The sequence below is a fragment of the Staurois parvus genome, unplaced genomic scaffold (assembly GCF_062004578.1).
Source record: "Staurois parvus isolate SC_StPar_1 unplaced genomic scaffold, SC_StPar_1.0 ptg000714l, whole genome shotgun sequence".
NCBI lineage: Eukaryota > Metazoa > Chordata > Amphibia > Anura > Ranidae > Staurois > Staurois parvus.
In genome coordinates, this window is record NW_028318510.1 from 7,042,090 (window position 1) to 7,114,178 (window position 72,089).

The following is a 72,089-nucleotide window of genomic DNA, read 5'->3' on the forward strand; positions in this document are numbered from 1 at the left end:
AGCTACACAGATAAGCACAGGATCTGGCAGAGCCATTCTGTCCTCCTCCTCACTGCTGCTGACTGATGAGACAAGGTGGGTGCAGAGACGAGGAGGGTGCTGTAGCTGCAAGAGAGGTGCAAGGGTAACATGAAATGGCCAGGTGGGCCAGATTTGGCCTGCAAGCCTTGTGTTTGCCACATGTGCTAAAGTGTATCCATGGTCCAAATGTAAAATTATACATTGTATTTCCATAATTTTGAGTTTACTCCTAATAATCTGAACAATCCTGCAGTCTGTCAACTTACTTTGTGAAGATCCCCACACATTTACTTCCTTAAAGTGGAACATCACTCTCTCAATCAACACTGACTATTTTTAATCCTTATGCTGCTAGCATTAGTAAATAGATAGAAAAAATATATCATATTCACTTGCTTTAAACTTTTTTTTTTTTACATTTCTTCAGTTACTTCCTGGTTCACATGCCTAGGCAAATGATGTCATACATACCAGGAGTCTTAAGGAGAGGAGGAGGGGTTCTCAGATCAGTCAATGCCTGAGCTAAGAGCGGATTGATTCCAGGAAGTAAATCCTACATGAATCATCTGCCCTTACTTATGATGGCCACTGTAAAAAATGCTAGGGGCTGTTTTTCAAAGTTATTTCTCAGCAAAATAAAGCATGGAGACATAGATGGATGGATGGGGGAGTTTGCTTTGAATATTAACAATTAACTAATGTTTGGTTGGTGGTGCTCAGATGCAGTGTAGTTACACTTTAAATTCTATAACAAGTATTCACTATATCCTGTGAGTAGCACTGCTGTGTCACATATTTCACAGAGCCGGCCTTCTGAGCTACAGAGGGACTGCGGCGGAGTCAGTACAGGAATCACTGCTTACAGACAGCAAGGTACCATGGGATATGTAGTCCTTAGAAATTGATATTAAACAGCAGAGAAAAAAACTGCACAATATGCAGAGAATCCAGGAATTTGTGGGAAGAGATGTCCAGCAGATGGGCAGCACTCATAAAATGAAAGGAGGTTTTTCAAGTAATCAAATATAACTTTTGTTTGTATTTTTATTACAATGCTGAGGTTTTGAAATGAAAGAGTTTACTATGACCATAGATCTCTTTTAAAAGATGTGCCGATGGCACCTGATAGCCATTACTACCCTCTCCTGAAAATACTAGTTGCCTGGCTGTCTTCTGATCCAGTCACTGGCTACTGGGTCACTGAACTGGTACAGATTAACAACTGTGATTTTGCTCTGATTTTCCTGATCTATTTACTTGTTTTAGGTCAGTGAGTCGGAAAGTACTGAACCCAGACACGGCCAGGTAAGTAGCATTTTTAGAATATGCACACTAATGGCATCCGCTATATTTCTCTCTTTGGACTGCAGGGTGCAAGTGCCAAGTTGAAGTGGAAGGCTCTAGTGTTTGTGTTTCAATGGAAACCCAATCATTGATTTGCCAGGTGACGTGCAGTGGCTTCTGCATCAAAATTCAATTTTTTACATCTAGATAACAGAGCGGGCCATAAGGTAGCTTATTTATTTTATTATAGTTCTCCGTACACTTACCTTTTTGTTTCTAATATGGTTTAGTTTACAAAGTGCAGTTTGATTTCCAGCATGCAATGTCATTTCCAAATCCCATTTGTCACAAGTGCATTTATTGTGCATTTCGGATGCATTTGTAAAACCCCTTACTGCAAGGCTCCGTAAGATGGGATTAGATGAGCGCTGACCACAGATGGACCATACATGCAAAAGAATGCATTAAAAAAAAAAAAGAGACGTGTTTGTGCATTCATAAAGAAAATGAGCCATTGATGTCCAGAATGTCAATACTGGAACAAGCCATTTGTATCAGTACACACCCTGCTATGTAATAAAAGGATATTACATCTCCCTGCAGGAATTTTATACCATATTCAATCATATGGACACTACCTAGGAGGCCTGATGTGATTACCAATATTTTCTTTATATTTCCCACTAGGAAATCCATTTTTTACATGTGTAGTTTCTGACACAATATAAAGATTTACTTATTCATTATGGGTCTCATGTACACCAGGGATCATTTATATAACAGTACAGGCTGGAAATGGGGGGCTGTCTGCTATTTATGGATTGTTTTCATAGACCGTGTTATTTATAACATGTCATTGTATACATTTTACTAAAAGAGGTTCTCATTTTACACATCTTGTTTTACAGGAATTTAAAGTGCAATCCATTTTGAATAACAAATTATGTACTCAATGCACACTGCAGATAGAATCAATTCTGGTAGTCATAAAGAACAGTAAAGTATAGATCTGTTCAGCATCCCCTGCACCCCCGTCTCCCCCATTACACAGTGTACATCATGAATATTGAATTGAAATTCATAGAGGTCTGGTCAATGAAACTTTCATCCAGCAGAGGTCCAAGTCTCATGTCTGTGCTATGACTCAGGTTCTTTATATCACAGCCCCTCCCCCTTACATTACAGTTTCCCCTTTACATCACAGCCCTCTTCGCATCACAGACCCCTCCCCCCTCTTTATATCACAGTACTACCTTTAAAATTGCTGAATCCCCTGTTTACATCACAGCACACCCCTTTACAGTACAGCCCCTTCTTTACATCATATTATACAATATTGGTGTAGCGCTAAATATGCTGATATAAACATATATAATAGCAAAAACATATACAATCACAGACTGAACTTGTGACCCCCCACAAGTATAATCCCCAATATGGGGGGACCAAATGATAGTGAAGTAAGTGATTCCTCGCAGGGGAACACAATAAATAGCACATCTGAAAAAAGTGTCCCAATTCCATGCATCATGCTGTATAGCAGTCCATATATTCAATTCCAAAAGTGCAAGGATTCACACATACACACACATGTGAATGTAACCGCAGACAATAGGTGCCACACACTGTGGTGTGATATCCGTAAGTGGCCAAAGTGCCTCCTCACCTCCTTAATATGAGCACTCGCTTAATGGAATATCCACATATACCAAGAGATGACCACGTCTCCAGATGAACCCTCCTGGATGCCTGGTAGCCTCCAATGCTCTGGATCAATCTCCTGTACCTGGCACTCACATGTATCCGTTTTCCACCATAGGGTCATAGCAAACAAAAAGATCCTCCATAGCGTGATACTGTATATGACCTCACTCTCTGTGTGACGTGCTCCGTAGTCCGGCAACTGTCCCCCGATCACTTCAAAGACAGCAACACGCAGGTCCTGGCGGCGGTCACTGATCAGCTGCTAGTATAGTACCCCTTCTTTACATCACAGCCCTCCTTTGCATTCAAATCCCCCCATATTATATCACAGTGCCTCCTTTACTTAATTGTCCTTTATCTCCCCTTCACATCACAACCCCCCACATTTACATCAGTGTCCTCAGCCCCCACCTCACATCACAGCCCCCCTCCCTTTCACATCAGTGTCCTCTGTCACCCCTTTACATCACTGCTCTCTTACCTAAATCCCAGTCCCCGTCACAACCCCCCTTCCTTGCACCACAGTCCCCTTTACAACCTCCCTTGCTTGCATCTCAGTCCCCTTCACAGCCCCCCTTCCTTGCACCACAGTCCCCTTTACAGCCCCCCTTTACTTGCATCTCAGTCCCATTCACAGCCCCCCTTCCTTGTATCCCAGTCCCCTTCACATTCACCCTTTTTTGCACCCTAGTCCCCTTTACAGCCCCCCCTCCCTTACTTACATCTCAGTCTCCTTCACAGCCCCCCCCTTCCTTGCACCCCAGTCCTCTTTGCAACCTTACTTGGATCTCAGTCCCCTTTACAGCCCCCCCCCTTACTTGCAGCCCAGTCCTTGCAACCCCCCTTCCTTGCTCCCCAGTCCACTTCATAGCTCCATTTCCTTGCACCCCAGTCCCCTTCCTAGCACCGAAGTCCTTTTCACAGTCCCCCTGCTTTGCTCTTTGCTGCTGCTCTTTACAGCCCTTCCTTACTTACATCTCAGCCCCTTTCACAGCCCCCCTTCCTTTCACCCAGTCCTCACAACCCCCCTTCCTTGCACCCCAGTCCCATACACAGCCCCCTTTCCTTGCACCGAAGTCCTCTTCACAGCCCCCCTTTTTTGCACCCCAGTCCCCTTTACAGCCCCTCTTTACTTACATCTCAATCTCCATCACAGTTCCTCCTTTCCTTGCACCCCAGTCCCCTTGACAGCCCCACTTCCTTCCACCCAGTACCCTTTAAAGACCCCCCTTACTTGCATTTCAGTCCCCTCTTGCACCCCAGTCCCTTTTACAACCCCCCATTTTTGTATACTGGTCCCCTATACAGCCCCCCTTCTTCCTTTCTTGCAGTCCAGTCTCCTTTATATGAATGCCCCCTCCCTTATTTTTCCCCCCTGCCATTCACAACCCTCTTTTTTGTTCCTACCTTACACAGCAGGTAGAAGGCAGGGCATGCCTGGACAGAGGGTGGGACATGTTTTTCATGTTAACAGGCAGGTGATTGCTTGCTAGGAACACCTAGCAACCAAACACTGGCTTTCTAACTTGAAAAGTTGGATAGCTCCCACCCGTTGGCTGGACATGCTGCGCCTTCTGCCTTCTATAAACATGAATGCTGTGGCAGCAGCTGCAACTCAGTGGTGGGGGGAGGGGGTTAGGAGGATATCAGCTGCAGAGGACATCCAGGCTGCTAAGTGTCGGAGCTGCGGTCCGTATAGGATTGTCATTCGGCCTGTATGCGGACCACGGTCCACCATTTAGTGATGCCTGGTGTACAGTATAGCTTCTCTTCTATCCTGGCAGGTGCACAGTACAGTATAAGCATCCCCTGCACCCCACTGTCTCCCTTCTTTACAGTACAGTATAGGCATCCCCTGCACCCCACTGTCTCCCTCACTGTACAGTACAGTAAAGGCATCCCCTGCTCCCCACTGTCTCCCTTCTTTACAGTACAGCATACACATCCCCATGCACCCCACTGTCTCCCTCACTGTACAGTACAGTAAAGGCATCCCCTGCTCCCCACTGTCTCCCTTCTTTACAGTACAGCATACACATCCCCATGCACCCCACTGTCTCCCTCACTGTACAGTACAGTAAAGGCATCCCCTGCTCCCCACTGTCTCCCTTCTTTACAGTACAGCATACACATCCCCATGCACCCCACTGTCTCCCTCACTGTACAGTACAGTAAAGGCATCCCCTGCTCCCCACTGTCTCCCTCACTGTACAGTACAGTAAAGGCATCCCCTGCTCCCCACTGTCTCCCTCACTGTACAGTACAGTATAGGCACCCCCTGCCTCCCACTGTCTCCCTTCTTTAGAGTACAGTATACACATCCCCATGCACCCCACTGTCTCCCTCACTGTACAGTACAGTAAAGGCATCCCCTGCTCCCCACTGTCTATCTTCTTTACAGTACAGTATACACATCCCCTGCTCCCCACTGTCTCCCTTCTTTACAGTGCAGTATAGGCACCCCCTGCTCCCCACTGTCTCCCTTCTTTAGAGTACAGTATACGCATCCCCATGCACCCCACTGTCTCCCTCACTGTACAGTACAGTATAGGCATCTCTTGCATCCCACTGTCTCCCTTCTTTACAGTAGAGTATACGCATCCCCTGCATCCGACTGTCTCCCTCACTGAACAGTACACTATAGGCACCCCCTGCATCCGACTGTCTCCCTCACTGTACAGTACAGTATAGGCACCCGCTGCACCCCACTGTCTCCCTCACTGTACAGTACACTATAGGCACCCCCTGCATCCAACTGTCTCCCTCACTGTACAGTACAGTAAAGGCACCCCCTGCATCCGACTGTCTCCCTTACTTTACAGTACTGTATAGGCATCCCCTGCACCCCACTGTCTCCCTCATTGTACAGTACAGTATAGGCACCCCCTGCACCCCACTGTCTCCCTCATTGTACAGTACAGTATAGGCACCCCCTGCACCCCACTGTCTCCCTCACTGTACAGTACACTATAGGCACCCCCTGCATCCAACTGTCTCCCTCACTGTACAGTACAGTATAACATTCAGGATAGCCTTATCCTTTTGCTTTCTTAGTCTCAATCAAAGTATTGGGCCAGCCCCCCTAATCATTGGATTCAGGTGTTCCAATCACCTCCATGTCCACAGATGTATAAAATCAAGCACCTAGGCATGCAGACTGCTTCTACAAACATTTTTGAAAAATGGGTCGCTCTCAGGAGCTCAGTGAATTCAAGCATGGTACTGGGATAGGTTGCTACCTGTGCAATAAGTCCATCTGTGACATTTCCTTGCTACTAAATATTCCACGGTCACCTGTTAGTGGTATTATAACAGAGTGGAAGCAACTGGGAACAACAGCAACTCAGCCACCAAGTGGTAGGTCACGTAAAATGACAGAGCAGGGTCAGCACAGGCTGAAGCGCAAAGTGTGCAGAAGTCGACAACTGTCTGCAGAGTCAATAGCTAAAGACCTCCAAACTTTGTGTTGCCTTCAGATTAGCACAGCAACAGTGTGTAGTGAGTTTCATGGAATGAGTTTCCATGGCCAAGCAGCTGCATCCAAGCCTTACATCACCAAGTGCAATGCAAAATGTTGGATGCAGTGGTGTAAAGCACGCCGCCACTGGACTCTAGAACAGTGGAGACATGTTCTCTGGAGTGATGAATCACACTTCTCTGTCTGGCAATTCAATGGAGGTGTCTGGGTTTGGCAGTTGCCAGGAGACCGGTACTTGTCTGACTGCATTGTGCCAAGTGTAAAGTTTGGTGGAGGGGGGATTATGGTGTGGGGTTGTTTTTCAGGGGTTGGGTTTGGCCCCTTAGTTCCAATGAAGGGAACTCTTAAGGCGTCAGCATACCAAGACATTTTGGACAATTTCAAGCTTCCAAATTTGTGACAACAGTTTGGGGATGGCCCCTTCCTGTTCCAACATGACTGCGCACCGGTGCACAAAGCAAGGCCCATAAAGACATGGATGAGTGAGTTTTGGGTAGAGGAACAAGCCAGGCCACATCAGGGCCTGATCTCACAAATGCGCTTCTGGAAGAATGGTCAAACATTCCCATAGACACACTAAACCTTGTGGACAGCCTTCCCAGAACAGTTGAAGCTGCTATAGCCAAATCAATATTGAACCCTATGGACTAAGACTGGAATTCCATTAAAATTCATGTGCGTGTAAAGGCAGGCGTCCCAATATTTTTGGCAATATAGTGTGTATTGATTTCTGAGCTACATATAAATTCACATAAACCAAATTTCTACCCTGATTATATAAATCACTGCTTAGCCAGGCAGTGCTGGGTCCTCTGTGCTTCTGGGCCCCACAGAAGTTGCATTGTCTGCTATGACTATAGTAATCCCCCCATACCAGAAGGCGTGGGACCACACTGGAATTCCCCTGTAGTAGGAGAAGTAGGACTCCAAAGTGAGTAGAAGATGGAGCTGGAATTATGGGGTTCAGGAGATAAAGGCAGCAAGTCGGTGACTCCACCAACCAAACTCTAAGTGAAATATCATTGTGTGGTCCTTTAAATCAGCTAGTACAAACAAAGAAGCATTTCAGTGAAGTTTGATGCACTTTGCCCATTACTGTAAATAAATTACCAATGCACATAAAGGCATTTTTCTTCTCACCCGTTAGCTGTGATAGTTACAGGCTGAAAGGTGTGCAGCTCTGCTTTTAGGCCATCTGCTATATTATAGTACTCAAAAGTACATTTAGGCTGAGTAATAATCCCAACTCTGACCTATTTGTCATCCACATTCCATTACTGCTGACACCACATAATCTGTGATTTAGGTGCTTCTGCTGGGAGTAAGTACATTTTTATATGTGTTGTCAATGTCCACGGCATCCTACCAATCTCAATCAGTCTCAGATGATATCTCTACCGAGCGCCTGGTTGTGTGGCTGGAGAAAAGGAAATGAAATGGAAGGTGCATTTTTTTTTAAAGGCTCTATTGCCCTGTGATATCTCAGTGTTATATAGTGCAACTGCGACTGGACCGCTGTCCATGCAATTTAGGTCATTTCAAGTAGAAAGTTAAACAAGAATACTTTTTATTATAAGGCACTGTAAATAAAACAGGACTGCATTTTTTAAAAATCTTAGGCTGGATTCACATCTATATTTTGTGATAACGTCATAAAATGTGCTTTACCACAATGCATGGAAACACATAATTGGCATTGCGATTTGTTGTGCGCCATATGTCACGTCTTAACATGATTTATTGGACTAGGATGCCATTGAGCAAAAAATCGGACAATCACCATTTTTTCTCATGCAGATCACCACAGCGCATAAGCGTACATTACTGTGCATTGTGGTTTATTGCATTAATTGGGTGTGAATTGGTCATGTTGCACTGGAGCAATGATGAGGTGTGACACATAGTAATTTTAAAAGAGATGGTATCAAAATGTTTTGAGTATAGTTTTGTAACAAGCCAACAGATGGCAGTACAAGGTTGCACGCACAGTCACAGGGAGCACCGATCTTCATTAGTCAGTGTGTCAAAATACATCATCCTGTGAACATCGGGAACTGTGCAACTGGTGCTATTCTGACCATGTGCGTTACCCATTCTGCTATTTCATCATGTACAGCAAATTTGAATAAAGAATAAATGTGAAATTCTGCATGAAACTGGGTAATCCACAATGTTGTCAAAACAATGTTGTCAAAATAGCTTGTTAAAGGTCTTCCAGATCTTTTGTCATCTTCCAGTTAAGTTCTTACACTCTTGAAGCATGCATGTCACTCAAAACACCTTGAACCACTCATTGCAGCATTGCCGTAAACTTGACGAATCATGTCAAACATCTCTGTGGCAGATTTGCACAGTTTCAAGCAGAAGCTCATGTTTGCTTTTTGTTCTAACTTGCTGTTCATAATGAAATAGCAGATGTGGTAACGCACGTGGGCAGAATAGCACCAGTTGCACAGCTCCCAATGTACACATGATGATGTCTTTGGCACACTGACTTATGAAGGTCGGTGCTCCCTGTAATTGTGCTGCCATCTGTTGGCGTGTTACAAAACTAGTCTCTTTATTTATTTACTTTTATAACTTTTATTGAAAATTTTCAGTTGCAAAAAAAGAACAACCGTATACACAAAAACATCCTATATACATGAATTCCATTTTACATCACCTTCTCCCCTACCCCCCCTTCCTCCCACTCACCCCCCCTCCAGTTAGTCCTGTCCACATTCCGCTGCCCAATATCTATCTCCTTTCCTACTTCTCTATCCATATCTACAGTATCTCACAGAAGTGAGAACACCCGTCACATTTTTGTAAATATGTTATTATATCTTTTCATGTGACATCACTGAAGAAATTACACTTTGCTACAATGTAAAGTAGTGAGTGTACAGCTTGTATAACAGTGTAAATTTGCTGTACTCAACACAGCCATTAATGTCTAAACTGCTGGCAACAAAAGTGAGTACACCCCTAAGTGAAAATGTCCAAATTGGGCCCAAAGTGTCAATATTTTGTGTGGCCACCATTATTTTCCAGCACTGCCTTAACCCTCTTGGGCATGGAGTTCACCAGAGCTTCACAGGTTGCCACTGTAGTCCTTTTCCACTCCTCCATGACGACATCACAGAGCTGTTGAATGTTAGAGACCTTGCACTCCTCCACCTTCCTTTTTGAGGATGCCCCACAGATGCTCAATAGAGTTGAGGTCTGGAAACATGCTTGGCCAATCCATCACTTTTACCCTCAGCTCCTTTAGCAAGGCAGTGGTCATCTTGGAGGTGTGTTTGGGGTCGTTATCATGTTGGAATACTGCCCTGTGGCCCAGTCTCTGAAGGGAGGGGATTATGCTCTGCTTCAGTATGTCATAGTACATGTTGGCATTCATGGTTCCCTTAATGAACTGTAGTTCCCCAGTGGCGGCAGCACTCATGCAGCCCCAGACAATGACATTCCCACCACCATGCTTGACTGTAGGCAAGACACACTTGTCTTGGTACTCCTCACCTGGTTGCTGCCACACACGCTTGACACCATCTGAACAAAATAAGTTTATCTTGGTCTCATCATACCACAGGACATGGTTCCAGTAATCCATGTACTTAGTCTGTTTGTCTACAGCAAACTGTGTGCGGGCTTTAATGTGCATCATCTTTAAAAGAGGCTTCGTTCTGGGACAGCACCCATGCAGACCAATTTGATGCAGTGTGCGGCGTATGGTTTGAGCACTGACAGGCTGACCCCCCACCCCTTCAACCTCTGCAGCAATGCTGGCAGCACTCATACGTTTATTTCCAAAAGACAACATCTGGATATGATGCTGAGCATGTGCACTCAACTTCTTTGGTCCACCATGGCGTGGCCTGTTCTGAGTGGAACCTGTCCTGTTAAACCGTTGTATGGTCTTTGCCACCGTGCTGCAACTCAGTTTCAGGGTCTTTCGTATTTTCGTATAGCCTAGGCCATCTTTATGTAGAGCAACAATTCTTTTTTTCAGATCCTCAAAGAATTCTTTGCCATGAGGTGCCATGTTGAACTTCCAGTGACCAGTATGAGAGAGTGAGAGCGATAACACCAAATTTAACATACCCGCTCCCCATTCACACCTGATACCTTGTGACACTAACGAGTCACATGACACTGGGGAGGGAAAATGGCTAATTGGGCCCAATTTGGACATTTTCACTTAGGGGTGTACTCACTTTTGTTGCCAGTGGTTTAGACATCAATGGCTGTGTGTTGAGTTATTTTGAGGGGACAGCAAATTTACACTGTTATACAAGCTGTACACTCACTGTACATTGTAGCAAAGTGTAATTTCTTCAGTGTTGTCACATGAAAAGATATAATAAAATATTTACAAAAATGTGAGGGTGTACTCACTTCTGGAGATACTGTATGTCTCTTCCTACCCATCTCCACTATCCGTTCAAATACGCCGTCAAACTCTCTCCAGACTTTTCCCCCTAAACTCCAACCTGTTTCAGATATCTTTTAGATGTTTTAAAGTCTAACCAACTGCTCCACGTTTTCCTGAAATTTTTTATTTTATCCTCCTCTATATGATATAACTCCTCCATCCTATAAATATTTTCAACTCTATTTATCAAATCATTTATTCTTGGCGGCTCCTGGGCTTGCCAAAACTTGAGAATCAAGCCCTTAGCCACACTGACTAAATTATATAATACACTGTTTTTATGCAGTTTCACTGAAGGAAGTTGTAAAATAAACACATCCATGGCTCTTTCTATATTGTGATCCCACATATTTCTTGAATATATTGGATTATTTCCTTCCTGTAGTCCTGTATTTTTGGGCAATCCCACCATATATGAGCCATTGTTCCCTTATTCCCACATCCTCTCCAACATAAAGGTGAAACATCTACTTGTTGCTTATGTGCCACACTTGGTGTAATATACCATCTCGCCAGACATTTGTAATTATTTTCAACTGTGCTCATATGCATTACCTCATGTGATAGTTTAAGTGTTTTACTCTTTTGTTGCTCATTCAGTTTTGTTCCAAGTTCCTTTTCCCATTTTTCCCAGAAGAAGGGAGGATCAGCTCTTTCCATATCTATAAGAATCTTATAGATCTTAGAGGTGACTTGTTTTGGAACTATATTTATGTTCAGCAATTTTTCAAATGGTTACAGGTTCTCCAGCATCCTAAGTGGTTGTTGGAGCCTTGAAACAAAATTACCTAATTGATAGTACCGCCACTCATCTAATGTGAAAAATAAATCTTTTTTCTTCTTTAAATCATGAAAAGTGTGCAATTTCCCTTTATTTAATATATCTTTCAAATGTGCATTTGTATCTTTAATCCATTTTCCAGAAATATTGTCCTTCCCTGGGGGGAAATACTCTGTTTCCACCAAGGGGGTCAATATTGAATTATATTTCCATCCCTTTTGCTTATAAATTGTATCCCGAACACTTAAAACTTTCTTAGTCAATGTACCAATATTCATATCCAATATGTGGAATTTATTTAATATCCAAACAATCTTTCCTAACCGTGCCTTATTCAAAAACCCTTCCATATTTACCCAACCTTTCCATTGTGCATTATATATCTAATCCACTATTCGTGATAATATTACCGCTAAATAATATTTCCTACTATTAGGCAAACCCAAATCCCCATTCCCTTTTGTCCTACACAATACCTCATAACTAATTCTCAGTTTCTTATTTGCCCATATGAACCTGAAGATCATCTTCTTTATGATCCCAAAGAAAGACCCTGGTAGATGCACTGGGAGCATATGAAACGTTTACAGGATTTTTGGTACTATCACCTTCTTTACCAGGTATATATGACCTATCCAGGAGGCTCCTCCTTTTGCAAGTCTTCCCAGCTTGTCCTTTATTTCAGTTTATTTATTTTCTGCTGCAGAGAAGAGACGAGCGGCCGGCCCGGTATTCTGACACGGCTGCAGCGGTGGGAATACCCACAACCCCCTGATGAAGCCGTGTGACCTGCGGAGTAACGCGTAGGCGAGGGGCTACGACGTCACTACACACCCGTGGATGGCGAGTATACTACGTGTGCGGCGCACACAGTTGTCTGCAGTTGATTTTAAACAAAGCAGTTTCTTATCTTATCTAATGTGAGTGCATTTGGGCACGCAATAAAGCATTTTAGTCCTTAAAAGGATAAGGCACTATGTCTGTACTTTTTTCTTGCTGAGGAACATCTAAGGAGGAGATAAAGAGCAGGAGAAGGAGTGAAAGATCCCTGCGGGGATAGTGGCAAGGGGGATAAGAGCATTGGGAAGCAATTAAGGGATACCCACCACTCTTCACATGGTGCAACAGAATTTCTAAAAGTTCCATATGTGAACAAAAAGCGAAGTAAGCCTGTTACAGGCTGAAAAGGAGGTGAGCGCATAACCTAATCACCATAAGAAATCACTGGGAATTGCAATTACTTATTTTTGATCACTTTTTGGGATTTATCACTTTTATACCAATAGAGACTTTTTTTATTTTTTATTCACTTTCACAATAGTTTTTTTTGGATCACATTATATTTTGGGACTATCACTATTAAGTTGGTACCAGAGACTTTATGTTTTTTATTATTATTGCTTTTTAATTTTATTGATTTGTTTGTCCTTTGCTCTAAATTATATATTCTGATAGTTGCATAATTTCTATATGGGTAATAATTGATAATAATTAGGAACGCGACATTTATTGAAAAATATATTTTTTGGTATGCACACATGATATGAGGATGTGTTTTATGTCAGCGAACCATATTTGATTATATTAAGTGGCTCACAAGTTATATTCAAATTTAATGATCCATTGACATTAACCACCGCTGACGGACCGCTATAGAGCCCTTTTATCCACTTTAACATTTTAGGCCCTAGACCCAGGAAAATTATCAGCTGTTTCTCTCTCTTTACTCTTTGTAAGAGGAGCAATGATCTCTTCCTTCTCTCCCAGGGATGAATCCTACCTGATCTAGGTGTATCCACTCTGACATCAGCTCTTTCAATCTAGTTGCTAATACCTTAGCATACAACTTTGTATCAATGTTTAATAAGATATGGGCCTATAACTAGCACACTGTGAGCTATCCTTCCCTTCTTTAAGTATGATAGTTATATGTACCTGCAATGATTCCAACCCCTCAGCTATTGCATTCATATAATCACACATTTTAGGGACCAAGAGATCTCTACATTTTTTAAAATAGCCCACAGTATATCCATCTGGACCAGGGCTCTTTCCTGTGGCCATATTCTTTAGGGCCAAGGTAATTTCCTCCAGGGTAATAGCTCTCTCTAGGGCTTCTAATTTTTCTGCTGCTATTCTTGGCATATCCACCTCATTTAAGTATTTCTGCCTATTTCTTTTCTTTTCGTCTTCTACTTCTTTTTGATTTCTGAGGCTCACATCGTACAGCCTACTATAATATTTTTGGAACCTACTAGCAGTATCAGTGGTAGTGTACACCATTTGTCCTTTACCATCTTTAATTTTTTCTATGAAGTTTTTAGATTTTTCCTTTAGCCTCTTCATTAAGTGTTTTATGGGTCAATTCCCCCACTGACATCTTTCTTTTGAGACCCTATTAAGTATCCTTCTTGACTCCTGTACCATAAGATCTTTTAGTTCTTCTCTTTTAAAAATTATCTTCTGATATAAGTCTGTGCCTATCTTCTTTTTATGTAACTGTTCTAACTTATAGAGCTCCTGCATCACCATCTTTATTTTTTACCCCGCATTCTTTCTTTTTTTCTACCCCTATCGAAATCAATATTCCCTTGATATATCTTTATGTGCCTCCCATATTGTGGCCACTGAAACCTCCTCTGACTCATTGAGCTAAAAAAATTGCTCTAATTCCTGCCTTAGCCTTCTCTCTATTTCAGAATCTTGTAAAAGCATCTCATTTAATCTCCACATAGCTATTTTATCCTTGTCCCCTCCTGTCCGTAGTCTCATTGTGACAGGAACATGATCAGAGATGGATGTAACCTCTATGTTAGAACTAACCAACAACTCCAGTTGTCTATACTCGATCATTATATAATCCAGTCTTGAATACGATCCATGTACTGGAGAGAAGAAGGTGTAGTCTCTTTCTCTTGAATGGTTCACTCTACAAGTGTCCACCAATTGACATTGATATATCTTCAATAGTTTTAAATTCCTACTACCTTCTCTCTGCGTACCTGATAACGCATCCAACTGAGGATCCAGACACAATTTAAAGTCTCCTGCCACAACCAGAGTACCCTTCTTAAATTCAAAAATTCTTCTTGTTACTGAGTTTTTATTCGGACGGTAAATATTAGCTAATGTATATTCAAGTCCTTGTAATTTTCCTCTCAGGAATAGAAACCGGCCCTCTGGGTCCTCCACTCTCCCTTCCAGGGTAAAACGAAAATTTTTTGAAAACACAATTGCTACTCCTTTAGCCCTTTTAACTGGAGAGTCGGCATAGTACCACATTGGGTAGTACTTCGTATACAGCTTAACATTTTTATTGTGAGTTATATGTGTCTCTTGTAGAAACACTACATCTATGGAGTGTTGGTGAATTTAACTCATTATTTTATGTCTTTTTGATGGAGAGTTTAATCCTTTCACATTGTAAATCATAAACTTAATCACACTAATTTCTGGTGCTATTCCACTACCCTACCAAATTTCCCATCAGAGAGGCACAGATATAGATATCTTAAGATATGGACATTCTTTCTCCCCCCCCCAGCATCCCCCCATTCCCCCCCCCCTTTGGCTTACCTGTAGCCCTGGAATCTGTTGTGGGTTATTCCCAGTAGCAATTCCTAATTTGGGCTGAGACTCAACCCACACATGCCCACTCCAATCCCTAACTTGAATTATTAGTCTGATTGGAGTTTAACAGCATGTTCGGCCTCCAGGAAACCTGCCAAATCAAAAATTCTCTCTACCTCTTACTCCCTTCCACTCGTTATCTCAAATGAAGGGAGCAGGGATGAAGGAACCATGGTGCAGCTGGGAGAGGACGGGGGGGGGGGGGGGGATGGGGGGGTGGCAGCTGGAGAGAGGAGAGAGAAGAGAAAAAAAACCACAGAGAACATATTCTGCTCTGGGTGACACCTAGAGATTCTCTTCCTCTCCCCCCGGGCCCCTCCCCCCTGTCCTCCCCCATCAACTCCATGCCTCCCTACACTTTCTTCCTAGATGCCCGTTGCTCCTTTCTTGACCCTTGCCCTCCACTTTCTACAATCTTCTTCTAGCCAGTGTCTCTGGAGCAATGTCAGTGAAAATATGCACTATATGCAATATTCTCCTTATATTTTACTTCAATAGTATCACGCAAACTTTTCCATATTCTTTCTCTGTCTTCATAGTGATGGAATCAAACTATCACATCTCTGAGGCTTTCCACCGACACTCCTTGTGGTCGTCTGGTCCTATGTACTCTCTCAATTTTCACATTTTTTATCACTGATCTTACCATTATTGGATTACGCACCCTCTTTATTTTCTCCGTTAGATCCTCTCTCTGTTCTTCTTCTGGTAGACCCCAGATCCTTAGATTATTTCTTCTCTTGGTCTTCCAATTTAAATAAGAGCTTTCTCTGTTCTCTACACATCTCCTCCACCTGTGTTTTTAATTTATTGATTAATTGTGAGTGTATCTCCATTCTCCCCTCTACTTCTTCCACACGTGTTAATATCTGACCCAAATCATTGCGTAGTGTCCCCATCTCATTTTTCATAAACATCTCCAGTTTCGCGAACATTTCCGCCATCTCAGTCTTTGTAAATATTTGTGACATAGCTCCTTGTTGTTCCGTGACATTTTTTTCCATTACATTGTCCAGACCTATCGATTCATTGGTCTGGTTCCCTTCCCGGGACCTAGGTGACAATCTGGATTGATCTCCGTCTAATTTTCTAACCCTTTCTTGTTGTTTTTCCCGGGTTTGCTTCTCTGGCCTTTTCTCCTGGGGGGACAGATAATTTTTAATTGTACTGGAATTTGCATTCAATTGGGGGGGTTTTCGAGCCCCCTCCTTTAGCTGATTTACTCTTCATTCCTCTTCGGTGCTCCTGTTACTTTTCTATGATCACAGGCTTCTGATAGTTGTCACATAAATGGTCACCTAAGCATCCCAGAGCTAGTTTCTCTATTAAAATACAAATTTATCATCCCTGAGAAAAATCCCTATTTTTCGTTCTGTGATTTTTATGTCCCCTAATCAATTTCTTTTGGGGCCAGCTTAACTTAAACAGTTCCAGCAATCTAAGAGAACACCCCACAATATAGTCCTCATTCACCCCCACTGCTCAGGTATGTTTATCAAACATACATCAGGTCAACAGAAACTTAAATGTCCTGCCGTCATAATCACCCTCTGAACCGTCCCTTCGGTCCCTGTTTGCTCTTTGGTTCCCGCCGTAGCTCCCAAGCCACACTTCCTGACACACCTGAGGGGGTACTTCTATGGCTTGACAAAGATCTGGGGTGTTTCTGGGTCTCCTACAGTTAGTGGCTCAGCACAGGGTGGGATCCCATCAGAGCCCTGTCTCCTTTTCATCCGCAGAGCTTCCTGCTCTCCCAGACCTTTATGACTTTCCTGTCACATGGGAAGTCATCTGTCACCTGGGCACTCCCAGCCTCCTCCTTCTCCCAACTCACGGAGATCTCGGAACTCCTGTGGACGTCACAACTGCCTCCGACCGCCGGCCGTCCTGCCTCACCAGGGACCCAACTCCTGCAGGGTCTCCCAGCTCCACAAGGGCACAGCTGGGACCATCCGACCATTAAACACCGCAGCCAGCGGGTCCTCCCTCTGGTCAGGAATTAGGCTCTAGTGAGTGGCGAGTGCCTGGACTCATGCTGCACCATGTTTCGGCCACAAAGAGTCCACAAAACTAGTCTGTTTTTGATACTTCCTCGTACATACATAATTCACTGGCAATATAGGTTACTTGCTGGTGACAGTGAAATCAGCTCTAGTACATGGCCATACAGTCCTACGACTGCAAGGCACACAGCATAGAGAACATGACAGATCAAAGGCAGCAGCTCATTATGTTACCTTTCAATGACAGTTCTTGAACTGCCTGACAAATAACACTTGCTGCTGACAGATGTGCTCTGTTTGCTCCTAAGGTGTGGAGGAGAGGTCTAGCCCCACGTGGAGGCATCTTGATATCTACAGCTCAGTGCCACCATAATACTGCAGCAAGACAAACGTCAGACAAACTTTACACTGACAGCCCACCTTGAAGGGTTCTCCTCCACCATCCCAACCAAACATTTTGTGTGCTCAGATACAAGGCCCTCCACGGTCAGAACCAGTGTGAACAAGTGTGTCAAGAAAATATAGTTGTATTTTTTTTTGTATATGTGCATATATGTGGGTTTCGGAACCAGAATTATATAAAGCCTGAAGAAGGGATCTACGGCATCCTGAAAGCTTGTTATCTTCAATAGCCTAAGTTAGCTAATAAAGGGTATCACTTATAGAGTTAGTTCACCTTTTAGGGACATTTTACACGTACCCCTCTATGCAGCATCCCAAGGCCATTGCCATTCATTCTTCAGCTTTTAACCCCGTGCTGACGACCCACATATCAAGTGGATCTTTGTCCATGGGGCTGCATACCTGTGTTTGTGCTGGGTGCAAGCTGCATAGTGTGCTCTCAGCATGGAGGCCGACTGCCATCATCAGCTCTGGGTTTTGTAGTAACATTTGGGAGCCAGGAGTACCACTCTCAATCACATGATTGCTGTGCCAGCCTATGATTGGCTATCACAGGGATCAGGAACTGTACAACCTGCCCCTGTACTCTTACCTCTCTTGAATGGAAACAAAAGATACATTGTATCTTTGTATCATTGGAAGTGGAGAAAATGTATGTAAACAAAAAGTCTGTATAAAAAAAAATGGGTTAGAGTCAAAGTCAAGGCAAGGTCAAAGGTCATGGTCAGTGCATTTTAGGTAGGATTAAAAAAAAAGCTTTTTTTTATGTAGTGTTAGTGTCTGTGTGTTTTAGGTAGGATAAAATATAAAATCATAAAAATGCACACTATTGCTACTGGGCCCTTCAATACACATCTATGGTAGCACAGCGATCATCAGGAGTAATACAATATATTTTGTAGTTCTTTGGTAAATATACAGTTAAAGTTCAAGTGAAGGCCCAATTTGGCCTGAAAGAACAAGGTAAAATTCACCTGGATACACTAAGTAGTTGCCAAGATGTTTTGAGGTTTTATTAACACATGCCAAATTTGCAATGGAGGCACATAGCCCAGTAATGAGTATACATGGGAGCCTCCTTAGCTTGCTAAGGAAACATCTATAGCAGGGAAAAGGTGACAGCATTGGTGGAGGACTAGCAGAACAGCATAAGATGGTGTTTTCTGTGCAATATTGTTGCACAGAGCAGGTAAGTAAAACCTCTTTTTTATTAAAAAGAAAAATTAGACTTTAGTATCACTTTAAGGGGTGCTTTGTCTTTGCACACCTATAGGCCGTACAGTGGATTTCTGAAAAAACTTTAGCAGGATGTTTTAAGCACACCACCGACACCGAAAGATCAAATGCCCTGGCTCATTCAAAGACCTTGCATGAGCGGTGTACAATCCGTCCCTCTGTAGCTGCAGTGGCAGAGGGGTGTTGGCTGGTTAGATTGCCTGTATGGCCTACAGATATAGGGTGACAAAGCAGTGCTTTTGAAGAATAGATGGTAATGTACTTGGGTTGCTCCAGTACATTGTAGTTTTGTGGAAAAAGGCTCTAAATATAAACTGACCCTTTAAACACCAAACTTCCTGCAATTGTTTATGGCAAACATGGGACAATACTCTACTACTGCTAATTTTTACAAGATAAAATTTGCATCTTAAAGGTATGGACTTATGAAGTGACAGTTGTACATTTATAGTTCAGGTTTTTTTTTTCTGGCGTGTCCTGAACAGTGTTCTGGGAATGATATTACTACAGACCGCCAGTGATGACAGGTCTGGTACGGCATGATCTGATCTCTAGAGTTTGAACTGCCAGTCCTTAGATATTTCCAGAGCGCCAAGAGTTTGACTATATTCACATCTGAAGAAATAAAAATTGGCAACCTGATTTATGTGACCTTGTTCATATATCTATTTAGAAAATATATATAGTATATTGATTTAGTTGTGGTATAGATGATCAACATTTGCTAGTTTTTTGCAGCTCAGGTTGCCTGATCACATCTCATTGGGTCGTATAATACCTGAAGCAAATTCCACCTTTTCGCTATAATAAATAAATAATCATAATAATGAGCGCATATGTGCCAAAGCTGCTGAAGTGTCGATTTCTTGGTGTTCCTTTTGCAGTGAGTAGTGCAAAATGATCAGTAACTACAGATCACTTATACATTGACCACTAATGTTGGTGGATATCACAATTTGAAATGTCTTTATTTTTTTCTTATTCTTCATTTTAAGATTTTTACAGAAAATATTGTTCTCATATAGGAGAGGAGGGGTGTTAAAATGTATCTGCCCTGAGTGTCAAATGCCCAGGTATGCAACACTTCTTTACTGTTTTATTTAAAACTTTGAGCTGCAAGTACACTATATTGCCAAATGTATTAGGGCCAGCCCTCCAAATCATTGGATTCAGGTGTTCCAATCACCTCCGTGGCCACAGGTGTATAAAATCAAGCACCTAGGCATGCAGACTGTAAAAGAATGGGTCACTCTCAGGAGTTCAGTGAATTCAAGCATGGTACTGTGATAGGTTGCCACCTATAAAATAAGTCCTGTAAAATTTCCTTGCTACTAAATATTCCAGAGTCAACTATTAGTGGTATTATAACAAAGTGGAAGCAACTGGGAACAACAGCGACTCAGCCACGAAGTGGTAGGCCAAAAAAAAAAATGACAGAGCGGGGTCAGCGCATGCAGACAGTCACCAACTGTCAATAGCTAAAGACCTCTAAACTGTGTGTGGCCTTCATATTATTACAACAGTGCATAGAGAATGGAATAGGTTTCCATGTCCAATCAGCTGCATCCAAGCCTTACATCACCAAGTGCAAGGCAAAGCATTGGTTGCAGTGGTGTAAAGCACGCTGCCACTGGACTATAGAGCAATGGAGACGTGTTCTCTGGAGTGACAAATGACGCTTCTCTGTCTGGCAATCAGTTGGATGTGTCTGGGTTTGGAGGATGCCAGGAGAACGGTACTTGCCTGACTGCATTGTGGCAAGTGTAAAGTTTGGTGGAGGGAGGATTATGGTGTGGGGTTGTTTTTCAGGGGTTGGGCTTGGTCCCTTAGTTCCAGTGAAGGGAACTCTTAAGGCGTCAGCATACCAAGACGTTTTGAACAATTTCATGCTCCCAACTTTGTGAGAACAATTTGGGGATGGCCCCTTCCTTTTCCAACATGACTGCGCACCAGTGCACAAAGCAAAGTTCATAAAGACATGGATGAGCAAGTTTGGGGTAGAGGAACTTGACTGGCCTGCACAGAGTCCTGACCGCAACCCAATAGAACACCTTTCGGATGAATTACAGCAGAGATTGCGAGCCAGGCTTTCTCGTCCAACATCAGTGCCTGACCTCGCAAATGCGCTTCTGGAAGAACGGTCAAACATTCCCATAGACACACTCCTAAACCTTGTGGACAAGATTATGACTTCAGGTATAGGTTTATGGGAGGATTGGGATTATGTATATCAAATACTTATAGCAGTATCATACATATACTGTAGCAGTAAATTACACACAATTTTTAAGCATATGCCAAAAACCAGGATTAAAATTGCAATCAAAGGATGTGCATGGGGCAATATTTATAATATACATTTATACAGAACATGTATGGGACATGCAATATTTAGAATTTAGCATTCAATTGTAATACCTAAGTGAAGCATTGTAAAAATGGGACCTTTGTTGAATAAACTGTATAGTGGATACCTTAGAACTGTTCCTGAGGGGTAATTAATTTGCAGATGAATTACCTTTCAGGATCCCTCCAATTTTTTCAGTCCAGTACACACTTTGTTCATCAGTACCAAGACATTCTGTACATGTATCCAATATACAGGTTACTCCACAAAAGTTCCCTTTTTACAATGCTTCATGTATGTATTATATTTAGGAAATACTTTACATTATACTTTTTGGTGCTAAGTTCTAAATATTGGAAATATTGCCCCATGATTGGAATGATGAGCCTATGCTTACAGTTGCATTTAACCCCCTTTTTATAAAACTTGCTGACAGGCAGAGTATTTCTGACAGAAGAGACCCTATTGATCCACCCCTATCAGTGTCAGCCCATTTAAGCCACAAAAAAGATGGAACCTGGAAGGAAGACCAGGCAAAGATGGAATCACCCAAGACCAGACGGATCGGTGACACTGCATCCCTGGAGGGCATCTTTGGCAGGTAAGTCTGCCATAATGTGATAATATGCGGTAATATGCATACTAGCACATTATGGCATAACTCAGTTGAGACCACTAGAAAAAAAAATATAGCAGAGTTTGCTATCACTTTAACAATTGTGTGTATGCTACTCCAAGAATGTATTACTTTTATTATATCTGAGATCTGAAGGTGCATGCATTGGGGGGCTGATCTGAGGTGCAAAGGTGCAGAAATTAGGGGTGATCTGAAATGTTTATCTGATACTGTAGGGCTGTGAAAGACAGAGACAGGGATCACACAGCTTGCTTTTAAGTAAATATGAATATGATTTGTATGTGCACCAGTTAATCAATTTTTTCAACCTATTGTATAGCTGGGCTGGTAATGGCAAGTTAAACTCATTAATTATTAGGTAACAGTTATGAGTTTACCTTGCCAGCAAAACTGTGAGTACAAAAATTGAAAACTAACTAAGACTACAGCGCACTGTTGTTCACTGACACTCCAGTTGTTTAATACTTACAAAATATGTCTCTCAGTGTGCGAAAGGTCACTGATCAATATTTATCATAGTCTTTTATGTGTTATATGTAGCCTTGATGAAGAGGGGCCCTTTAAACCCCCAAAACATTTGACTTTTTATAACAAAAGAGACTGAATAAAATTGAATATGGACTTTATACATTCTGCTTTTGCTGCCGTCCTTCTTGTACACCCAGTCCCTACTCAAGCAAACAGTTGACCTTTGGCCACCACTCCTGGCAGAGCTGCCTAATGAGAATCACTCCCTCTTCACTGCTTAAGACATCTACTACTTAGATACTACTTACACATCTACTGGGCCAGCAGGGACCAGCTGAGATTCGATCCATCTATGGGCAGGGTGATTGTACCTAAGTCGATCCATCAATTGACTTGGGTACAACCAGCATGTCGGATTTTTAGCATGCGATTATTGCCAGAGGTTATAGCTGATAGCAGTAATCAATGTGTTCTCCCAGCAGGGACGGCTTCCCATGCCCCCCAGCCCCGCAGCGAGGAGAACACAATAGCTCAATGGGAGGGATTCCTCGATCAACAGTGACTGTGTTGATGAGGGAATTAAGCGATTTACATAAATCTACGGCCTGCCTAAGAGATCCAAATTCTACTGTTTTTTACTGTTTGTGTCCCCATTGGGGAGATTTCCCCCATCTCTCTTTGTGCTGGTGACCATTGTAACTGAGACAGAAACTGATGGGAAATTCAAAATTTGTCTCAGAACAAGAGGTGAGGAAAAATCGTCCAGTGTCACTAGGGTCATTTCTTCTGGTGACAACTATCAGAGAAGCAAATTCCCTTCAATTTGCAGAGATTTTCTCTTATTTCCTGTTGTATCTCTGAGACAGGAATTAAGAGGAACTCTCCCCAATAGGACATAGATAGCAAGAAATAAACCAATAGGGGGTTTAAGTCTTTCAATTCTCTATTCGGAACAAAAATAAAAGCATTAATTACACTGTTCAACAGGTAAAAAGTTTTGGGCATAAAATTAGCTAATCTTACATAATTTTGGGGTGCTGAAAACGAAAATGACCCTAAAAATGTTGATCGGCTCTAGTTTCCATGATATATTCACCCATCTAATGACGTAAGCCATTCAAAATTATGATGCAACTTCAGCTGCATATTGCGCAATTGATACTGGTGACCAATAGAAAATTGCATGTATACTGAGATGATGCAATATTAGCCTTTAATTGCATCACTTCACTGCATAAAAGCTGCAGTATCTGTAGCTGATTGTAGTTGGACAGCGTCTTTACATTTCGTTTTATGCTTATATAGGCTACTCAGTAATGCCTCGAACTTGTGTGAATAAAGCAGATAATTTCTGCTATATCTGCGGTGAAATAACTTTTATCTCACAAAAAAGGAGGATAACAGGAATGATTAAGAAAGCCTACAACTTGTATTTTGGCTGCAAGATAGGAGACCAGGACAAGAGCTGGGCACCACATATATGCTGTAATTCTTGTGGGACGGCACTGGAGCAATGGTTGAATGGAAAAAAGGCATCTATGCCTTTCGCTGTGCCAATGATTTGGAGAGAGCCAACAGATCATGTTAGTAATTGCAACATGTCTCTAAAAATTCATTTTCTACATTCGCATCTGGATTTTTTCCCACCAAACTGTGGAGCAGTGAGTGATGAACACGGAGAGCGCTTCCATCAAGACATTGCAGCTATGGAAAGAAGATATCAAGGTAAATGGAGCCCATCAATGCTTGCTGACTATTGCTGGACAGTTGTAAGAGATAGCCCTTTCCTCGAATACAAGAGAAAAGCCAAGAGAAGCAAAACCAACACAAACTGAAGACAAAACTAGTGAGAATCCTAAGTATTAAAATGATTCAACTTAGCTTATGGCTATAATTTTTCTTGGTAATCCTATGCAATATATTATGCCATTTAGGCTTTGTTATGTAGTCAATATCACTTGCTTTATATTTGTGGAAAGACATCTATCTATATAATTATTGTGCATTATGTAGTCATTACGCCTATAGTAGAAAACTTTCCGTTTACAGAAAAACTAGAGCCAATTGACAAATTTCATTGTTATATTTGAACTCAGAATGTGAAATTCATTAAGAAATGGATCCTTTTGTTTCCAAAACTGGCAAAAAATAAAAATTTGTTGAACAGTGTTATAAATACACTTTAATAAAATCTAGCCTCATCTTTTCAGTGCCAGAGACAAGCTGACTGTTTAATTGGATTACTATGTGGCAAATGAGGTTTAATGTTGATAAATGTAAGGTTATGCACTTGGAGGCTAAGAATATGCATGCATCATACATACTAGGGGGGTACAACTGGGGGAATCAATGGTGGAGAAGGATCTGGGGGTTCTGGTAGATCACAAGCTTAATAATGGCATGCAATGCCAAGCTGCATGCTCTTGCATGCTCTTGTATTAAAAGAGGTATAGACTCCAGAGAGAGAGATATCATATTGCTCCTGTACAAATCATTAGTTATATCTCATCTGGAATATGCAGTTCAGTTTTGGGCACCAATTCACAAAAAGAACATTGGGGAACTGGAGAAAGTACAGAGAAGGGCAACCAAACTGACAAGAAGCATGGAGTAGATCAGCTATGAGGAAAGATTAGAGGAACTGAATTTATTCTCTCTTGAGAAGAGGAGATTTAGGGGGATATGATTAACATGTATAAATACATCAGTGGTTCATATAGTTAACTCAGTGTAGAGTTATTCACCCTGAGGTCATCACAGAGGACAAGGGGGCACTCTTTATGTCTGGAGGAAAAGAAATTTAATCTCCAAACATGGAAAGGTTTCTTCACAGTGAGAGCTGTGAAAATGTAGAATAGACTCCCTCAAGAGTTGGTTCTGGCCAGCTCAGTGGATTGCTTCAAAAAAGGCCTGAATTCTTTCCTAGATAAACAGAATATAACTAGAAAATAAACCCTGTAAAAGACTGCAGCTATCCTTCTGAGGTAAGTAAGCAACTGGTGCTGGGGATTTTAGTGAAGATTATTTCAGGAAGGTTAGTGAGGGTGGATTAGACTAGAAACCAGAAGCCATGGTCTCTGGTTTCCCTACTCTCCACCATGACCGGATCTAGGGGGTGCTGGGGTGGGCTACACCCCCCACAGATTTCGGTTGTTACACCCCAGGCCGGTCTTTCCATTACAATATTATATATATATTGCTGCCACTCTCCCTCGAAAATCAAAAAATTATATAGTATCACCCCTAATCCAGTGACAAGCGGCGCATACATTTCAGAATGCTATCATTAAACATCAATTAACATTCATATATTGTGTCATTCTTTGTCTTCACCATTACTGATGTAACAGAAAATACATAAATGAATAAAATTATAATAAAATAACTGAGTATGACACAAAATTGTGACAGTCCGCGTATCCTGTGAAAAAATATATAAAAACTCAGAAAAAGTCCTGTGATAGAAAATAAAATAAATTGTTGAAATGAATTCATAAAGAAAAAATTAAAGTCCAGTGTTGAATTGAATTCATGTGACGTCAAGTGTTGAAACTCTGTGCTGAGCCCACCATGCACCCCCACTCAGGTGTGCACTCACCAGAAATAGCCTTTTTTAAAGCATAATCAAGAGGATATCCATTAACTGGACTAGGAGGTTGCTCCAAGAATCGCCCTTCTAAGACTGGTTGCCAGGATTATTGAAAAAATCCACTCTACCATATCATGGAAAGAGAAGACAAATATCCGCTCCAATAGTATATTAACCAAGATAAATGACTTTATTGCTCCAAGTAATGCACTTACAACATTAAAAACATCAACAAGCCCAAATGATCAATCCTAGTGTCACGCAGATACCGCATGGTGCTTTCACCACCTCCGGAACTGCCGTCACGTCACTTCCGGTTACGGATCTACGTCACTTCCGATCTGCCGCACCATCACGCCCTGATGCGTTTCGTCATATCTCGACTTACTCATAGGGGTCTTTCCATTACGCTGTGCCTGGCCACTGAGTGCCTGGGGTTGCTCTGGGGAGAGCAACCTGGAACAGTGAAGCCTGCAAAGGAGAAATGACAGGAGAGAGCCGGGAGGTGCAGGCTGTCCTTTCCTCTTCTGTACGTGGAACAATTTTCCATAAAGCAGATGACACAGGATCACTCTTACATCAGCATATTCAGTGTTTGATTCATTCCCTGCTCCCTGCTGCTGAAAGATGAGTGGTTATTTGAGGAGATAGTGAATGTGGGGGGATGTGTGCTGGAAGTAGGAGGGTGATTGGGGGGGGGGGGTGGTTGTGCTAAAAGAGGGGGCATTTGGGTAAGATGGTAGGATTATTTTCTGCTATGAAGGGTATTTGTGCTAGGTGGGGGATTGGAGGGAATTTGTGCTAGGAGAGGGGATTGGGGGCATTTGAGTTAGGAGAGGGAATTGAGGGGAGGATTTGTGTTAGGAGGGGGGATTTTTGTTAGTAGGGGGGATTGGTGGGATTTTGTACTAGGATCGGGGATTGGGGGGGGGTTGTGCTAGGAGGGAGGATTGGGGGGCTTTGTGCTAGAATGAGGGACTGGGGGTGTGCTAGGAGAGGAATTTTGGGTGGAATTCATGCTAGGAGGGGGGATTGGGGGGAATTTGTGCTAGGAGAGGGGATGGGGGGGAGGAAGGATTTGTGCTGGGAAGGGCAATTTGGAGGGGGTTGTGCTAGGAGGAGGAATTTAGGGGTATTTGTGTTAGGAGGTGGGATTGGAGGATTTATACTAGAAGTGGGTACTTAGGGGAGAAGATTTGTGCTAGGGTGGAAAATTTGAGGAGAAAGAGGATGTGTGCTAGGAGTGGTGAAGTAGAACTACAGGTGAAGTTTTATTTTTTTGGGGGGATGGGGTTGCAAGTAGCTGGTCTTGCCTATGGCGCACTAGTCCTGACTAATGGCTTACATTTTGTTTCTCAATAAAAAAGGAGGTAATACTTACCTGTTCTGTGCAGCGATATTGCACAGAAAGGTCATGTTCTTCCTCTTCTAGCAGTCCCCGCTGGTGGTGTCAGCTTCTTCCTTATGCGGGTGCCTTCTTTATGAAGCTGGGTGCTAAGGAGGCACACATGCATGCAAGGTCCCAAGTCGGGCTTTCTGTGTCCATAGAAGTGCACGGTCCCAGTAGGCCACACTCTTGCTCCCTTCTCACAGGAGTTTTACTGATGACAGCAGGAGACTATGGCTCTGCTGCCCTGCCCTCAGTGTCCCTTGTGAAAGCAGTAAGTGAGAAAAGTGGTGCTGGAGATATAGAGCAGGTATGTGTTATGGACAAAGGTAGGACAAGTAGTGGGGTATTTTTTTTACCTTAAAGTGGTTGTAAAACCTTGCATATACCCTGCATATATTGTACTTGTTTATCTGCAGTCTTCTATTCTCTACATCCATTCAAAGTCCAGAATTTATAAAGCTTTTCTGAGCTTCCAGAAAAGAGGGGGTGGAGAGCTGAAGTTACACTCTGCAGAGCCCAGTGAGGAGAGATCCGGGAGCTGATTGGAGGAAGGGGACACACCCCCTCCACACAGCTCACAGGACAGATCTGAGGCTGTCAATCTGCTGGAGATCTCTCCTCTGCCCCCATTTTTATCTATGTGTCAGGAAAACTTGTCAGAAGTGACTCATGCTGATAGCATATAGACTCAGCTAATTGCTGATAGAATTGAGGCTGCAGAGAGGAATGACACTTGCTCCAGTGCTCTGGACTGAGACAAGTACACACTATACAGGGGTATGCTTTGTTCATATTTCATGTCTGAGGTTTAAAATCACTTTAATGGACAACGGACAGTGCTCTTCTAAAACACTAATGCAGATTTTCTTACTCTTACATTTATTTCCAAATAGTACATTAATAATAATGCACAGTCCTGTACAAGTACTCTTTCTCAAAATAAATAGCACATTTGCCTATTTTTAGCAAAGTGCAAAGATTGCTTATTTGTCAGCTTAATGGTAAATGTCGTCCAGTGTCACCTTGGAAAATATTTTATGCTATTAACAACTCTGACTAAAAATTAAAACAATAAAATCATTATTCTTCAGCAACATTACTTCATTTATTTGAGTGTTGTGAAGGTTAGCGGAAAATCTTGCTAGGCAGCATGTCAGAAAGTGTTAGCGGTCATTCAGGACCCTGTACTTCTACTGCCTGTTCCAGTGTGTGTAATATGTCAGCATATACAATGTAAGTGGTTCCCCGAGTACAGCCTATCTTTGTCTCCAGTGCTTTCCCTGTATTCTCCTCTTACAGAGCAAGGCTATGCTTCGGTGCCTTTGGCATTATAGCGAATGTATAGTGGTTTTGTAGCTGTTTTTTTTATGGCCTAGATTAAAAAAAAAAATTATGAAAAAATATTTTTTATTCAGTTAAATATAAAATACTGCACACAAATATTATGTCGTTTTCTATCCAACCAGCAGGTGCAGCTTTGTTTTTATTCTTTGCCTCTATTTAAACAAATGGTTATTTAGAGATCTCCATAGCTCAAGCTAAAATATAGACATGCATATGAATCAGTGAGAAGAATGATTCATCCTGTAGCAGACACCTGTGTCCAATAATTCAGTCAGACAGACAGAGCCCCAAATCTGGTAGTGTCTACTGTGCTGTCTCCCTAGTTAGCCCGCAGTGCTGCTAGAGTCCTTTGTCATGTATTAAATGGCTTTTTTGTAAATATAGAGCATATACACCATTCAGTCATAACAATATGACCACCCACCTAATATTGTCTAGGTCCCTCTTTTACAGATAAGACAGCCCAGACCCATTGAGGCATGGACTCCACTAGACCTCTGAAGGTATGCTGTGGTATCTGGCAGCTAGTGTATGTACTTCAATCTGTCATGATTTCAGCCTCTTATAATGCTCTGTACAGTATCATTCAGTCTAGTAGAGAGAAGGGCAGCACTAGTGTAGCACTACCCCCTTAAGAATCGCTGAGTATTCGGGTCCCCCTATAGTCCTATACATCCAGGCAACACACATTTCCTTTAGACTTGCATCAGGAGACAGTAACCAGTCCTTGAGCTTTGTTTTGAAGTTTTATTAGGGGTACTAGAACTTGGATGGGGTGAGGGGTGTGTGGGATGCCCAAGGACATTGGCAACAGATGACAAACTTCTTAGCAACTATGTCTAAGTCTTTACAGCAAAACGTCTTCTAGAGAGCTGGCCAGCATCCCTGAATCCCTGGGCAGGGGATCCAGTGCCCATCACCGCAGTGTGAATAGTCTTGGGTAAAAAGCTAATCCGGTTTCCCACCAGAGTGCCTCTTTCTCCTTGCTGGCCCAGGGGATGCAGGTCTACTCACTTGGTCCTTCTTCTGTGTTGCCAGGGAGTCAGTGGCTGGCACCAGGCCTTCTAGCTGGGCCGCTCCTTCCCTGCCACACAGGTGGTCCGCTCTATGGGGGCCGGTGAAGTCCCAAGCTTTCCTCAATCTAAGGTCTCTCTGCCTGAGGTGAGCCCCTTTCCCATTTGGGCCCCCTTTGCAAGCTTCTGCATCTCTTCTTCTCTCACACCTTTCACCTGACTCCCTCTCCTACTCTCCTGTAGCTGAGCAGGTTCAGTTACTCTTAAAAGTTGTCCTGGCCCCTTGCCAACCCTTGCCCCTTGCCAACCCTCCTGTTGGGGACCAGCCACTCCTCAGATCAACCCACAGCTTCTAGACCTTTCTCCAAAGTGCTAGAGCAGGGGGAAATTCCAGAGGGCTGGTCTGCAGAGCCTCTCAGCTCTTACCAAAATTTTACCCCTGCTAGCTATCACACTCAGGCTGCTAATCAGCCCTAACTAACAATTGTAGTCTAGCTTCCCCTAGCTAACTAAGAGGGTGCTACACTAGGGGCCACTCCAATATGCTGCAGTGTTGCCAGGATCATGCTGACAACAGAAGAGAGCAGGGTGAGCAAAGGGGTGAAATGCAACTGCGCCTTCACTGTCCAATCACAGGTTGGTGTTAGAGAGGTGACCTAGCTTTATTGCTTAATTGCGGCAGAGAATAGGTCGATCATCAGCCTGCCTGTGTCTCAGGGCTGGATAGACAGAAATATGAATCCTTTACAAAATTAAACTGTATATTTAGCTGTTTGCCTGGGGTTCAGCTTTAAAATTCATAAAATGAAGTCTTAGATCTGCCAATACTGTCTGATTGACATTAAACTTTACTACCAAATTTGTTAAAATTTGCAGGCAAGCCGATGCAAAAGTACATTTTTTCTTTCTCTGCCTTTGCCAAGAGAGACGTGTTTGAACCTATTTCAGGTCTTATGTCATCAAGTTGTGATCAGATTACTCCCTCCTGATTGCAGAAGCAGCTTATCCGTGTCACGCTTACAGTGCCTGCAGCCACCACCTCCCCGATGCAAAGGCTGCTTCATGCTCTGATCACAGTGTGACTCTACTCTGTCCAGCAGACCAAGTCAAGTCATAAAAAAAGATTGCCGCTCTCACATGAATATGACCTTTCTCATAGCTGCAGGTCCTGATGACAAGATAGAAATATAATAGAATATTCATTAGGAGAATCCTCAATGGATGGAGATTTCACAGCCGGGGGGAGTCCAACAGAAACTAATTGCCAGCCAATAGTCATTGATTTTAATTTAGCACACCACGGCTGGTCATTAGTTACTTATCGTCTCATTTCACCACTGCAAAAAGTGTTTCATCTTATTAATCGACTTCAGGAACTATGGCACTGAGTTATGGAGAAGTGAGGGCAGATTTGTAAAAATGAGGCTGTTGTTTTTAGCAACCAGTCAGTTTTTTAATTAAACATGGTATTAATTATTATTATACAGTATTTATATAGCGCCAAAGGGTATGCTCAGTGCTGTACAGTAGCAAGGGGGACAGAACATGAGACAAGACAGTAACAATACAATACACGAAGGTTTCGAGGGCCCTGCTCTTTCGAGCTTACAATCTAGGAGGGAGTGGTACAGGAGGAGATGGCTGTGGGGGATGGAGTGGTGGGAGGAGTGGAGGAGGTTAGTTGTTAGGTGAGGTCAGGTGTTAGGTGAGGTTGGGGTAGGCTTCCCTGAAGAGGAGGGTTTTCAGGGTGCGTCTGAAGGTGAGGAGGGTAGGTGACAGTCTGATGGATTGGGGTAGGGAGTTCCAGTGTATAGTACATATGTAGTTTACACAGAAGATACAGGGGAAATTCTATCTAGGTTTGAGTGGCATACTTATAAAGAAGCTAACGATGAAAGGCATATGTGGATCTCTAGCAACTATATTTGTTTTCAACTTTGTCCAGCTTGGCACAATCTTAAACTTTTATCTGTAGGGCTGCTGGAGATGCCGTGCTATACAGTGCTCAGCATAAATGTGTACACCCCAACAGATGTGTCAGAAAACCTTTATTTTCCTTTCAGAATCAGTATTTTCTATGGGACACTATACTACAAAATACTCCCACAAATGCAGGTCATTGATTGCAAACAAGATTTGTTAATTTGCACACACAAAAAAATATTTTTCCTAACAAATTCATTCAAGAACATGTTGAAAATGTTAACACACCCCAATGAAAGTCTTAGGATCAAAGCTACATTTTTTACAACAAGACCCTAATTAACAAGAATGTAACTACAGTTGAGTCTAATTATTCAATAAACAGGTGTCCAGCAGACAGTTGATTATAAAAGGGTGTTACTTAACAAAGAAAACCCTTTCCCATTTCATGCTGTCAGCAATGGGACCACATGGCAGAGAAATGTCACAAGGCCTGAGAAAGAAAATAATTTCTTTACACAAGAAAGGTGAAGGCTACAAGAAGATCAGCAAAGCTTTACTTATCAGTCAGAATACTGTAGCAAAAGTGATACAAAAGTTCAACAAAAATGGAACTGCAACCATTTCACAGAGACAACCAGGCCATCCACGGACGTCAACACCTCGACAGGTGCGTCTTCTGTTGAGAAGGGTTGAAGAAAATCCTCATGCAAGTTCACTGCAGTCAAAGTCAAACTGGGGGGATTGTTTCCCGTGACGTAATATGGCATACACTGTAGAGGAATGGCATGCATGGGTGTCGTCCATGAAGGAAGCCTCTCCTAAAGCCCATGAACAATAAAGCCCTCCTAGAATTTGCCAGGGCCCATGCTGAAAAAGAAGATGATTACTGGGACTCTATATTTTGAAGTGATGAGACCAAGATAAATGTTTTTGGAACTGATGGCTTCAAAAATGAATGGCGTCACAAAGGTGAGGAGTACGAAGAAAAATGCATAGAGCCTACAGTGAAACATCGTGGTGGCAGTGTACATCTATGGGGCTGCATGAGTGATACTGGTGTCGGGGGCTGCATTTCATTGATGGTATCATGAATTCACAAATGTACTGCTCTATATTAAAAGAGAAGATGCTACCATCACTCTGTGCCCTAAGTCATCGTGCACTTTTCCAACATGACAATGATCCAAAACACACATCTAAAGGCACTGTTGCATTTCTGAAGAAGAACAAGATGAAAGTGATTCAGTGGCCAAGTATGTCTCCTGATCTGAACTCAATCGAACACCTGAAGAGAAAAGTTGAGCATCACTCTCCATTGAGCATCTAGGCTCTAAAAGAGGTTGTTCTTGAAGAATGGAAAAAGATAGATGTGGCAATATGCCGCCAACTTGTTTAATCCATGCCTAGAAGACTTGGTGCTGTCCTTACAAATCATGGAGGTCATACAAAATACTAGATGTAGTAGTTTTTGTTGTGGGGTGCGTTCATTTTTGCATCAACTAATTTGAGTAAAACTGAAGATGTTGTAATCCAAGTTATATTATTAACCTTACTTCCATGTAATGAGCTGAACAAATGTTCTATAAAATTCAGTTTTAACAAAATGTTGGAAATTGTTCTTGTGTTTATTGAGATATTGATTAAAATCTTACTTTTCAAAAGGGATGTACTCATTTATGCTGAACACTGTATACAGTGATAATATAATAGGTAAAATACCGCTTCCATTCAAAAAGACCCCAAAATCTCTCCTTTACCTTTAAAAGCAAAAGATCAAAAAAAAAATTGTTTTTGATCTTCTGCTATTAAAAAAAAAAAATTGTTTACATCCGGCCTGGACCAGAAGTGAGGTTGCTTCGGTTCTTCAAGGCCATAGAGGCAATGACAGACAATAGAGTCTCTCATTAGCTGTGTGACCAGTTGGCTGCAGCGTCGGTTCGTTTCTCGGGTGCACCAGTTGTTTCAGTAAGCGGCAGGGAAAGGGGGGAGTCCCCTCTTGCCGCTACTGAAAGTGATCCAGTGGCTAATGAGCCACTTGGACCACTTTCATGGGAAATCCAGCTGCCAACTGAAAAGAAAGAGATACTGGGGTTATGGCTGATATTTTCAGCCATAACCCTGGTAAACCACTTGCAAACCACAACGTATATATACATTTTGCAGTTGGCAAGTGGATAAACAGTGATAGCCATGATTTTCTGAGTACTGCTCAAGCAGATTTCTTTCTGCACACTGAACACAGAGGGTCACTCTCTGATTGGACGTTGAGAGATTGAAATGTCATCCACCCCTCCTCCAATCACAGAATATCTTGTAGTTACAGATAGAAATACAAGGCATTCTCTGAATGACAGCAGTGTCATTAGAGAGACAATCTATATTCTGCGTGCAGAGGGGAAAAAACTCAGGCTGGACCAGTGTGAGTTGGTAGTAAAGATAATTGCTGGACTTCCACACACACATATATACACTTTATTTGCTAAAATAAAATGATGTCATATTTGTAATGCTTATAATAATAAAGGTACTGTGGGAAATGCACTGATGGCAGAAAGAAAACTGATGCAACCTCGCAATTGTTGAGGAATGCCATTTACAGAGCTGTAAAGCCCTGCTGACATGTTCGCTGTATATTTTAATTTGTATACTTTTCCATTGTTTGAGATGTGTAAATGTTTACATTGCAGACTGTGTACATATATGGGATGATAGAGCAAGGTAAAGGTGATGCAGAGCATCCCTATGGAGATACCACAATATCTGTTATACTCTGTATTAAATGTTAGTGGTTTCTCTGGTTTGCACGTTCACAGTCTTCCAGAACTGCCCTTATGGATGGGCAGTGCTGTAGCATAGTGGTTATCACTGCTATCTTGCAGGCGCAAGGTCCTGCTCTAAATTCCCAGCAGGGTCTTTATCTGTCTGGCTTGTCTTCTGTCCATTTGATTGAGCAACTCAATAGCTCCACCCTGACTAGTTTACTCAAACATTATGTTCTCAAAAGGCAAGGACGCTATGCCATGTCATGTCCTTAATATATACTCTCCTGGCATATAGGATGACTAAAACAAAGCAAGAACCAAACTTAAATCTGAATCAAAGATGGCCACTGCAATACCAAGCCTCAGTTTAAATTTAAGATGGCCACCGCAATACCATAAAATGACCAAGCCTCTTTCTGGATTCAAAATGGCATCTGAAGACTAAATACCGTTACTTACTCCATCTTGAAAGTCATGATTAAAAAAAAACACATCAAACACTTCTCCTGATAGATTATGCACATGCCCATAACATCCCTTTATGTCTCGTGATGATCGATGCGGAAAAAGCATTCGATCGTGTTGACTGGCAGTTCCTCCAATTGTCTCTGCAACAGATTGGGTGAGGTCCTCAAATGCTAGCAAGGATATTATCCTTGTACTCTTCTCCATCTGCCAGAATCAAGATCAATGGCTCCCTGTCTCCAGCGTTTTCAGTCTGGAATGGCACCCACAAGGGTGCTCCTTATGCTTTCTTTTCGATGTACTTGCTATGGAACATTTGGCAGTAGCCCTACGGTGCAATCCCAACATCAATGGAATATCAATGGGCCCCCTCCATGCTAAATTGGCCCTATTTGCATATGGTCTTCTTTTTGTAACACAGCCACACATCTCACTACCCTGTATATTGCAAGAATTCCACAAATTCGACCTGGTCAGCAACTTAAAAGTGAATTATACCAAATCAGAACTGCTGAATATCTCCTTAGCCTCGGAAGGCTTACAGCGAATTTCCTCCACATTTCCTTTGAAAAGTGGTTCCACCTCTATCAGTTATCTAGAAATTCAGATACCTACAGAGTTGTCCCAACTCTATTTGATGAACATTCTGCCTTTACTCCATAGGACTCAAGCAGACTTATCATCTTACGCCACCAACCGATTGTCCTGGTTAGGCAAAGTAAATACCTTGAAGATGGATGTTCTTCCCCGCTTTTTACATAGTTACGTAGTTAGTCTGGCTGTAAAAAGACAAAAGTCCATCCAGTTAAACCATTAAAAAAAAAAAAGTTATAATCCTATACCCACAGTTGATCCAGAGGAAGGCAAAAAAAAAACAGCAAAGCATGATTCAATTTGTTCCTGCAGAGGAAAAAAAATCCTTCCTGATCCCCTTAGAAGCAATCTCTGGATCAACTTTATCTATAAATGTTAGTAACCAGTTATATTATTCTGTGTATCCAAGAAAGAATCCAGGCCTTTTTTAAAACAATCCACTGAGCTGGCCAGAACCAACTCTTGAGGGAGTCTATTCCACATTTTCACAGCTCTCACTGTGAAGAAACCTTTCCGTGTTTGGAGATTAAATCTCTTTTCCTCCAGACGAAATCTATTTCAAGCGATCCCTAGCCATCTCCCCTACTCTTTCTTTGAGAAATGACGCCGTCTATTTTCCACCTTCATCTAGAATACATGCCCCCCCTGGATTCATTTGACTATGCTCTCTCTTCTTAAAGTTAGGGGGGGAGGGAGCCCCAGATGCCTCTCTCTACCATAAAGCAGCTGTACTTACCTGAATCCTAGATTGGATTCATAACTTCATGTGTTCTTTTCCAAGCTGTACCGTGGACCTCACGTTCTTATAGTCAAAACCTTTCGGTCCTTAGCAATCTTAGTAGACATACTCTTCATATATGGGACCACGGTATGTCTACATATGGCCTTTCTAAATACGGGACCCTTGACCCCGTTCTTCGGGACCCCAGCTTTCCCCCGGCTCTCTCTGTCTCCGGATTTGGAGAATGGAACAAGACCACAGAAGACTTACCCAGGTCCTTCATGTGGACCCATCTCTGATGTCTATTTCTTTCCTTCTCTTCCTGTTATTTTCACTTCGCCAACAGAATTTGAATCCATTTTATTACAATCCGAACCTCCCACCCATGTAGTATCTCAATTATATTCACTTGTTCTAAGTGCATCATCTCCTGATTTTCCTCCGTATACTCACGCCTGGGAAGAGGGCTTGCAACACTACATTCCGCCTTCGAACTGGCAAAAGTGTTTTATTTTGACCCACAAACTCTCCCTGGCAGCCAAAACTCAGGAAAAAGGGTTTAAACTAGTAACTAGATGGTATAGATGCCCGCCGATTCTCCACCAGTTAAACTCATCCATCCCAGATACCTGCTGCCATTGCCAGCACTCATAGAGCACTATGCTACACATTTGGTGGACCTGCCCCCGTCCGGAAATTCTGGTAACGTATTTTAGATATATACAGTAAACTGATGTCAACATCTGTTCATCCCTTTCCTGAGATAGCCCTTCTCTCCATGATGCCGGGACCCCTTAAATCGGTAAAAAAGGACATGATGAGACACTTTGTGGCTGCAGCCAGGGCGGTCATCCCACGCCACTGGAAATCAACTAATGTGCCCTCCCTTGGGGAATGGGCCAACAAACTAGAATCTCTACATGACTTTAAACACCAGTTGGCGCAGGAAAGGAGGACCAGCTCTCACTTACCTGGACCTCCTGGTCCATATTTCGATACTCTTCTGAGTTCCATTCAAGGGTTGACAGTGATACCGATCCCTAATCTGTGTAGCCATGGTGGAGCGTACCTACTATTTTTTTCCTTTTTTCTTGTTTTTAACTTCTCTCCCCCTTTATCCCTTTGTTCTCCTCTCATAATAATATATAGTCAAATGCATTTAACATCACTTTTCTACAATCTGAGACATGTTCCCATTATCCCTGACTTTTATGTGTTCCAATGGAGCCATAGAGCCTACTATTTATGTATTCATCTATGCTCATAAAATTGCTCACATTATGGGTGCTTTGTGCCCTTTCTCAAACTTGTCTAACCATGTTCATACAAAACTGTAAGTGATATCATCCTGACAAAGCAAAATGTTGCCCTCATCTTTGTCTTTACCTTTTCACCATCATTTGTTGTGTGCTCAATACATTTATACTTTTTTACACTACAGTATGTGTATCCAAAACTGAAATAAACTCAGTTTGAACTAAAAAAAAAACACATCAAGCTATAAAAATTATTAAATAACAATTCATTCGATATCCCTAGGGAGCCAAAAGTTTTACAAATATCTCAAATTTATATATTCATGTCCGACAATAGATGTAAAAATATATGTGCATAATTTCATATACACTGCTCAAAAAAATTAAAGGAACGTTTTTAATCAGAGTATAGCATCATGTCAATTAAACTCCTGGGATATTGATCGGGTTAGTTAGGCAGCAGAAGAGATTGTTAATCAGTTTTAGCTGCTTTGGTGCTAATGAAATTAAGGACAGGTGCACTAGATGGGCAAAAATGAGACAACCCCCAAAACAGGTATGGTTTTACAGGTGGAGGCCACCGACATTTGCTTCCCTACTCATCTTTTCTGACTGTTTTTCACTAGTTTTCCATTTGGCTAAGGTCAGTGTCACTACTGGTAGCATGAGGCGATACCGGAACCCTACAGAGGTTGCACAGGCAGTCCAACTCCTCCAGGATGGCACATCAATATGTGCCATTGCCAGAAGGTTTTCTGTCTCCCAGCACAATCTCAAGAGCATGGAGGAGATTCCAGGAGACAGGCAGTTACTCTAGGAGAGCTGGACGGTGCCATAGAAGGTCTTTAACCCATCAGCAGGACTGGTATCTGCTCCTTTGTGTAAGGGGGAACAGAATGAGCACTGCCAGAGCCCTACATAATGACCTCCAGCAGGCCACTGATGTTAATACCTCTGACCAATCAATCAGAAACGGACTTCATGAGGGTGGCCTGAGGGCCTGACATCCTCTAGTGGGCTCTGTGCTCACTGCTCGGCACAATAGAGCTCAATTGGCATTTGCCATTGAACACCAGAATTGGCAGGTCCGCCACTGGCACCCTGTGCTTTTCGCAGATGAGAGCAGGTTCACCCTGAGCACATGTGATAGATGTGAAAGGATCTGGAGAAGCTGTGGAGAATGTTATGCTGCCTGTAACATCGTTCAGCATGACTGATTTGGTGGTCGGTCATTCATGGTCTGGGGAGGCATATCCATGGAGGGACACACAACCTCTACATTCTAGACAATGGCACCCTGACTGCCATTAGGTATCGGGATGAAATCCTTGAACCCATTGTCAGACCCTGGTGCAGTGGGTCCTGGGTTCCTCCTGGTACACGACAATGCCCGGCCTCATGTGGCAAGAGTATGCAGGTAGTTCCTGGAAGATGAAGGAGTTGATACAATTGAATGTCCCCCACACTCTCCTGACCTAAATCCAATAGAACACCTCTGGGATATCATGTTTCGGTCCATCCAACGCCACCAGGCTACACCTCAGACTGTCCAGGAGCTCAGTGATGCATTGGTCCAGATCTGGGAGGATATACCCCAGGACACCATCTGTCGTTTCATTAGGAACATGCCCCAACGTTGTCTGGCATGCATATAAGCACTTGGGGGCCATAACAACTACTGAGTACCATTCTGAGTTGCTGCAATGAAATTTCAGCAAAATGGACAAGCCTGCTGCATTATTTTTTCACTTTGGTTTTAGGGGTGTCTATAAATTCAGTCCTCTGTAGGTTGATAATTTTCATTTCCATCAAACGATGGGGAATCCTTATGTTCCTAACACATTACCCAGTCCATATCAGTATAGATATCCAGTATGATATTTTTCCCATTGAGATCTGATGTGTTTTGAAAGTGTTCCTTTAATTTATTTGAGCAGTGTAGTAATATAATTCTAAATATACAATATCAATATAAAATACATAAATAAGGAAACATTCATTAGAAATTAAAATCAATAATTCAAAAACCAATATTAAAAATCACAACAAAAGGACAATATTAGCTATTGTTAATAAAAGCATTGATATCTCAGTGGATGTTTAAACCTAATGGAGAATAATCCTTCAAGTTATAAATTAATTTGGTCTCCAAATGAGACACGTCCTTCCTTGGGGCGCTACCACTCCAGTGAGTGATAAATGTATATATCCCCATAGATGGTACCAGAGGGGTATTTGTCATGTGCCACGGCATAGTGTTTGAAAACACTATGTTCCGTGAATCTCCTTCAAATGTTATCAATGTGTTTGTCTAAACAAACACTAAGTGCCGTGTAGTCTTACCAACATATTGAAAACCACATGGATATTGTAACTTGTACACTACATGAGTAGATGAACAAATTATAAAGAACTGGATCAGGAGCTGACTGACCATTTGGAGGGCCCGGGGTCAGTAGGGGGCCCCATGAGATGCCCCTGGTACCTTTTTCATAGGCTTTTTTGAGTTTGGGCAAGGACACAGGGGCCCCATGATCCCTATTGCCCAGGGGCCCCATGAGTTGTCAGTCCACCCCTGAACTGGTTATAAGTTCTAACGGTAACTGAGGAGGCAAAGGAACAGATTTATCTGTCCCAGCAATGATTAATATGACAAACCTGACACTTTCTAGATGGGTAAAACAATTTTTTTTAATGAAAAAGGAAGACCTGACTGGTTTATCCAAAACATAAGGGGCAACCTTCTGCTTCAGACTTGCCTGTCACTACCTCAACTATGGGCCAGTCTTGACTTATCCTCAGTCCTGCCTTCTGCCTTTTCATATTTGGGATTCTCAGCAACCAAGCCTCACCCTATGGAAATTACATCTGTGCAAGATTTTCCACCCATCCCTTGGACAGACTGCCTCATTCAACCAAGTGGGGTCCTCTTCCTTATCTGTAAGCCACCCTGCATCCAACCTGTGCTCCAATGACCCAGCTTAACCTAAACAATATGCCACCTGCTATTTAGCCTGGCATTACTGGTTCCTGTCCACAATCCAGTTTGGCCCCACAGAGTCTTTGATGGCTAATCAAACTGACCTCCCTGATCCCCTGACCACTGCCCAACCTGATGACTAATGGGATCCAGTCCCCGCCTATACTGCATACTGATGGGGTTCAACCTGCCTCTATGCTTGCCAATGGGAATCAGCCTGCCACTGGTGCTCTGCTGTCAGCTGCCAAATATGCCTCTGGTTATCTTCTATACTCTGTCAAGCTTGCCTCTGATGCTGCTTTGCCTTTTGCCCAGCTTAATGGTCCTGTGTCTGCTGTTCAGCCAGAGGATCCTGTTCCTGATGCCCAGCCTGAGGGTCCTGTTCCTGATGTCCAGCCTAGTGGCCCAATACCTGATGCCCAGCTGGAGGGTCCCATGCCCAATGAACCACCTGCCTCTGATGGTCCTGTGCCCAATGACCCACCTGCCTCTGTCAGTCCTGTGTTTGATGGCCTGCCTGCCCCTGACAGTCCTGTGTCCAAAAACCTGTCTGCCTTTGAGGGTCCCATGCCTGATGATCCGTCTGCCTCTGGTGGTCCTGTGCCCAACAGCCTCTGACGGTCATAAACCTGATGACCTGCCTGACCTTGCTGATCCTGTGTCTGCTGCCCAGCTGGAGGGTCCTGTATCTGCTGCCCAGCCGGAGGGTCCTGTACCTGCTGCCCATCTGGAGGGTCCTGTTCCTGCTGCCCAGCCTGATGGTCCTGTTCCCACTGCCCAGGGTGGAGCAGTTTTTGTCAAACCAGATGTGGAAGGTCTGGTTGTGATGTGACTCCCTGGCATCAGGGTAATTGCATGGGATTCAGATGTTAGGCCTTCAGCTGGCTTTTGGGGTCCCAATGCTGGGACATGTGCTGTATAGGAGGCATGAAGATTTTGGATGTTGCTCCTTTTCAGGGGTCCAACCTGTGGGGAACCCAGACAGTTTTTGGACCCCGCAAGGTAACCGGTCAGCTTCCAGACCCTGGCAGTGGGGTGCATGACCAATTACCAGACTCAGGTTCCAGCGTGTTAGAAGAAACTGGCCTGAAGAGTGCAAGAGAGTCCTTTTTGAACTTATCCTGCACCCACATGGACTGTCAGATGGAAGGAAGCATGGAGCGTCTGGAGGATGCTCCTCAAGTGGGGGGAACTGTCAGGATCTGTGTCATTACTTGGGTCACCTGCTGGTAGCACTGTTGTTCCTGGAGTCAAAGGGCGTAGTTCCGGTGGCCACCAGCTGGTGTCTCCCAGCAGCTGGAATATACAGGTAATTAAGCTGCACCTGATGCAGACTGCTGGGGTGTATATAAGCCCCCCCATGACTGCAGTTCAATGCTTCAGTATACTTCTTGCAAGCCATGTCCTTGCCTGAGCCTTATCCTGACCTTGAAACCTGATCCTGTGACTTGCTTCCTGTACCCTGGTTCCTAATTTATGTTCCCCTTGTCTCCCACCCCTGTCCCGACCTTGTCCTGGCCACATGTGCTCCCTCCCTTTTTTAAATGTTTAGGTTATTTTGGGGGGGGGGGGGGAATTGCACTGTCACGTTTCTTTGTCCCTTGCAATGTTTATGGTTTACTGGTGTTGGTGTAGGAAGTGTGTCATTTGCCTTAATAAACATTTCATTTATTATTATTATTATTATTATTATTATACAGTATTTATATAGCGCTAAATGGTTTGCTCAGCGCTGTACATTATAGTGGGGGACAGAACATGAGACAATACAGTAACAAAACAAAACACCAGGGGGTCAAGGGCCCTGCTCTTTCGAGCTCACAATCTAGGAGGGAGGGGACAGTGGTACAGGATTTTTTTTTTAATTTTTCTTTACAAACTATTTTATTAGGAAGGATAAGATAAGGTACAATCAAACAGAATACATAAACTTATTTTAGCCTTATCCAGTCTGGTTCCTGATTCCTTAAAGCACTGTAAAGCCAACTGATCTGATCATCCTTGATGATGCCTGCATGTGGCATCCTGACAGTCAGTGAACAGTCCATGAGCTTGTTTTTTTAAATTTTATACGTTTAATAATTGTTTAGCAAAATGTATGTATTTTCAAGTTTGAGGCAAAGCAATCAAGTTGAGGCCAGCGATGTAAATGCTTCCCAGAGCAGTGCAAGCCTGGCAGTGCTGTATGCTGCTCTAAGCCTGACTCAAGCTTTGGTGACATTGGCCTCAAGACACACTTAGCTGCAGGCAAGGGTCAGATGAACGTTTCTGACTGAAGCCTTGATAGAAGGGCTTTTGTCTTTCAGAATGTTGCATGGTCACACCAAGCTGACATATTTAAATCAGTCTCTGCCACTGGTATGACTCATCCTTTGAGGCTCCCATAGCAGATCTGTACATTATTTAAGGGCACTGCTTAGGCACAATTAAAGCGTATGTCAAAGCAAAATAGAAAAAAAAAGTATGCGGTACATCTCTGAAATCCATTCACATTTCCCATGTTATATTGCTTTAACCTTTTTGCTGTTTTTGCAGTTTTTACATACAGGTTTAAAAAATAATTTTAGGTCAGAAGATAAGGTGAAAGCCTTAAACAATATGCATTTTCTGAAAGCAGAGACCCTGTACAATAAAATGGCGGTAGTTCCAATTATTTATGTCAAAAATTCAAAAAATTAGGTTGTGCAAAATAATTAGATAGCCTGTTGTGGGTTGATAACACAGCATTTTTGTCAGAATTGCCCATTGACTTTTGATAACCTTCTTAATGACTCCTACTCCCAGGCTAATCACTCTGTAGTCCAAAATAAAAACTAGGAGGGCTCATTTGAGATAATGCTGGAAGTGAGCAGAGGGCACAAGACAGCTCTGAATTTCTGACATAAGCACCAGATTGTTTTTTTGCACTAATCAAATGGATATAAAAAAATGCTTCCAATGGTGTAGTAAGCATACCAAAAATAACAAATAAGAGTGACTCATTTCAGGGTTTACATGCAGTTTCAAATTTCTAGATGTTCACTATCAAATCCTTTTTAAAAGTAGACTCTGGTTAGCTATGGCATAAGTAAACTCACCTCCCCATATTGCTGCACCGGCGCAAAAAAATTCACTGTGTCTTCTTCTAGGTTCAGGATCTTCAGCCACCTTGATTGGCTGGGCTGGAATGATGTAACTCCCACACATGTGCACAGGAGTTCATTCATTCCAGCACCGAGGCATGGAAAAAATGTACACTGAGCTGCATGAGCACAGCTCAGTGCACATTCTAAAGAAGATTGCAAACAGGCAGGCAATGTTTTTTTTTGTAGAAGAGACAGATCATAAAATAGACTCAACTGCTCACAAATGTTTCTTTTTGTAGTTTATTTCCACTTTAACAAACTGGCTCAGGGTTCAGCGGCCTAAGTGTTAGAGTAACACAAAATAAAACCCACCATGTACAGTACATACAAACAATCATGAAATACATAGGTGGGAATTAAAGTGGTATGAAACCCAAAACCAAAGATGGAAAATATTGTAGCTTACCAATCATTAGATGTGGTGGCTGCATTAGTTTTGTTTTTTTGTCTTTTTCCCCCTCTTTTTTCACCTGGTGACCTGGCCAGTAACACACCTCCTATATTAGCGTGCCACCACTCTGGATAAAGGAGAACAGGGGGTACATTTGAACAGAAGCATTCTCAGTCTAGGGGGAGGGGAGAGTTAGATGTACTAACTGGTTTAAATACACTAACAAAACTGAAGCCAAACTCAAGCTCACACTTTATAACCAGTTACAGAAATTTTTTTTACTATTTGGGATAAAAGTTTTACATAAATAAATAAAAACCGACCACTGTAAGCACACCTGCTTGTGGTAAATGATTTGTCTCATCTCTGTAACTGAAATATTCTGCTGGAGAGTTTGTTCTTTTGAAAATCAACAGACTTACTGGCTGGATCACCAATTGAAAATAGAAGAAAGATGGCTAAAAAAGAAAACTGATGCAGCCATCACATCTAAAAATTGGTAAGCTGCAATATAATAATTATTTGCTTTAGGGGTAATCCCATTTTAAGATATTCAGTCAAGTGCACCCTTTCACCCTTAGATTTTGGAGGGTACCTTGAGGGAGACAGAAATATGCATAAACACCCTTGGAACTATTAGCTCCAAAAAGGAAAAAAAGTGCCTCTAAGTGCAGTATGCGGTACATTTATTGAAGAACACAATAAGAAACACTCACATGATGGAAGAGAAACAAAAGGCTTTGGCATGTGTAGTGAGAATGGAGGACAGGACAGCGTCCTTGATGTAATAACCATAGTCAGTGCTTTGGGAGACTCTGGATGTTCACAAGAAGCCGGCCGGCTGCACTTACAGGCGCTTTTTTTCCTTTTTATGTCTTTCCCCAGAGCCTGCTACAGCTACATGAGCTTGCCCTAGCAGGGGCAGACTGACAACACATGGGGCCCCCGGGTAATAGGGGATCATGGGGCCCCTGTGTTCTTGCCCAAACTAAAAAAAGCCTATGAAAAAGGTACCAGGGGCATCTCATGGGGCCCCCTACTGACCCTGGGCCCTCGGGCAGTGCCCGAGTTTCCAAATGATCAGTCCACCCCTGTGCCCTAGTGATATATGGACTTATTTTACATGTCATTTGGACTTTATTATCTACTTTGTTCAGTGCCCACTGTCATCAACAATTGGGGAATTTGTATGCGCTGACTTTTTGTTTATTTATTACTCTTTGTTCAGAACTATTAGCTCCACCTTGGGCACATTTTCACTGACAAAAGCTGTATAAACACACTACAGCTTTTACCAAAATTCTAATTTTCAGCCATTTTTTTTATACAGGTTTCCATTGCTTTTCCGTGTGGTTAATAAACCATAAGAGTGCACATTTCCTCCCCTACTTTGCTTTGTCTAGGATAGCATGCCTTGTTTTTGAACTGACATTGAACAGGTGCAGTCTGTACAGTTACTAAAGCAATCCATTGTTGGGTCTAAATGAACCTGTGTCTAGTGAACTACAGAGGTCATCTGTGGTGACCTCCTTCTAGAAATACTAAGGGTTAGGCCGTCTTTGACTTTAATGCTGAACTTCAGGCTCACTAAAACGTGCAAAGCAATCACTCTTAATTAAAATGGTTCTAAAAACGCAATATTTTTTACCTTAAAGCATTCTCTGCAATATGGTTAAAAATGTCCTAGTAATTGTCGTCCCCTCACTCCCTTGTTCTTACCTGAGTCCTTTCTCGATCAAGCACTGTGCCCATCTGCAGCTGCTCTCTTCTCTCTCTTTGGTCACAGAAGCAGCAGTGGGAGCCATTGGCCATTGCCAATCAAATCCTGTTAGGAGAGAACAGCAGGACGGGGCCAAGCTGCACTGTGTGTGTCTATGGATGCACACAGCCCAACTCGACATCAAGCCAGCAGGTGCACCCAAATAAGAAGTGGCTTCCTATTGTGGCGCATTGAAAAGAGGAGGAGCCTGGAGCACTGGTGAGGGATCCCAGAAGAGGAGGTTCAGGGCTCAGGTGAGGATTTAGAAAGCGTATACTTCCCTAATAAAAAATGTATTAAGTGTTTCAATAAAATACTCAAATTGTGTAAGGCAGAATGATTTTAATAGAATGGAGAGGGATTAGAAAGGGAATGTAAAGAAAATCCCAAATGTTGGGTTGACATCAGAACAGAAATAGAGGGAATATCTTCCAATGGGGACACTAGTTCTGGTGACCCTAGTGACATCCCAGGCTTCCCTTACTTTGGAGGGATTTCCATTCACTTCCTGCTTTGGCTATAGGACAGGAAGTGAATGGAAATTTCCACAATGGGACACAGATGGCTTGAAAAAAAACACTCAGGCGTTTAACCCTCATACTCTATAAATGAAATGAAAAAAGCTTTTGCTTTTAGTGAAATTTTAATGTTGGGGTTAGAAGGAGGACTTACAGATACAGGGAGGGTTATTTGAGGGTTACATAGGACATTTTTGCAAGGATTAGTGTTGGGACTTGTTTACACTTCCTTCAAAATGTGGCACTGAACACACTTTTTTAAACCACTCTGAATGCTGATCAAAGCATACAAAAAATAAATGTAAGCATAAATAAAATGGTAAGCTCACAGTCCAGTTTACATGTTGCTTTTGCTTTTCTTCGTTTCTAATATTACACCCCCTATCGCATTCTTGATGCTCCAAAGCATCTCCAAAGCCTCTATAGACGTTTATGACAAAGCGTACAAACGTCACCTGAAACATTTGAGGGGCTTTTATTCAGCATTAGCTTCGTTTTGTTTTGAAGGTTTGAGATATACCCAGATGCACTGGGAAATAAACAAGTGAACTGGAAAAATGTCATCAGCAGACACTTCTGGTTCATGTGTATGTATACTGAAAGTGTCTGGTACAGACGTTACATCTAGTGTGTAGCATGGAGCAGCAGGAAGATGAACAGTGTCCGAAGCAGAGCAATTGGCAGATGGCACACGTGGTGTGCAACATGGGAACACTACAGCAGAAGGTGAGCAGGGAATGGAGAGAGAGGACTGAACGGCAAAGGATCCACATAGGGGGATAAAAGCAGGAGAAACTAGCAATGCCACACGTGGTATGCAATATGGGAGCAATATAGTGGGAGGTTAGCAGAAACTGGAGAGAGAGGAGGATCAGCAAACCAGAGGATCAGCAGAGCTTGGGGTTACTACTGAGTGGGGGATCAGCAGAGCTGGGGGTTACTACTGAGTGGGGGATCAGCAGAGCTGAGGGTTACTACTGAGAGGGGGATCAGCAGAGCTGGGGGATACTACTGAGTGGGGATCAGCAGAGCTGGGGGATACTACTGAGTGGGGGATCATCAGAGCTGGGGGTTACTACTGAGTGGGGGATCAGCAGAGCTGAGGGTTACTACTGAGAGGGGGATCAGCAGAGCTGGGGGATACTACTGAGTGGGGGATCAGCAGAGCTGGGGGATACTACTGAGTGGGGGATCATCAGAGCTGGGGGTTACTACTGAGTGGGGGATCAGCAGAGCTGAGGGTTACTACTGAGAGGGGGATCAGCAAAGCTAGAGGTACTACCGAGTGGGGCATCAGCAGAGCTGAGGGTACTACTGAGCAGGGGATCTGCTGAATGAGGGTATCAATAAGCTGGAGATCTGCTGAACGAGGGTACTAATGAGCTGGAGATCTGCTGAACATGGGTACAAATGAGCTGGGGATCTGCTGAGTGGATGTACTACTCAGTTAGGGTTCTACTGGGCCCCTTTAAAATGAACAGATAATCAACTCACACACCGGGCTTTTGCCAAGCTTCATTAAAGCTACAAAAAAAAGCATAATTGAAGCATCGCCAAAGCATCACAGAAGCATCAAAAACACATCAAAAAAGCATATTAAATCAGTTAGCAATTTGATGTGTGTTAAAGCTGAAGAAAGTGCAAATGATCCCTAAGGGTTACAGGGAGGGTTTGTGCGATGGTTAGAGTTACAGGGAAGGTTAGTGATAGCATTAGTGATAGGATTACATGTAAGGATACAGCTAGGGTTACAAGAAGGGTTTTTGTTAGTCAAAGGAATAGTGTGATGGGAGATTTAGGGCAGGGCATGGCATTCAGTGGCAGGAGCCATAATTGGAAAACTAACAGTGCTGAGTCTGAAAGCTAACATACCATGTCCAGGGTTCTATATGTCCCATATTGGTTTACTGTGGCATCGAAATGAAGAGCAGTGAGTGTACCACACTCATAGCCCTTATTTTCATATGTTAAAGTGTTACTAAACCCACAACAGTAAAATCAGTCTGTATATGCAGTAAAGCATGCTTGTTATACTCACTGTGGAACCTAAGGGGTTAATCCTTTGCATTGCGTAAAAGGAATGTTTGATCCTGTCTTCTCTGATATTCCCCTTCTTCCACAGTTTACAAATCCATCTGCTGCTAGAACAGAGCCTTGTATTGCTCAAGGTTTTTTTTTCTTGGGAGAGTGCAAGTGATCAGCCAATAAACACTGTCCAACCAGAGGGTCATGAGTTAAGCAGCCTCATAGGACAGTCAGAGGTGAATGAAAACTCCTCCTACAAGCTTTACCAATTATCTGCTGGACACTGATAGAAGTCACAAGACTGCTCTAACTGCTGATGAAAAGGTATTTAGCAGTTTATATTTACTAAAATAATTGCCCTTTCATGTTCTGTGTACTGTGGGAGACCAGATATAGTGAATGCAGGCTCCTGGGTTTAGTAACACTTCAAGGATACAGTAGACTCTCTTGAATTTTATGTATTAGTATTTCTAATAATACAAAGGCACTCTGTTATTTAGGAAACTGTGAGAGCATTCTTGCAAATGACCACAATCTCACAGTACAACCAAACTGGAAAGATCAGCAGTAAATCATAGGAAGTAGGGCTAAAAATGGAGTCTATCTTTAAAAAGACTAGCCAGACATGACAGAGCAGGCATATGCAAAACAATTAGTGGATGTCCCCGGGGATGGTGCTTCACAAAACTGCTGTAAGCTTCTCTTGGTGAAAGTGATACTTCACAATGGACAGGCCTTTCCACTGCTGAATTGGATTTTTGTTCAACATTATTAAGTTCCTTCAGTGATTTCCATTACCTGGTGTTTTGTACTCTGGGGACGTTTACATCTATCGGGTAATGGAATTTAAATATTGAATTGTGACACTCAAAACCATTAGCAAGATAAAGGCGATCAGAAATCCTATGAGCAGAATCTGTGGTGAGCTTCTCCATTCGCGTCATATCTGCATCAATATTGTTCTAGTATATTTCACAGTAAGATGAATGAGAGATGGAACAGACCCAGTCAATGTTCATGAAACATATTGATGTATTGTGTAGTGTTTCCAGTCATCATAGTTTCTCTTGGAACCCTCTGCTTACTGGCTGGTTGTAGAAAAGAAATTGCTACATTTGAACTGCTTTATTAATGGGCTTTCGTTGTTTTATTTAGCTTACTTTTGTTAAACAATCCTTATTTACCAAGGGCAATATGCTCCGGTATGAGAAAATTAACAAATAAAATACATTGAAATCCTCTAGCCCTCACCCCAAAAATTGCCTTACCTTCCTTTACCCCTTAGCATTAACCTGCATGGCCAAAGCAACAGGTTCATTGTAATGCTCCTACTCTGTCTCACATACTCCCCTTCCTATTATGTCCCTCTCACCCCATTCAGCAGACAGGAGTGGAGAAAAGAGGCCTTGTGTAAGCTCCATGTTCCCCCTTCTTCCATATCGAAAAGCATCAGAGCTGGTAGAGAAGAGGAAGGGAAATAAGTCAATTTGCTCCTCAATATCCTTCAGATAGAACTAAAGGTACATTTTTTCCATTTTGGATAGAGTTAGGCCTGGTTCACACCAATGCAGTTTGCGTTTTGTCCATTTTGCATTGCTTTTTGCGTTGTGTTATGCATTTTTTTACACACATTTTTTATGCGTTTTTGATGCATTTTTTGGGGGGGGAGGGGGGTTTGGACCAACTTGTTGCTGGGCTGATTAAAAATGCAAAACACATAAAAAACGCATCAAAGACACACTACATGCATTTTCTGCAGCATCTCCATTGAAGTCTATTGAATCAAAAGTGCAATGTTTTGCATTTAAAAAAGTCCCTGACCCTTCCCAAAAACACAGTGGTTCAAAAAAGCATAGATGTGAACGTGTCCCATAGGAAACCATGTTAAATGGACTGTAGTGCGTTTCTGCAAAAAGCAATAAAAAAAATGCATTGGTGTGAACTAGGCCTAAGAGTGGGTTATAATCCCCCTTGTTTTTTTGGGGTTTTTTTGCCACTTGTGGGTGGATTTCCTTTTTCTTCCTGTCCCATAGCCAAAACACGAAGTGAGAAAAAATCCCTCTAAAGTGAGAGTCGCCAGAATTAGAGTTGCCATTGGAAGATTTTTGCTCTGTCCCAGTTCTTTTAACACTCTTAATGATAATGGTAAATAGGAAAATTAGAGACTGGGAATTTCCCTAAATGGGGGTACAGGCAGCAATGAAAACCTGAGAAGAGTTCTAATCCAGCTCTATTCAAAACTATAAAAAATGTTGCCTTTAGTTATTGTTTAACTACATTTTCATTCCTGTTGGCTGAAGTGGCAGGGAATGCAAGAAATGAGAGTATGTGTTGCTTGGGTGGGGGGCAGATGCATTGTGCTACATGAAAAAGCACAAGTTTTCTATAAGAAGTTAGGGTTGAGAGGTTTATAGATAGGGAAAAATGTAGATGAAGTCTGAACACTGGAATACTTTTGTGGTTCTAAATAAAAATCCCAGAATTAACAGGGCAGGAGTGTAGCTGTATTTAGAAACATGTCCAAAATATTTTTCCAGGTGAAAATATTAAACCATGAGATGTAGCGATCAATGGCAGCAGGGGCATTGGGAGTTATGGGGGCATTGACCGTTGGGTATGGAAAACCATATATCCCAGACATCAAAGAATATGTAAGGGCAACCTTAGGGAAGATTTGGTGTCTTGTGTAACAGAATGGCAGTGTTAATTTTCAAAATGTTGGATTTGTATTCAGGTTGCCTTCCATCTAGAGATAATAGCCACTCTGGCATAGAAGATGGTCCAAAATTGTTGTTATCACATTTCTAGAAGCGTATTCTCTACAAGACCCAAGAGGTAAATATACTGTATGTTAAAAGGGTGATTAGTATGGTCGAAAGGTGATGACCTTCTTCCTATACTGGGCAACTGATGGACAGAATGTATGTCTGCGCTAATGCTTGCATTGAGCACAAGGATAGCACATGTGCCCATGTATTTTTAAATCAAGCTAGGGGTGGGACAACCCCAGATTCCAAAGTAAGAGACCTACTCTAGCCACTCAAAATGTTGTAAGCTATTAGAATCAATACAAACATGACAAGCAGAATCCACAAAAAGCACAAAGCACATAACATGGCCTCCTAACATACATCCACACCAAAAAATCCATATAATTTAATTAGGTTTTTTTAACTAGGGTTCCCCCAGAGGTTGCTAGGGTTTCCTTGAGCAATGAGCAATTTCTGCCTCTCAGAGAAGTTCCCACTGACACAATTGATCTATTTAGCTATCTGTAATAGGCTAGTTCTTCCCAATGAAGTGTAAGGACCATTCTTCTCTCTGGCTATCATGCTAATGCATCATGAGTTGTAGATATAGAAATTTTTTAGCAGGGATTTCCTGAGACCCCAAAGTTATTACAAAGGTTCCTCAGTGTTGAAAATTTGATTTAAAATAAACTGATAACAGCTCCATGTTTGAAGCATGTTCCAAATACAGGTCTGCTGCACAGTTACCGGTAAAGGTGGCACTGATAGTCCCAACAAGTTGCCAGTGTGTGCCCAACTGTTTCAATCATTACACAGATAAAGTTTTTACAAGCAAAGCAACATTCATACTAGTACAGTACGCAGTGACTGAAAGCTGAAAATATTTGTTAGAAAGTATTTGGGCCAGATTTCTCATTAGGCCACACAGGCCTAACTGATACTGACATCAATGCTGACACTAATACAGTGATCAGTGCTACTGTACACTTTCACTGTACTAATGACACTGGCTGGGAAGGGGTTAACATCTAGTAGCAATCAAAGGGTTAACTGTGTGTTTAACAATGTGTAACGTGTATACTGTGTGCTGCTTTTACTTTACTATCTGGGTGTTTTTTCTCTCCACTTTTCAGGGAGAAGAAACAGCCAGATTGCTGTTCTGTTTACATAGAGTTCTGTGTTTCTGTAAACGCAGAACTCTATGTGTGATTGGACACAGCCGATCAGCTGAACTTGTTGGCTGAAATCAGCTGCCAAACTCGTGCCGTGTCCAATCAAAGCACGGGTCGGCAGGGGGCATGCGCATAAGCGATCGTGCCTTTACCTACCACCTGTTTTTACAGTGTTATTACCATGGTTGCGGTGCAGTTTTAATATATGTGACTTAAAAACCGCACCAACAATACAATGTATGCCGTGTTTTCTATTGATTTCAATAGGGTGGTGCATTTTTATCGCACCAAAAATGCAGCAAGCAGGACTTTGAAAAATGCACCTGACCCACAACAGATCAGTGTGAAAAGTTACATAGGAATACATGGTCACACATTTTTTCTTCTGCTGTTTATTAATTTCCCTTTTGGGTCTTAATAATTTCCCTTTGAGATTAATAAAGTACTCTAAATCTGACTCTGATTTTAACGCAAAAATGGAAGAAAAATTGATCATTGTGAAAGCAGCCTTACTGTGAGCAGGTGGTTAAGGAGGTATTGTATTAACCTAAAAGTTCCGACAAGGTGGTAACAGCATCCAGGTAACACGGCCTGGCACTTACAGAGAGTTCCAGAGGATACCCAGAAAGAACTTATGGCACTGACAACATCTGACAAAGTAGGTGGCTGGAAGTCTGTCTGGTAATGAGGCACCTGGTTGCGGAAGGGCTCCTGGCTGGTGATACAGGCGAGCAGTCCCTAATGTGTTCCTCCTCCACTGGAATCTTTCCCTACACTAGACACACTATCACTGACCTAGCCACTTCGCAAATGCGCCAACTGAAGGGGGTCAGTGCTATTTATTAGCATTGTCCACACTAAAGATGGTCACTGAGGTCATCCAGGGCAGAAACATCCAATCAGACAGTTGCTTTCCTAATGACACCAATGGAGGCACGTGAGCTCCCTCTAGGGTTGCCACCTCATCCCTTTAAAACCGAACACATATTAATTACACAGGTTTTGTGGCTGATTAAGGTGGTATATAAACTCACTTGCTGCCTTATCTGCAATAAATTAGCCTTAGAACCTGTGTAATATACATGTGTTCACTTTTAAAGGGATGAGGTGGCAACCCATGTTCCCTCTGTCCTCCACTCTCTCTGCATGGCAGCCACCGAACAGCGTCACCTGTGCAGGGAGGTCGAACTGCGACTGCCTGCAATGTGACATGAATTAGTGCACTGTCTGTCAAGGATGTAAGACTTTTTCAAAAGTACACATGTAGCGCTACACTCTTGAGAGCCGCTGGTTTTGGGTCCCCCCTTTTTCCTGCAAAGCCAGGCAACATGCATTTTCCAGCTTGTATCTAGACACATAGAAACAGTCCGTGGGCTTGGTTTTTAGAATTTATTAGGGAATTTAACTTGGATAGGGTAAAGGGATTATGGGATGCCCAAGTTGGTTTAGGAATAGCAAAATGAGGACAATTTCCTTCTCTAGAATACTGCAAAATGACAGACTTTTGACTGTGTTCCAGCTGGAACCATGACAGTCTTTAGTAAAGCATTCCCCTCCTAGGAATTGGGTGCCCCCTGAGTGGATTTTAAATAAAGTGACAACTTGTAGGAGCTCTGAGTCTCCTTTGTGAACAAAATACCAGCCCACCTAGCTATGGTATCTGATCCCAGGACAAGGAATTAGGTAAACTAAAAACTGTTCCCTGAAGACTTGCCAAGAACTTCCATTCAGCAGACCTCTCCCTTATAGGGCTTGGGGATGTAGAGGTACTCACACTCTCCTTGTCCTGCAGCTGTGGTTAGAACTACATTCAGGCCTTCCGCTGGGTTGGTTCTTTTCCACACTATGCAGGCTGTCCTTCCCATATGGACTGCAGGGCAGTGGAGCTTCCTCCTTCAGCTTTTCTCCTTTCTCCAACCTCCAGCCTGGAGGCAGAATCCCCCATCTCCGGGGCCCCCCTCCCAGGCTACATAGCAGCACTTTAATCCATTATCTGCCACCCGACTCTCCTGCTGGCCAGGATCTGTCATATTTATGGGTCAGTCTGCCACACTGCCACACTAGAGGGTGCTACACATACAGTAAAGGAAATAAGTATTGAATCCCCGCTGATTTTGAATGATTGCACCAACTGTTGTCACCTTCTCACCAAGCTGCATGGCGATAGTTTGGTAGGCCAGTCCTGCCTTCTGTAGGTCTACAATCTTGTCCCTGACATCCTTGGACAACTCTTTGGTCTTTGTCATGGTGGAGAGTTTGGAATCTCATTGTTTGATTGCTCCTGTGGACAGGTGTCATTTATACAGGTAACAAAATGAGATCCTGCTGAATGATAGGGGATCAAATACTTCTTTTCCTCATGAACATGCGAATCAGTGCATAATTTGTTAGACATGCATTTCTTTTGAATTTTTTGTTGCTATTATGTCTCAGTGTTACAATACACCTACTGTTCAATTTTTAGACTGATCATTTCTTTGTGAGTGGGCAAACATTCAAAATCAGCAGGGGATAAAATACTTATTTCCTTTACTGTAGGACCCGTACATTGTACATTAGTTATGCATTGATGAGCTGCGCACATCAAGGTCAGAGTGCTGTTCTCTGGCTGTATGTTACTGATGCATATTTGAAGCATGTGCAGGATCAGAATGTGCTTCAGATATGTCTGGATGCACAACAGGCACAGGCTTAGCATGTCATTCTGTCTTCTTTTTATGAAGAGTAAAATACAAATGTGAACAGGCTGCATCACTTTTTCTACCTATACTGTTAAAACTTAAAATGTGTCTTCAGTGGTAAGGCCATACTACACTAGCACCTTTTACACTAACAATCATCATTTGGAGGACATATAAAGTACAGCTGTAAGAATAGCAATAAGCTATTGCTCTGCTCTGGACAAAGCCTTGAAATTCTAAAGGATGAATGCAAGAAAAGTGGTAGATTATAAGGTGCAGGTTTAGTCACAGAACAGATAGCATTAGCCCAATGGGCTCCACTGTAATTACAGTCTTCCTCCTTTCAGTCTACAGAGTGGATAATATTACTTATACTACTTTCCATATCTACTTTTCAGCTTCTATTCCATTCTGTGACTTTTCAGATGAAGAGGAGCAGGTTGCCTATTCTGTTACATAGTGTATTAAGCTGAAGTATTCTAAGCGCCTTGAAAAGAGCTAATGGCACAGTAAACCCTACTGGTGCACCCTTGACCTAAGATCCCTTACACTATGAGCCCATTTTCATTTGCTTCATGGACTAATTAACAGATTCCCAGGCAGAAATAAAAGAAAAATAAGAAGCCAGAGTAAAGCAAAGTAAAGTAACAATCACATCCAAGGACTGAAAAAATGATATTATATTAAAATTCTGTAGATTTTGTTTGGGGTTAGATACACTAAAACTTCTTGTTCAGAGATATTATAATAGAACACTTTAATAAAGGCTGAGGGTATTGGATATTCCTGATATATTTTAATCTTTTCATTTACAATAAATGCGGCATATGATTTTATTACTGCTGGTTATTATAGGATAATATGTATTGCAGTGATATCAAACCATTCTGCTTTGCAATTCTTCTATTGTGTCTGTTTATGATTTGTGTTAATACAATATAATGCATTATAGTGGCATTATCAGGGTAAAAAGGCATGTTTTGTGGTTTCAGATTCTAAAACCCATAGTCGATTCAGAGAATAGCAAAATAAACTCTTGTAAAGCTTGTTCAATATGCTCTTACAGGCAAACATCCCTTCCTGATCTTCAAAGGCAATTGGATATTCCCTGGATCAACATTCTAGAATACTTATATAAGTACCTGTTTACCTTTCCCTTCTCAATCCAGGCAAACAGCAAATTAAACACAGATGACAAACATTTATGGGAGTGGTTTTACCTGGCAGAGGAGTCTTATTTATGTCCATCCAGTCTTGAGATTTCAACAACTCTGCCAAACAGTATAGCTCTGTCCATGAAACTGACCTTATTTTGATCTGCTGCAATTTCACTGTCACTTACAGGTACCATCCCTGCGCTCTCCGGCAGTGAAAGAAGAAGCAGCTCATCTCTCTGTCACTCTGCTCTTTCTATATATCTACATGCTCCATGCACTGGAGCACATTCAATTGGCTCCTTTTGCTATTTCTGCCACCCTTTCCCTGAGCTCTGCTGTACAGAGGATTGCAAATAGCTGATACCAAGTAAAATTCAGGCACTTACATTGCTTGCATTTAAAAAATACAGTGAATGATGTATTACCACATGCCCTCCTGAGGATTTACCCCCATTCCTGACCAGGCCATTTTTTGAGTTACAGAGATGCGTTACTTTAACTGACAGTTGCGCAGTCATGCAACGCTGCACCCAAATGAATTTTACGCCCTTTTTTTCACACAAATAGAGCTTTCTTTCGTTGGTATTTGATCTCCTGTGCAGTTTATATTTTTTGGGCTATAATAAATAAAGACCGCCAATTATGAGAAAAAAACAATATTTTTTACTTTTTGCTATTAAACATGTCCAGTAAAAAAATGTACAAAATCAAATTTCATCATAAGTTTAGACCAAAATGGATTCTGCTACATGTCTTTGCTAAATAAAATCCCAATAAGTATAATTAATTGGTTTATGTGAACATCAAAGTGTTTACAAATGGCGGTATATATACTGGGATTTCGTTTTTTATTTTTACTAGTAATGGCGGCGATCAGTGACTTATAGCGGGACTGTGGCGGGCATTCTAACACTGGGGGGAACTGACTTGGTGTCACTGACATCCCCAGTGACACCAATACAGTGATCAGTGCTAATAAAAATCACTGACACTGTACTAATGGCACTGGGCAGGAAGAGGTTAACATATGAGGCAATCAAAGGGTTAACTGTGTGCTGTGTGCCATTTTAAATACTGGGCTGTGTTTGTGCTTCACTGTAAGCACACTGCTTTGCATGCAGCCATGCAAAGCAGTGTGCAGGAGCTGACAGGGGAGAGAACTGTTTTGTTTACAAACAGTTCTCCCGTCAGTCAGAGATACTCGGCAATCACAGGTCGCCGGCACATAATCACTGGCTGAGACCCGGCCAGCCAAGGTCACGAATGGCGGCGCCCCCTACTTGGAAATGCAAAATCACGTATATATAAGTAGTTTTGCGCACCCGTGCCACCCTGTAGCAGTACTTCTGCTATAGGGCGGGCAGGAAGGGGTTAATGGTTACAGAGACACATTCATTTTTGTCTTTTATTTCTGCCTGGATTTTAGGTTTAAAGCAGAACTACATTCTATCTGAGCACCACAAGCCAAAAATCCTATTTAATACATTTTTAAATATTCAAGCAAACTCATCCATCCATCAATCTATGCCTCCATGCTTTATTTTGCTGAGAAATTACTTTGATAAAAACCACCATTAGCATTTTTAGCTGTGGCCATCTTGAGTAGCATTTGCTTTCTGGAATCCATCTGCCCTTAGCTCAGGCATGCAGGTACGAGGGTGTGTTTAAGTGAGAAAACCCCTCCTGAAGACTCATGGGATGTATGACATCATTTGGCCTGGAAACCAAAAAACAACTGAATAATTGTAAAAAAAAAGTTTAAAACACATACTGTAAAGATAATACATGTTCCTATCTATTTACTAATGCTAGCAGTATAAGGATTAGAAATAGTCAACGTCAGGGGCGGACTGACCATTTGGAAACTCGGGCCCGGGGTCAGTAGGGGGCCCCATGAGATGCCCCTGGTACCTTTTTCATAGGCTTTTTTGAGTTTGGGCAAGGACACAGGGGCCCCATGATCCCCTATTGCCCGGGGGCCCCATGAGTTGTCAGTCTGCCCCTGGTCAACGTTGATTGAGAAAGTGAAGTTCTGCTTTATGAACAGAAGCCAGTGTTTTACATTGGTCCACCACAACGTTTTTTTCAAAGCCATTCCAGATTCATCTACACACATGACATGAGAGAGGCAAAGGATCAAGCGACCAGAGTTCTGCACAGAAGACCTGTAAGTAGTATACTATATCTACCTGCATTGCATTTTTCTTTAGATCAGATCATTAGATCATAGGGGTTGATCATAGATTAGATCATAGGGTCTGATTTACTAAAATGGGTGCAAAATCTGGTGCAGCTGTGCATGGCAGCCAATGAGCTTCTAACTTCAGCTTGTTCAATTATGCTTTGACAATAAAACCTGGAAGCTGATTGGTTTCCCTGCAGAGCTGCACCAGATTTTTCCCTCTCCAGTTTTAGTAAATCAGACCCACACTGTACTGTTTTACATTAGCAATGATTACTGGATAGCAGAAGTACTTTTAGGATTGATTCTACTTACTACATAAAGTGGCTCTCATTACGCCTCCTTAACTGACCCAATTTTCTAGTGCAGACATGCCTGCCTACTGACGCACTGTATAAACTGTTGTGAACAAAAGTTATTCAGTTTGGATCATGTTAATTTAATTATCAAAGTACTGGGAGAAATTAATTTAGAACACCACGAGAAAATGATCATGCTGCAATGAAAGTCCTTTTCAGTTAAAGTGGAGCTCCAGTCAAAACTTTTTTTTTTTTTTTATAGAGTAGAGAAGATTTGTCTATTTCTCCAGTGAAAATATTCTCCTTCATTTTTAGCTGGATTATATCCTGGTAGAATTTCATTTGAAATGTGTTGTTTTAAGAACATTTGTTTGATTTTCTGATTGTTTTTGGGGTCAAATCAATGTTCGTTTTCTGCTACAGTGATAATAAAATTCAAAGGAGCAGCATAGAACTTTTTTCTCAAAAGAATAGATTTCTAACAGTGGATGTGGTTTTCATTTGGTAAAGTCCATTCCTCCCAAACTCAAACAAAATTTTTAACTACTTTTGAAGGGCACTGAGAATTTTCTAACAATTCTTTGTACAAATTTTTGTTTGAAAAGCTACTAGTTTATGGCCAGCTTTATCTTCTGGTAGCACCAGGAATTAAAGTGTTACTAAACCCTGGACCCTGCATTCACTATATCAGGTATCCAATAGTACACTCAACATGCAAATGCAATTATTTCAGTAAATATAAACTGCTAAAAACCTTTTCTCATCAGAGGTTAGAGCAGTCTTGTGTCTTCTATCAGTGTCCAGCTGAGCACTGGTTAAAGCTTGTAGGAGGAGTTTTCATTCTCCCCCCATTGGCCTGAGACTGCAGTACCCCTGACCTTCTGTTTGGACAGTGTGGATTAGCCCTGTGCTGATCACATGCACTCTCTCAAGAAAAAAAAAACTCTCTAGCAATACACACTAAACTGAGCATGTGCAGCTTGCCCCCTAGGCTCTGTTCTATCAGGAGATGGATTGGGGACAGTAGAGGAAGGGGAGGATCAGAGAAGTCAGGATTAAACATCCTTTTTACAGGGATTAAAAAGGGGATTAGTCCCTTAAATTCTGCATGATTTAACTGTTGTGGGTTTAGTGACACTTTAATAACATATTTCATTAAAATAAGTTTTCAACCTTAAGTGCTTATTGCTTAGGAGCAATTATCTCTAACAACAAGTCTGAATCCATCTTATGCCGGCCTGACAATTGTGTCCTGGTTAACTGGTGAAAAAAGTTTTAGTTCTCATGCACACTGGACACTTTGCTATCTCTCCTAGACACCTTTCCTCCTGGCAGCGGCATTTTAGCAGAAAAAAATGTTTTGACGCTTGTCAATGTTCTTATTGCATTTAGGTGTGTTTAGTTGCGTCAAAAGTTTGGGTGTTAATTCATTTCATAGGCCAGAATAATAATTTATTCTGGTCATTGAATTTAATTAACGTTCAACTGCTAAAAACACATAGCATTACCACCGCATTACAAACGCATAGCATTACACTTTTTTTATGCCAAAACGCCATTGCTCCTGGACACGCTGGCAGTGGGTTTTTTCTGCCTCTAAACTCCTATAAAAATCTATGTATGGGCACATGCAGGGGTATTTAGAGGCAGCCCAGAACTGTTTGTTTTGGTAGTTATCATTTGGGGGGGGGGGTTCTCCTTTAATCATGCCTATTCTGGTTAGGATTTTTTTTTAAGTTGTGATTGATTCAATATGATTTGCTTACAGTGATTTGCAAAATTGTTAGACCCTAGCAATGACTTATTTAGACCCCTTTGGTTTGTCAGCGGCGTCAGTGATGTCCTCTGTGTGTGCCTCTTTTGTATGTTTGTGCTGACACACATGGGGCAACAACGGCCTGTCTCCCGACCGCGCACCTGCATGATACCCAGACATAGGGACTTCTGAGAGTTTGGAGCTGTGGCCAGGTGGCCATGTTAGTTCACAAGCATCCCCGCCACTTTGTGTACATGCAGGTGGGGAGTGGAGAACGCCACTTCTACAGCTAATTGTATGGGTGGGGATCAGGGGCAGACTGACCATTTGGAAACTCGGGCAATGCCCGAGGGCCCGGGGTCAGTAGGGGGCCCCATGAGATGCCCCTGGTACCTTTTTCATAGGCTTTGTTGAGTTTGGGCAAGGACACAGGGGCCCCATGATCCCCTATTGCCCGGGGGCCCCATGAGTTCTCAGTCCGCCCCTGGTGGGGATGAAATCATGTGACAGCTTCCCACAGGTTTAGCTGAACTGGGTTCAGACCAAGTTTGAACAAAACCCAACTCATCTCTGCTAAGGACTAGAAAACTGCATTACATTCAATATGACTCCAACAAGAACAGAATGATGAAAGCCAGACCTTTAGATTAAAGCTAACCTCCAGGCAAACAAGAATTTGTATTTCTGTCCACCCAGTCCTGAGATTTACACAGCTTTTCCACACAGTACATCCAGGAGAAAGACACCACCGCTACAGATAAGGTGTCATTTCCCAGACCCCTGCCTACTGGTTTGACATTGAATGAGAAGCAGAATATCGATGAGCTCATCTCTCTGCTCACTCTGCTTTTAACTCCTGTTAGTACATGTGCATGCAGCTTGCCCTCTACCAGTCTGAGTGCCACTTCACTGGAGTTATAATATTCTAAAACCACATTGAATTTTGACAGCGCTAGTTGCATTGAAATATTCAGATCCCATTCACACTTGAGCATTTTTCAACTCGATGCACGACGCTCAAAACAGCTCAACAAGTAAAATGCCATTATTGTAAATGGCTCCTGTTCAGACTTGAGCCTTCTGTAGCAAAACGCCTTTCACCCAAAAAACTACTTGCACTATTCTTCAGGCAGATCTGAGTGTTTTGTCCCCATAGACTTGAATGGAATATGCCTGACCAGTGGAAGTGAGCATTTTTTTTCAGGCGTGTTAAGCTTAAACAGCAGCTATTTCTATTTCTATTGGCCACTAAATGAAAAATGCCTAAAATATTTGCAAATCTGCTAAAAAAAAAAGCTAAAAAATGCTTAAAAAAAGCACTTGAAAAAACGCCTGAAAAATGCTCAGCTCAGTGTGAATGCGGCCTCAGCCTGCATGCACACTGAGTTTAAAAAACACTGCTTTTGCAGGCCTTTGACTTGTTTTTTCAGCCTGTAAACACACCTCTACGTTAGCCTATTTGGCCATGCACACATGGGCTTTTACAGGCATATCAGAAGAGGAAAGATTAAAGACTGAAATAAAATCATCACTTGCACATTCAGGAGAGGAGCTTTTAGGCAGAAAAAAACGCTGAATGCACCTAAACATGTCTAAATGAGGCTAAATGTTTGAAGCGTTTAGTGCTTGAGCATTCATTCCAATGGCCAGAATAGATTATTCTGGACAATGGAATCAGTGAACACCCAAACTCTTGACATGTCTGTGTTTATACAAAATGCAGCTTTAGCCACTTTTATTAAGCTTTTTTTTTTCTGCCCGGAACAAAGGAGTCCAGGGGAGGAAAAAAAACATCCAGTGTGCATTAGGCCTAACAATTTATTGCATGTGCGTCCTCTAGGTAAAAAGGATTTGTTGTTTTTTAGTTGGAGGCTTGTTAGAAGCCTGGGATGAGTCAGCCTGGAAGTGAGGTAATGAGTTCACCTCAGGACAGGCTGGGAGGCTCTACAGGTCAAGGCTTCTGGAGCCCTCCCACCCTTCCAGAAACTTCTGGCGCTTTCTGGAAGCGGAGCGGGAGAGAAAGCCCAGATTTGCATGTTAAGGGAACTTGGCCAATCTCCAGGCAGGAGGCTGGGCATGGAGGCCGAGTACAACCATTAAAAATGAGAGAGCCTGTGCAGCAGGGGAGTTAGATGGAAGATGGACTGAAGGAAGGTGCTGGAGAGTGGAGCCTGGGAGGGTGGCCCAGGGAAGGGAGCTTGCCTACAGGCTGGTTGCTGGACAGAAGGATCTCCACTGTACCAAGTCTCCTAGGAAAGACAATCCTGTTGGCAGGGAAGGGGCCAGCCCAGTGTAAGGCCTGAAAGCAGCTGCAAGTCACCGAGCTATCAGGACAGGACATTATGAGTACTTCTACAGCCCCTGGGCCAGATAAAGGGAGAAGGTGGTCAGGTGCAAGACCCAACTAGTTTTCATTCAGGATTTATGGAGGGTGTGTGTGTACGTGTACATGCGTGTGTGTGTTTGTGTGTGTCTGTGTATGCATGTACAATTGTACATGTGTCTGTGTGCATGTCCATGTGTGTATCTGTACATGTGTCTGTGTGTATGCACATGTATGTGTGTGTGTGTGTACATGTGTCTGTGTGTGTACATGTGTCTGTGTGTGTGTGCATGTACATGTGTGTGTGTGTTTGTGTGTATGTACGTACATGTGTCTGTCTGTATGTACATGTGTCTGTGCGTATGTATTTCTGTGTATGTACATGTATCTGTGTGTATGTGTGTCTGTATGTGCCTGTGTGTGTATACATGTGTCTGTATGTGTGTACATGTGTCTGTGCGCGTGTGTGTACATGTTTCTGTGTGTGTATGTATGTATGTACATGTCTGTGTGTGTGTACAGGTGTCTCTGTTTGTGAGTGTTTGTTGGTGGCGAGTAACTCTAATGCAGGCCATAGATGGGTCGAAAATCGGCCGGTTTTTCGGCTGAAAATAAAGTCGGCCGATTTTCGGATCGTTAGTGGGCTCTTTGTTCGGCCGTTTTTCGGTATTTTGGCCGTTTTTTTTTTGGTAAAGTTGGAAAAAATCGGCCGATTTTCGCGGCAATTAGTGGGCAATTAGTGGGCAAATCGGCCGATTTTTTACCGATAAAAAATCTGCGCATGAGCAGTGACCTGCAAGAGGAAGACAAAAAGAAGAAAAAGAAGAGGAAGAGGATGAAGAAGAGAATGAAGAAGAGGAAGAAGAAGAGGATGAAGAAGAAGAGGATGAGGATGAAGAAGAAGAAGAAGAAGAGGATGAGGATGAAGAAGAAGAAGAGGATGAGGATGAAGAAGAAGAAGGAGAATAAGAAGAGGATGAGGATGAAGAAGAGGATGAGGATGAAGAAGAAGAAGAATAAGAAGGGGATGAGGATGAAGAAGAAGAAGAAGAAGAAGAGGATGAGGATGAAGAAGAAGAAGAGGATGAAGAAGAAGAAGAAGAAGAGGATGAGGATGAAGAAGAAGAAGAAGAAGAAGAGGATGAGGATGAGGATGATGAAGAAGAAGAAGAAGAAGAAGAGGATGAAGAAGCAGAAGGAGGAGAAGAAGAAGAGGATGAGGATGAAGAAGAGGATGAGGATGAAGAAGAAGAAGAGGATGAGGATGAAGAAGAAGAAGAAGAGGATGAGGATGAAGAAGAAGAAGAGGATGAGGATGATGAAGAAGAAGAGGATGAGGATAAAGAAGAAGAAGTAGGATGAAAATAAGAGGAATTCCATTCCAGCAAAAAGTGTCCCTGCAGAGAGCTCCACTATTTCTTTGACAGTTCTCCGACAGTTCCTTGACATTTATAGAGGTTGCAACATTGTATCTATTTGTTTCTGAATAAAAACATCTGTATCCTAAATGGAAACAAATAGATACATTGTTGCAACCGCTGTAAATGTCAAGGAACTGTCAGAGAACTGTCAGAAATAGCGGAGCTCTCTGCAGGGACACTTTTGCCGGCTGTAGACGGGATGAAAATCGGCCGATTTTTTTTACCATTGATGGTAACGTCGGCCGCTTGAACGACCGATTTTTCGTTTTTTAAAAGAAAAATCTGCCGTTTTTCGACCCATCTATGGCCTGCATAGGCCTGGCTAGTAGCTCAGGACTTGAAAATTTAAGCCCTGTATATGCCTTAGTTTATAGACTCTATAACTTTCACACAAACCAATTAAAGCGGAGGTCCAGTCAAAATAAGTAAAATAAAAGTTAGCAGCTACAAAAACTGCGGTGTCCTCACATCGGCCAGTTTTACCGGCCATCCTGTGACCCAGGGCTGGCATCTTCAGTGTGTAACATTTGAGGCTTCACAGCCGGGTGCCCACTACGCATGCACTTTGTGAATGTCCCCGTAGTCTTCTGGGACCTGTCACATGTCCTAGAAGACTGTGGGAAGGGAGGGGGAGGACAATTTCCACTTCTGATTGCCTAGGCGATCGCAGCAGAAATGGGAGTGGGTACCTGTCAAATTCGGGTACCCCCTCCCCCCCCCGCTCCCCAAAGGTGCCAATCCTTAATGGGGAGTGAGACACAAAGTCTTAAAGTGTTACTAAACCCAGGACCCTGCATTCACTATATCTGGTCTCCCACAGTAGACAGAACATGGAAATGCAATTATTTTAGTAAATATGAAATGCTTTTCATACCTTTCCTCATCAGCAGTTACAGCATTCTTGTGACTTCTATCAGTGTTCAGCAGTGCACTGGGTAAAGCTTGTAGAAGGAGCTTTCTTTCTGCTCTAGGAGGATGCAAAACCCATTACCTCTGTCTGGACAGTGCTGATTGGCCCTGTGCTGATCACATGCACTCTCCCAAGAAAAAAAAACCTCTCTAGCAATACATACTAAACTGAGCATGTGCAGAATGGCTACAGGTTCAGTCTGTCTTATCATGAGATAAGATGTGGACATTTGAACAAGAGGAGGAGCAGAAAAGACAGGATCAAACTGCCTTTTTGCACAATGCAGAGGATTAACCCCTTAGGTTCCACAGTGAGTATATAAAGCATTCTTTACTGCATATACAGACTGAGTTTACTGTTGTGGATTTAGTAACACTTTAAAGCGGAACCTCCCCTTTTGCGTGGAGCTCTGCTTTAATAAACACATATTGGGAATTTTTTTACCAAAGATTTTTCTTACCAAAATACATTTTAGTCTAAATTTATGACGAAATTGAATTTTATTAATATGTTTTATAAAATATCCTGGACACAGCCTGTTCATGAAGGGGGTAAATCCTTTCAGAGCGTAAGTGGTTAAACAGTAATCACATTTTCCATCTACACCCATTATTTGCCTAGGTTTCCCTGAGTCTTTGAAGACCCCATCATGCCCACCTGCCTGCCCACAAGTTCTTCCTGGTAAATCCTGATTTTATTCTGTCTCTGCTCTGAGGTCCTCGCTCCTCTATAAAGCTTGCAGAAGTATTCAGAATAATAATAGATTCTTGTTCTGCGGGATCATTGCTGGTGACATTAATGGTTTAAGGCTCCTGAATTTTGATTGATTGCTGTAATCTACTGCAACTATTTCAAGACACAGATTTATTATTATTAAGCCTATAAAATGATATCAGGGTCAGTGCAGGCACACTATTTGGGTTGTGATGCAAACAACATTGCCTGTGAGAAGATTAAATCTTTTCATAAACCTAATAAAGGAAAATCAGAGGAATACTGTTTCATTCTCCGTATCCTGAGCCGCCAGATGCATATACATCTCACGGTAACAAAATGACTTGCCGAATGTAATTTTTTCTTTTCACTTTAAAATGTAACCTTCACAAACCACTGAGTACATTGTCTAGTCCTTCTGGAGATTGAAATCTCTGAAGTTGTCTTGTCTTATTAGCATTGCGTCTCCTTTGCAAAGTGGCAGAGGAAGCGCCGAGAGATGTAGAATGACACTGCGGAGATGCAGCCGTAACAAAGTGCCTCATTAAGGCCAGGCGTTTGATGCGTTCACAGGTAGTTTTTATTTTCAATGATGCTCTTTTATTTTAAAAGAACACAGGGATTAAATGTCACTCGCTTCGGCAAACAAAATCTCTCTACAAAAGAATACATTAGAATGAATGACGTTAATGCAAAAACTCAAAAAAAGAAAAAATTAAAGGACTGAGAGAAAGTAAATATTTTTGAATTCAGCATTATAAAAGCCATTTATCTTTTAATCACTTCAATACCGGGCACTTATACCCCCTTCCTGCCCAGGGCAATTTTCAGCTTTCAGCGCTGTTGCACTTTGAATGACAATTGCACGGTCATGCAACATTGTAGCCATATGAAATTTTTATATATTTTTTTACACAAATAGAGCTTTCTTTTTGTGGTATTTAATCATTACTGAGTTTTTTTGTTTTTTGCTAAATAAAACAAAAATCATCTGAAACTTTTATGTTTCAATATTTTTATTAAGAAAGTTTTGTTTTAAGAATACAAGCTCAAGATACGCCCACGCAGGGGCAGAGCAGAACAATAACACATAAACAGATATATCCTGCTGACTTGTATTAGCCAAATAACAAAATGTCCAATGACATCAGGGAGGGACGGCAAAAAGCTGAACCAAATAATAACAGCAGTAATCCAACATAGTACCGGAAAAAGAAGAGAAAAGAAAAAAGGTTAGAAAAAAGGATAAAGAACATAAAATAAAAAAAAACAAAAAAAAGGGAAAAGAAAACATGGAGGAAAGAGAAACTAGAAGAATCACGGATCCAGCAAAGGCAGCGACTATAAGAGGCCATAACTAGTAGGAGACAGGGATGGCAAGGAATAACGTATCCAAGGTTCCCAAACCTTAAGGAATCTCGGATGAGAATCATGAAGAATGCTGGACATCTGTTTATTGATTAACATAGCATTCATCCGGGTCTTCACCCCCTGGAAGACAACCAAAGGGGTTCTCCAAGCTTGAGCTATAGCACGTTTGGCCAAAATAAATAGGTAGGATGCCAATTTCTGCTGAGACCTAGACAGACCCAAAATTGGGCAATGCAGGAGGGCCACCCTTGCATCCCTATGGACCGTAATATGAAATAGCGTTTGTAGTAAATCAAAACCTAGACCAGAAGCGGGCATGACCACCAAATGTGCAAGACGTCCCCGCGTAGACCACAGTTCCGGAAACACCTATCTCCGCCAGCTGGATTAAAGTGAGCAGTCCACACCGGGACCCAGTACCACTGCAGGAGAACTTTGTAGGCTGCCTTAAGAGTAACTGTATTGAATGAACATTTCGCCACCATCCCCCAAGCCCTACGCCAATCCTCTGCCACAATCGAGACACCCAGATCTCGCTTCCATTGAGAGACATAAGACAAGGGTGGTGAGGAGGACCTACTGTTAAGGGAGGCATAAATTACAGAAATGAGACCAGGGGACCCTGTCACCTGAAACTTTTGAAAAAAATGCACTTTTCTTTGTTTCTGTTAAAAATTTTTGCAACTAATTAACATTTCTTCATAAATTTAGGTCAAACTGTATTCTACTACATTTCTTTGGAGAAAATAATAATAATAATTGAATTTGTATCTTTTTTTTCAACTGTTTCTATTATTTTTTTATTTTATATTACATTTTTTCATTTTTTTACTATTTTATTTTTCAGCACTCTGTGACCAAAGCAATTCAATGTTACCACAGTAACATTGAACTACTCTGGGCAAGTGATCAGAATTTTTTTTTAACACATTATAATTGCTAATACCAATGTATTTAATTGATATTTGCAATTATTCTTACTGAATGAAACTGATTCATTCAGTCTTTTGTTGTGATTAGCTGTGATTGGGCAAAGCTGATCACATGATACAGATGGGCTGTGATTGGCCCTGTCTGTATCGTGACTGCCTTGACCTGTCACAGCTAACAACATAATTGTATACAATGGATGGCATGGCAGGAAATCATCCATTGTATACAATTGACGTGATCTGCTGTGATTGGTCACAGCGGTCACATGACACTGGCAACGGGACGGTGTAGTGATATGTCATCAGCTGTGTCCTGTGGACACAGCGGTGACAGAATGCACCTCTGCGTGGCCCCACAGCCGTGTGAGCCGCTCGTTTTGACAATATATCATATGACGTCCAGTCACAACGGCGAGTGTCCCGCTCAGCCATCAATCTGCTATTGGCCAAGAGGGAAGGTGTTAATCTGCATAACAGTAAACCTTTCGCAACAGAAATCTGAGGGCATATGACCTTCTGAAAATGCTAGTTGCTTGGCTATCATTGAATCCTATAAGCTTCGGTTTTTGAGTGAATCACTGACCTGAACCAAGTACACAGATCAGGAATGTCAGAGAAACATTCTGTGTCAACGATTGTCTTGGAAATTTTATAGATAGGCTACTCCTATTCTAAAATTGATCAGTGGTTCCAAATTAACAATAACTACTAGACATGTTGGATTTGTTTTGCAAATTTCAACTGAAATCTCCGAATCTCCGAATCACAATAGTAATGAATGTCAACGAATCTGAAATAAATTATAATTCATTTGTATTCATTTGTTTCATTTGGATGACATGATGCGATAGTTTGAGCCTTTTGTTATTGTTAGAAGCATCTGAAATTACATAACAACATAACGAATGATCCAAATTGATTCAGATCCATTTGTTTTTATTCCAGTGAGCGTAGCGTGACTATGCTAATAAGATTCTTTTTTTGTCTTGAGGTTGAACTTGAAAGACCATTGGTTTAATTTTAATGCCCATAAAATCCTTACAGCGCTTTCTGCAGTAAATGTGCAATCAATATAATAAATGAATGAAATAAAAAGTGTCTACAAAATTTTATATATTCTGTGCCACCATATGGCAGCTATAAAGTGTCCATGCAATCAATTTCATACAAAAGTGCTTCTGTTCAGTCTGCAAAACACAACTGTGTGCTCTCGTGCTATACTCCAGTGATCCTCCACCACCAACACAGAGAACTATGACCACCCACTAGAGGTAAGTCATAATGCGCTTATTATGCTTGGTCTTATATGATACCATCAACTGCATCCTAAAGGTAGATGTTCTACTTGTGTTCCAGCCACATACTGTATAATCATGCCACATAGGAGAGGGAATAGAGGGAGCCCGCCATAGTGTAAAAAATTTAAAACACTTTATTAAATATGAAATCTGTATAAATCTACTCACAAACTGAATGCTGGCTCAGCATTAAGGCTCCATGTACACGTCAGGACGTTTGGAAAACACCTCTGAATGATGGAAACTGACTGCTGGAAAACATATGATAAAAAACGTATCATAAAAATATGATAAAAAACCTTCCAAAATGCCCAGAATGTACTGAAAAACAGTAAAAAATTTACTATTTCAGACATTTTGAGAGAAATAGAGAGAGCAGAAGCAGAGAGATCAGTATGTGTTGAGATTACCTATGTTTTCTGGTTGTATTCACTATGGATCCCATCATGAGCATAATGCAGCACGTTCTACCATTTTCTCCTTTACGCAAAACCTGGAACTGACTGCACTGGTGTGCTAGGTCCGTTTGAATACATGGAAAATGCTTATAAATGAAAACGCTTATAAACGCGGTTAGCCGTGTTTACATGCATTTGAAACGCTGATAAAATCTACTCCTGAACGCAAGTTTGGTGTGTTCAAAAAAACATTACTGTAAACTCAACTGCCTGCAAACGACTGTAACATAGTGTACATAGACACATAGGAAAACATTAGGTATAGTTCAGAGGCTGCTGGAAAAAAAATGCAGAAAAGCTCCCGAATGTGAGTTTATCAGCTGCAGTGTACATGAACCCTAAGGTATATGTACATTTATATAAGGTTACATGTAATCCTCGGGTGGCCACTCCATATTATCTATAATGGGCAGTTTATTACTCATCTGTCCCGGGGTGTACCACATCACTTCCAGGTGTAGTGTGCGGGATGACGTTACTTTCTAGCTCACAATAAAGTGTAGAAATTGCCTTTCTAGTAGGAACTTGAATTTTTATTATATCTAATGAAAAAAAAGAATGCAAACAGCTTATTTTTAACTTTTAATCTGTTCTCTCCCACATCAAATCTAAATTTAAGATGTTTTGCGTAAAGTGGAAGTAAAGCCAAACACACAGAGAGCAAAAAAAAAAAATCTCAAATGGATCATAAAAATTTCATACTGTATCCAAAAATAAATAAATTGGGCTTTACATACACTTTAGCAATGAAATTAATACCTGGCTCTAGCAAGATTTATACCTTGGAAATCTGTAATCTGAATTTGTTGAACCTGTTTAGTTAGTGACGCATTGCACGTAGACTCATCTATACTACTTTAGTGACAATTACACCAGCGCTATTATAACAGAGCAGAAAGCTGCACCTACACATAGGGGTAGATGAACTAAAACTGAAACACTCAGAATCTGGTGCATCTGTGCATGGTAGCCAATCAGCTTCTAACTTCGGCTTGTTCAGTTAAACTTTGGCAATAAAACCTGGAAGCTGGTTTCTATGCAGAGTTGTACTGGATTTTCCAGTTTTAGTAAATAACCCCCATACGGAAGGCCTTCTTCGGGGAATAACTGTGGCAAAGATTAGAATCTATAAACTAGGTATTCACACTCTATTTTGTACAGATCACAGTAATATTTATCTTTTTTACTGTTCCATTATTTGTCTGTTTAAAGTATGACTAAAGGCAAAACTTTTTTTAGTTTTTGGTCAGAGTGGAGATGAATTAGAACACCGGTTTTTACTACTACATCGGCCCCAGTTAGGGAGATTCATCCTCTCAATCTGTCATGTTTGCCATTATCAATGAAAGTGAAAGAAAATCCCAAATTGTGGGTTGCCCCCAGAACAGTTAAAAAGGGTAAATAGATGAGAATAGTTGTGTGACCTGGGAGACGCCAAGGGATTTCCTAACTTTGCAGGGATTTCCTCTCACTTCCTGTTTTGGCTATGGGGCAGAAAATGAAGGTAAATCTCCCCTATGGGACACAGATGGTGGAAAAAATGGACTCTATCCAAAATGAAAAAAAAGTTTTGCTCTACTTTAACCACTTGACAACCAGGCTATAGCCAAATGATAGTTACAGCGTGGTTGTCCAGTTCTGAGAAGGCGTCATATGACGTGCCTCCCCCTTGTGCTGTCTGTGATTGCTGTGTCCTATGGACACAGCTGATCACACGACAAGGTAAAATCACAGCAGCCCTTTACCACATGATGATCAGCTGTGTCCAATGACGTCTGATTACAAAGTAAATACAGTTGCCGGTTATATGCAGCACTTTACTCATGCTGCCAATAACCGGCAAGTGTCACAGAGGACATCTGCACTGATAATTAGGGCACTGATTATCAGTGCAGCCCCAAAAGTGCCCAGCAGTGGCTCCCATCAGTGCCCAGCAGTACCACCCATCAGTGTCCATCAGTGGCACCCATCAGTGCCCATTCGTGCCACCCAACAGTGCCACCCATCAGTGACCAGCAGTGCTGCCCATCACTGCCACCCATCAGTGCCACCAATCAGTGCTGCCAGTGCAAACAGTCAGTGCCGCCAGTCAATGCCCATCAGTACCACCTACCCATGCCCATCATTGCTGTCTATCAGTGCCCATCAGTGCTGCATATCAGTGCAGCATCATCAGTGCCTCCTCATCAATTCCCACCAGTGCTGTCTCATCAGTGAAGCCTATCAGTGCCCATCAGTGCTGCCTATCAGTGCCGCCTCATCAGTGCCCATCAGTGCTGCCTATCAATGCCGCCCATCAGTGCCCATCAGTGCTGCCTATCAGTGCAGCCTGATCAACACACACCAGCGAAGAAGAAAATTTACCTGTTTAACCTCCCTGGCGGTATGATTATTTCAGA

General features: G+C 42.1%; 1 long non-coding RNA gene and 1 pseudogene across 1 annotated transcript; one reads left to right on the forward strand and one right to left on the reverse strand.

The window, feature by feature from the left end:
• Nucleotides 1-7,624: 7,624 nt before the first annotated feature.
• Nucleotides 7,625-12,655, forward strand: LOC149445735 (uncharacterized). The gene is made up of 3 exons (XR_016306353.1): nt 7,625-7,808; nt 12,208-12,305; nt 12,392-12,655. It is a non-coding gene; the product is annotated as an uncharacterized LOC149445735 (long non-coding RNA).
• A 10,552-nt stretch (nt 12,656-23,207) lies between these two features.
• LOC149445736 (uncharacterized) lies at nt 23,208-37,201 on the reverse strand (annotated as a pseudogene).
• Between the last annotated feature and the right edge of the window lie 34,888 nt (nt 37,202-72,089).